This window comes from Castor canadensis, chromosome 2, assembly GCF_047511655.1.
Source record: "Castor canadensis chromosome 2, mCasCan1.hap1v2, whole genome shotgun sequence".
NCBI lineage: Eukaryota > Metazoa > Chordata > Mammalia > Rodentia > Castoridae > Castor > Castor canadensis.
Window position 1 is genome coordinate 176,886,201 of NC_133387.1, and position 72,089 is coordinate 176,958,289.

Genomic DNA, 72,089 nt, shown 5'->3' on the forward strand with positions numbered 1-72,089 from the left:
AACAAAGGAGATTAACCTAAGGGAATATGGTTTATGGAATTCACTTACTTATACAAAATAGAGCAATGAAACCCCTTGCAATTGCTTTAAGTGGGGTGGCAGGGGATCATGGGGGAGAGATGGTAGGGCTATGTAGCCAATGTACAATATAATCCTATTCAAAATTGTCACAATGAATCCCCTCTGTACCATAAATATATCCTAATTAAAAATTAACAAAAGTTATTCCCCAACTATAATGAAGATGATATTTTCCTAAGGTGATTAACAACCTCCTTTTTATCCATATATATGAAACTACATAAAACTTAGTGACTATAATGTCCATGCCTTTCTACTCCCTTAGAACTGGGATATCCTGACCTTAGGGATCCCTCTGTACATCTATGTGCCTTAGTTTCATGCTTCCACGCCTAGAACAGTTCCAAATACTGTTCAGTTCCTTAACTTTTTTTTTAATCTTTCCTCTTATGAAACATTTTGAGGAAAACCACAATCAACCCATAGGATCTGAATCAATTTGTGTCATATTATTCTTAACAAAGAGCTACACAAGATTAAAAGGTTATTTCAAATTTAATCTAGTTTTATTACTTGACCTTAAATCACTAATTCTTTTGGAAAATGTTTTAAGATCTGTTATATAATGAAGGATTCGGATCAAATCTACACAGATATTTCGAAATTAGAGCACTAAACTCCTTTTATGAAAAATGCTAGTACAAGTGTGATAACTGGTGATACCTGATATCTTAATTCATTGAATCTTCTCAATAACAAAGGAGTCCACAATACACTATTTATTTTTCTTGATTTTTCAAGCATGTGTGATAGAAGCATTAAGAAATACCAAGTATACTTGCTACCTCATGGGTCAACCCAGCAAATGTTATGGTAGAGTGATCATTGAGTCATAAATAGCCCAATCTGGACCAACACAATTATTCATAACATAGTGACCTTAATTTCATCTATGCTGCCATGAAGAAAATCATTTCCTACATAAATATTGAGAGAATTTTTATGATTCTCAAAAAGATGGGTAGAACTGGAGACAAACATGTTGAGTGTGATAATCTAAGCTCAAAGAATATATGTGATATTTCATATATTCACTCATATGTGTAATCTATATTTGAAACCAATAATAATTATAGTCATAATGGATCATGAGTATAAATGGGAAATGATCTGGTAGTAGGAAATCATGTGAGGTTAGAAAGAAGAATGTACTTTGGGGTGAACATGACCAAAATATATTATATATATACAATACATGGACTTATATGTGTATATTTATATATATGTATATATATGAATATTTCATAATGGAACCCACTAAATACTGTTTTAAGCAAGGGAGGGGGGATGAGGGATAGCTTAAGAGATTACAAAGGTGGGAGTGAATTTGATTAATGTACATTGCATGTATGTGTGGAAATATTACAATGAAACACATTGTACAATTAATATATGCTAAAAATAGTCATATAGATAGACCACGGTCTTTTGCTTCTCTGGCTTTAGCTGTGGCATCCATTAGCTAAATTTAAACTATTCCATTACTCTCCTGGGATCTTCACCTTAGAAATAACGGAAGATAACCTTTTGTTCTTTGTAAAGATGGTGATAATATGAATGAGATTTGCAAAGCATTATTTTAATTTGTTACTTTAAAATGAATAATCCTGCTATTAGTAAGCTATAACATAACAGGACATTCCTCGGTCCTGTTAAAGACTGCTGATCACAGTGTTAACTGTGAGTCAATTTTATTGTCTAGGATCTTACAAGAAATGCCCAGAATTTAAAATCCCACTCTGACCTGCTGGATTAAGATGTGCATTTTATCGAAGTCCTTGCTGAACCATATGCACCCATCTATATTTCTAAGTAACTAATTTAGAATCGCCACTAATTGACTTGTAGTAAAATTTAGCAGTTGGAGAAATTTCAGGCGTAATTGTTTTTTTTTTCTTCAGGAGCTTGTTCCCAAAGGAATGAAAGTCCATACAGAGTATTTGTCTTTGTGGTATTTGGTACCAAGCATCTAAAACCCAGGACAAGGTTTTTTAGAAGAGTAATCAGAACTGTTCAGGGGACTGTGAAAGTGTGACTATTTGCACCCTGCCACTGACAAAGCAAAACTTGAAAGCTAAAATTTGAGACACTCACCTGCAAACCACCTTCAAAAATAACTCCAAGACTAAGGACTATCCCTCACTTGTCAGCACTGAAGATTACAGAACACTGGGTACCTGTAACTCCCTCAACAAGCATTAGTGCAATTTGCAAGTGGCAAATAAAATTTGATATTGCATTCAGACAGAACAAAGGTGAGTGTGTTCATTCCACATTTGTGAATTGAGACTAATATATCTGGAATTAATTACTATGAAAGGGAAAGGTAATGTTCCCAAACACTTTCATTCATTCATTTTATTTATTCATAGCACATTTTAAGCTTTCTGAGATGTACTAAACATGTGCTACTCACTGGAACTAGAGAAGGGCATAAGTCTGAATTTTCACACAACTTATAAGTTAATGTGCTGTTCAAAAAAGCACCTTTCCCTATACCTGGCAGTCAGGTGCAAGATTTTGGAGTTTAGCATCACAATGACTATAATACTAAATAAGACACAAAAGGAAATAAATATTTAAAAGACAACAGAAAGGAAGTGGTTGTTAAGACTATTTCAAGAAGCTGAACAGCAATTAAAATATAGATTTGTGAATGACCACAATATATTCCAGAAAATAAAATAAAATGAATGTGCCTGTAAAACAGGAAGAGGAATAAAAGGGTGGAACAGGGAGAGTGCCTATTTATATTATCACAAGAGAAAATTAAGGAAATTTTCTTTTGTAGTGTTTTTGCTGGGCAGTCACTATTAAGTTTGTGGACATATTTCATGACCAGGATTAAGTGGGTTATTCCTTTTTTAACATTTCTGATAAATGTTAAAAATCCTATATTTATTAAAGAGTATATTCTTTAATCTCTGAAATACCATATGCAACATAAAATGTCTTCCTTTTTGTTTTCCTTTGACAGTGGAAATACATGTGAACTACCCCACTTCCTTCAAATATTTTCCAAGCTTTTCAAAACTTCTATGTTTCATCTTCTCAGCGTCCCCACTTAGAAAGGACAACCAGAACCAAATGCATTGCTCAAACAGTAACATAATAGTATTGCTTCCTAATGTAAAGGTACAAAGAAAAAAGTGCAATAGTTTTATAGCATGTGTAGTAACCGATTAGCTCAGTTTGTGGTGGACAGTGACCCCTAAGAGGCTCTGGAGATTATGGTCATCTCCGTGCTACATCAAGTGCTAAGGACAAACTGATCAGCACCACTATGATGCATCGGTGATACCCCAATTCTGTGGCACATGACTCATAAAATCCTGCTACAATTCCTAGTGGGATTTTTTTTTCCACTACTAGGTGACAAATCAGAGCTTTGCATTTGCCTACCAAGTACTCTACGTCTTGAGCCACACCTCCAGCTCTTTTTGCCTTTTAGATTATTTCCCAAGTTGGGCCTTCTTTTTCCCTGGACTGACCTTGAACAATGATCCCCCTGCCGAAGGCCTCCCATGTAGCTGGGTTGACAGGCATACACCACCATGCTTGGCTGGTTTTATTGAGGTAGGGATCACTGTGTTTCACCTCGGCTGGCCTTGAACTGAGATACTCCCCATTTCTGTCTTTGGAGTAGCTGGGGTTCAGGCATGATCTACCAGAACAATCTAGAATTATTCCTTATAGTCTAGAAATCATATTTTTATAAAATAACTCTGAATCTCCAGTTGTTTTATTCAACAATTATTATTAGATGGGCATCATTGAAATTATGCCAATATGTTTTCCTGAGAGTTGAACTCAAACCAGTTATGCTGTGTGTAAGAAAAACTTTGAACTAAGTTTAGAATTTAATAATTACTTCCCTGAAGTGTTTATTAGTGTGCTTCAACTATTTAGTAACACCTAATTAATCATTATGTCTATCAGAGTTGACAATTTATTTTTAACTGTACTTTACTTTTAGAGAGTTCAACTTTGTAAATATCCTCAGTGGTTCTGCTTCACTAAGTCTGGTTAACAGGAGAAAATCTATATTCAAAAATATGCAGATTGAATCGTTCCACATGTATTAAGAGAATTGTGAAAGTTAATAAACAAAGACTTTTGAGAAAATTTGAAAAAAATACACAAGAAAAAATATACCTGTTGAAACTGTTCCAGAAATTGAGGTGGGGGGATGAAGAAGAATGGTGGAGGGGGTGTATTCAAGTATGATATATTTGATATATTGTAAGAACTTTTGTAAATACCACAATGTACCCCCAAACAACACAACAACAAAAAAAGAAAAAATATTTTTTATTGTTTATTAGAATGACAGAGGAAGAGGTGATACCAGTTTAAATAACCCCAAATAAAATATGGGAAGTTGATGCATTGTTTAAAATTATCAATTCAAGAAGTACCACTATGGTGAAATTATTTAGAGCTATGGAGGTAGTCATTAGGAGAAATGAAAAGAAAAACAGGCCAGATGCAGTGGCTCAAGCCTATAATCCTACCTACTCAGTAGGCAGAGATAGGGAAGATATGGAGTTCAGCATAGCCAGGCCAAAAAGTTCACCAGACCCCATCTTAGCTAATAAGTTGGGTGTGGTGGTGCATGCTTGAATCCCAGCTAAATGGAAGAGTAAATAGGAGGGTTTTTGTCCAGGCAAGCCTGGGAATAAAGTGAGACCCTATCTCAAAAATAACCAAAAGAAAAAATGTTGGCATTCAAGTGGTAGAGTGCCTGCCTATCAGGTGCCAGGCCCTGAGTTCAAAGCCCAGTGCCACCAAAAGAGAAACAAGTTTACTTGAACTGTCTATAGAAATTAAATTGTGTTTGGAGAATGGATTAGGGCCACAGTGAGGTCACTCAGGAAGTTCTCTTTTTATTTATATTATATTTATATTATATTATATTTCATTTTTGTTTGATGCTATAATCTGCATAGATGATTCTCATGAACAACCATGATGAGAAATCATTGAATTAATAAGCACTCCTTGTGCTTAAATGTCTTCTACATCTAATTGCAAAGCAACAAATCCCCTTAACTCTTCCTTATCCATAATCAAATTATGATAGTTTGTGCCATCCACCTGTAAGAAATGAAGACAAGTTCTGTCATGTCCATACCGAGCAACTGAAATAGTGGTTTTGACATGAATTTCCTTAGACAGCTGGATGCTAGAAAGTCAGGTGTTTACTCATCTTTCAAATGGATGTTAGATGATGGCAGATGCATGCTGAAAGGCAGTATATAGCATGAAGGATCACACACTGTCGTAGACACACTGGGCTTCTAGAGTTGTAATACTTGTAAACTTTTGAGAGTCAACATCTTCATCTTTACCAATATTGGACTGAACTAATATATTCACTAAATGCTAAAAGATGAAAAGAATCACATAAATGATCTCTTCAGGGTTTTACTCTTTTTGAAAGATATTAATTCTCTGCTTAGATGTTATATCCAGGAATTATAATACATTGCACCTATACATAAATTTCAGTGATTTAATAGCTGAGTCTTCTAAACCATGAGCATGGTGATTCTTTCCCCTTAGAGAGGTTTCTCTACTCTATGTGAGAATTATTTAAGTTTCAATGCATAAGCATTGCACAAATTGTGTTTGATTTATTCTTAAGTATTTGATGTTAATTTGTTACTATTTTACATGACACTCTTCCAGTTTTTATTTTATTCACATTTTCTCTCCAAATGAACATTAATATAAGAAAATAGATCTAATGGAAGAGGATGAAGAGTAATATGATTTCCAAACACTAACCAAAAATTAACCTCGTGATATGCTAATATCAGTAAAAAGAGGCAGGTGTTAGACAAAGCACATTATTCAACATTAAAGGCATTATTCCACAACTATAAAGGGTTTGAGCCAAGATTTGAACAAATAAAGGGAGTTCAAAAACCAGAAACTTTACTAACATTGACATACTTCACTCAGTAAATGTTAGAACACACAGATAAATAAAATCAATACACACATAAAATATTTCAAAAGCATATTCAGTGAACTGAGCATAACTTAAAGGTATTTATAATGTGATGACCTCAAAATAAGATGACATATTATTTTAAGATTCATTGGGCATGTTTCTAAAAACTGACTGTATGCTGAATTTCAAAGAAAATCTCAGAAATGTTCAATAATTTATATAATTTACAGTGTGTCCATTGACCACAATAAAATTAAGAGAAACATTTTACAAAAGGAATACAGAATAAAAGCCAAAAAATTAAAAATCACTTCATGTATTTCTTGAAAAAATGAATGCATGAAACAGAGCATTTTAAATTGAATAAAATTGTAAGTTTTATAGGTTAAAACTTGTGAGATGCTAAAGTGACTATTGGAGGGCTATTTATAATTTATATGTAAATCAGCAAAGAATAAAAGTTGAAATATTGATGCAAGCTTGACCATCAAGAACACAGGAAATCAAAAAATTGAGAATAAAATAATTAAGCATATATAAATAATTTAAATATATATGAACATATAACTAAAAATTAACATTGCTGAAATGTTAGTTAATTTAAAATGATTAATAAACTTGACAAATGGATCAAACATACAGAGAATCTTCATTTAATTGTTTCAGGAAAGAAGAAAAAAAAATCATCACACATACTATAAATTATTTTTAGTCAAAAAACAAGTAAATCTTAATGAAATGCATTTGATCATTTGAAAAGTAAGCAATTATAGTCAAATTTTAAATTAGGAAAACTGAGTAGAAAGATAAAATCCAAATAAGTGATATCCATTAAAGAAACATAATCCATTACAAATAATTCTAAAAAAAGAAAACTACAGGTGTATAGCACAAAACTGGTTAATATTTCCATAAATTTGTATTCTCGAATGAAATCCGTCCTAAAAATAGCCAACGTTTCGAGATTCTTTATGTATTTGCAATTTATTCCTTCTTAAAAGCACTGTAATATAACCCATTATCCAGAGAGAGAGAAATAGATGATAGATTGATAGATAGATAGGTGATGATAGATATTGGTAGATAGATAGATAGATGCTACAACTCATTCATCAATTCATCCTTAATGAATATTTGCATTGTTTTTAATTTTTGGTTTATATAAATAAAGATGCCAAGAACATTTTTGTACCATCTTTGAATACACAATTGTTTACATGTTTCTTTAGTAAATGATAGGAAATGGAATTTTTATAATATACAGTAAATTTCTGTTAAATTTACAAGGCATTTCCATGTAATTTGCCAATTACAAATTGACTGATTTTAAACTTCACAGTGGCTTTATTTGACCAACACAATTGCTCCTCACAACCTTGCTTTCATTTTTCCTTTGCTCTCCAGGTGTTTTTGCTTTAATTTTTTTCATTTCCATTCTAATACTGATGTGGTATTTCATTATGGTGTTAATTTTCATTCCTTGGTGACAAAGGGCACTGGAAGTACTTCATACATACATGTATTAATCAGTCATCTATCTTTCTGTTTAAGGTATCTGATAGGAAATTTCCTTTATTTTTAAGTTGGTTGTCTTCTAGTAAACATAGTATATATTTTTTACATATTTTAGATAAAATTCCTGTGTTTGACTTTTTATTTTTTAACAGAATCTTAAATTTTACTTTGAATTTTGATCAAATATAATGCAGCCATTATTTAGAATGGTTTTGCTTATTGTTTTGTTGTTACTTTTTAAATGCATGCATGTCCTTTCTCAGAAATGTTCAACTATTCCAAGGTCTCAAGAAGTTTGTTCAATGGTTTTCCTAGATAGGTTATCATTTATCTTTTATGCTCATATTTAATTCATTTCAAATTTATTTTGGTATAAAACTGTTAATGATTTTTAGGCTCCCATATTTGATATTTTTATAATTTTAATAAAATTTGTTTGTACTTTTACATTAGTGTATACAATAGTTAAATCTTCTCAGAGTTCAACAGAACTGTGGACTAAATTTTTATTGTTGTGTTTCCTAATTGTGCCTTATATTTTGTGGGGAGCGGATTAAAACCTATGAAAACTGAACACAAGCAAGGCAGAGACACACTTAATTGCTTTTACCTGTAGGCAGAGATAGGCGCAGTCCTCAGCCACAAAACAAGAAAGGCAGAACAGCTGCCTCTCCTAAGTTGCCTTCAGAGATGCAGGAACACAGGTTTCTTCTGTTGCAATGTCACGCCCCTCCCCGTGGCTCCACCCTGTTTGCTGCTATAAAAGACCCCTGAAGGAGGAAGAGGGGCTTTTGATTTTTGCTTTTGCCTTTTGGGGCTTTACTTTGGGCTTTTTGGTGTGGGAAGCTTTTGAAAGGGAAAAGAATTATTGAAGGGAAAAGGGAAAAAATGCTAAAGGAAAAATGCTAAAGAGGGGTTGATAGAAAGTCTGCACTGAGAACTTTAACACAGGCTTCAGAAAGCAAAGCTGAGAAAGAACTTCATATAGGCCTTAGGAGAGCTAAAGCCAAAGAACAGCCAAAGAGAACCTGGGACAGTCACAGTGCAGGTGTAAGGACTGAGAATTTAAGAGTTATGCATATCCAAGTGTGAGCACTCTGGCTTTAAGAGAGCAAAAGAGAGTTGGGACAGTGCAGCTTGGGGACAAAGAACTTTAAGAACAATTAAGCTAAAGATAAGCTAAGAGCAGACAAGGGGCAGTGCGAGCCTAAGGAAAGAGGTTTTAAGCAAGGTTTTAAAGAAGGCTTTAGAAGCAAGGTTTTAAAGAACTGTAAGGAGCAAGGCCTTAAAGAATCAAGATAGAGAAAAAGAAGCAATGAGGGTTGTGGTCTCCAGCCGAGCGTACAACACACCTGACCCCAAATTTCTTTTTGTCTGTCTGTCTGTCTATCCTATATCTTCTCTAAAATCTCCAGTTGCTCCCAGTTGAGCCCAGTTAGGTCCAATAATAATCAAGAAGCTAGAGAGAAAACCTCCCTCCAGCAAGGGAGGGAGGGAGAGAAACAACGCCCCCTTCAGTATTCCTTTGTGATTTACAGAAGTTGAAGAAAAAGAAATGAAACAGTAAAATACTAAGTTTTTCCTGTAATTTGAAATCAGTAATTATCACTTATTTTCCAACTAGTAGAATGGTAACAGATATTAGCATATTAGCATGAATAATTCACAAAGTGGTCATCCTCACTTCCTGGTTGATAAGTTGATAAGTTTTTGCCCATTTTATTAGAAGGTACATAATACTGTCCTGTTTTACAGATTTGAAAGATATGATGCAAATAGGTTATTTTACTTGATAGCTAACAAGTGATGGAGTCAGCATAGGCATTTTGCCTTTGAGGACGGACATTTAACAGTATTCATTCTGCTTCCTGCATGAAGGCAAAGGTCCTTGTTTTTAGAACAACCACCATCTAACTGTGGGCCCCTTCAACTGGTGCTATGCAGAGTAGTCATTGTAAATGTTGCTTCGTTTTAATAATAATAAGCAATAAACTGAAGATTTTATGGAGATTCTTATTTCTTAATGTTAAATAAAAACTGAAAATGTTCACATAATAAGATCTCTGTTCTCCCCTAGCAGAAATTACACTTATCTTATTGAACTCACTTTCTTTAGAAGAGCCTTGCTCTCTTTGAAGTATCACTGAGCCAGTTTTAGTTATGTATGTTGATCTTTCTAAGAATTTAACTTTAAAAGTATCATCTTAGATGTAATGACTTGAAATTATTGAAATAATTCCATTAGAAAACAGACACATTAAGGGTTTTTAATTACTATAAAGATAGTTAATTTTATATAAAATATTAGTATATTTGTGAAGGTTTAATAGATATTAAAAAGAGAAAAATTTTACCTATGTAAATTTACCCAGAGTGAAATGATTGTATAGAAAGGGGGCAACTACTTTCAAAAGGAGAGCAACAATTACATCTATCCAACAATCATGTTCTCTCCCCCTGCACAATCTGAACAGAGGACATGGCTCTAGAAAATCACTCCACAGTGACAGACTTCATCCTGGCTGGGCTCTCAAAGCAGCCAGAGCTCCAGCTGCCCCTCTTCTTTCTTTTTCTAGGAATCTATGTGGTCACAGTGGTGGGGAACTTGAGTATGATCACCCTTATCCTCCTCAGTTCTCACCTGCAACCCCCATGTACTATTTCCTCACCAGTCTCTCCTTCACTGATCTCTGCCATTCACTGTCATTACCCCCAAAATGCTGGCGAACTTTGTGACAGAGAAGAACACCATCTCCTACCCTGAATGTTTGACTCAGCTCTACTTTTTCCTCAATTTTGCTATTTCAGAATGTCACATGTTGGCTGCAATGGCCTATGATCGCTATGTTGCCATCTGTAGCCCCTTGCTTTATAATATAGCAATGTCTCATGAAACCTGCTTTTCTCTGATTTTAGGGGTGTATATAGTAGGTGTGGTTTGTGTGTCAGTTCATATTGGCTGCTTAATTAAGATTCACTTCTGCAATGATGATGTGATCAACCACTATTTTTGTGACCTCCCTCCCCTTCTGAAGTTATCCTGTTCTAGCACTAACATCAATGAATTGTTGGTTCTATGCTTTGGTACATTTAACATCTTTATCCCAAGTCTGACCATCCTTGGATCTTACATCTTCATCATTGACAGCATCCTCCGCATTCACTCCACTGAGGGCAGGTCCAAAATCTTCAGCACCTGCAGCTCCCACATTTCTGCTGTTTCTGTCTTCTTTGGCTCTGCCACATTCACGTATTTGCAGCCATCCTCAGTCAGCTCCATGAACCAAGGGAAAGTGTCCTCTGTGTTTTACACCATTATTGTGCCCATGCTGAACCCCTTGATCTACAGTCTTAGGAATAAGGACGTCAATCACACTGTAAAGAAATTGCTAAAAAGAAAAACATTTCTGTAAACAGCATAATGAAAGGATGATTTAGTAGACTGAAGTCTTTGACCAATATGGTGGGAATTGATGTTATTCATTTTAATGTATTTGTAAATATTTTTAGTCATTTGCTAGGATTTTTTAATATTTTTATTGCTATAGTCTTTTGATGCCAATTTATTTGCATATTTGTCTCATATATATCATAGAGATAATAATAAAAAGAAATGCTAAAGAATGAGGTGGTCATTAATGCCAACACCATCAGCTTACATCTCTTCCTTAAAATGAAAGAAAACTCATTTGTCAGTTACAATGAAACAAAAATCTTCCAAGAGTAATTAATTACCAACTTCCTTTCTTCAATCTATTTGAAACTGTATAAAACATAGCAAAATAGTGACTGTAATTTCCAGTTATTTTGCTACTTTGCTCTTGAACAAACTCCCTCCGTGCCCTTTTTTCAACATACCATGCTATTCTGTCTTACTTCTTTTGTTTCTTTAGAATACTATCATTAATTTGAAATCTGCATTACCAGCACATGTATTTTTTGAGGTTTTGCCCATTTCTATATACCAACTTTTCTCTTATTTTTCTAGCTTATTCTTGTCTATATTTTATGTAAATTGCACAGGACTGAGATCTCCATTTACACAGCTCACTGCCACATCTCCAGAGTCTACAACAGTTCATAACTCCTAATAAATTCTTGCTGACTTTGTTATTTTTCCTTTTGTGAAATAGTTTGAGGAAAACTGTAAGTATTCTATATAGTCTGCATCTACTAATCTCCAAGGAGCTGTATATATGTTTTAATTTAATCAAATTTGTACATCAAGACTATTAAATTTAATTTTAGGGAATTTCTCAGAGACATGTAAGATAGTAATAGCATTCTATACTCTTGTACACAAAACTTAAAAGTTGTTGTCCTGGTTCCTTCTTGATAAATTCCAGCACAGGTGTGATAATTTATGAATACTTACTTTATTACTTCATTGAATCCTGTCAAAACACAAGAAGTGCCTAAAACAATTCTTATTTTTTCTACTGCTTTTTTAAGCATGTGTGTGAATGGGTTCAAAATAATAAGTATATTTGACACTTGTTGGATCAACACAACAAATCTGTTGGTAATGTGATAATAGAATGAAAACAACAAAATGTGAGCCACCACAACTGTCCAAATGCAGAGGAAAACAGGATTTTATGCATGACAGCATGGAAAAACTATTTCCCATGTAGAAATCTAGTAAATTGTATGATATGAAAAACAAGCTGTAATAAAGTTTGTACACAGAAAATAGAGAGAATATCAGACTGTTGGGTCCCATTGCATATGTTACTATAGCCAGGAGAATTTCATTTGTCCTTTCATCATGGCTCTAGTTAAATTGCTTTGATTATATGTCAGGTAATGCAGCCCATGCTATGTCTATTTATTCACAAATTCCTGGTCATCCAAGCTATAGGTTGTCCAGGACTTCAATTGCGAGCAAGTTAGGTGAAGGGTTCATAGCTCTAAAATTATGACATTTATCAAATTGAGTATACAATATAGGTTGGGCCTTCTTGCCTGAGTAAATTCTCAATCATTCATGGGCCCTATGAATCTGAGCCTACGTGGACTTGTCTGACAATCTTATTTTTCCATTGAAAGCTGAGATAAATGATTTCTCTAAGTCACTTGCTTATTTACTATGACTAGTGTACTCCGGGACAATAAATTAAAAATGTGGCAGAATCTACTTAGAAAAATGCACCTCTCAAAGCCATAGGTACTTAAAATTATTTCCTCAGGAAACTCATCTTGGAAACTCCATCTCAATTTATTTTCTGTATCAACCCCTCTCTTCTCTGTTGAAGAGAGTGACTCTCTTCTCGGATTGTATCTCTTCTGGTAATTTATGATAATTTAAATGGTATTTTTTAAAATTTCCCTAACTTCAATGGACTCTAAGCTCCAAGTGGGCAGAGAATAATCTCATAAATACAAATTCAAGATTATACCAAACTCCCCTGTTTTCCCATGTCATATTCTTTCAATCAACTCTCATTTAACAAGCATGAGGCACATCTAGTTAAATGTAAAGTCAGGTTGCTGAGGGTATGTCAATTAAAGCCTGAAGCATGACCTTTTCACTTTCTTTCCACAAATTCCCAAACATTTTTAACAGACATCTGCACTCCCATGTTTATTGCAGCACTATTCACAAAAACCAAGACATTGTAACAACCAGACATCCATCAAATGATGAATGAAGATAGAAAATGTGTACATATACACAATGGAATGCTATTCAGCCTTAAAAGAGAAATTCTGTCATTTATGACAAATATGGGTGACCTGGATGATTAATGAAATAAGCTAGTCACAAAAAGACAAAAGTTCTTTGAGCTCAATTTTATGTATGGGACTACAACATGCCTCTATTTTAAACATTTTTTAAAACTTCCATATTGTTTTCCATGGTTGCTGTACTGACTTTCCCAAAGCAGTGTACAAGTGTATCTTTTTCCTACATTCACACCAATATTTAGGTTTTGTATTTTACTTATGTATTTAGTTAGTTGTATTGGGGTTACATTGTGACATTTACAATAGTTCTTACAATGTATAATAGTTGAATTCACCCACTCTATCATTTTCCTACATCTCCTCTTCTCCCAATTGCTGGAATAGTTTCTACAGGTCTACTTTTCTCCATTTACACACATAAGTACATAATATTTTCATCATATTTACCATCACACATTCTTTTCTTATATTCTCCCCCTTGCACTCTACCATCTTCCCAGACGGGACCTGTTTTGCCTTCTTGTTCTCTCTCTCTTTTTTTTTAAATAAATGACTTTTTTATTTGTTTAAAATATCTATACAGGGTGTTTCATTGTGATATTTCCATTTTTACAGTCTTTCTGTGACTCATATGCAGTGATATTTATTACTATTGGCAAGTTTGTAATTGATAGGAGCCCACTTGACAGATATTTAACCAATTGGGAAAATGTCAGGGGTAATTGCTTCTTTTTCTCAGGTGCTTGTTCTCAGAGAAATAAAAATCCTTGGAGAGGGTTGTTGTCACAACATTTAGTACCTGGCTAATCTAAACCCAGGTCAAACCCTCTGAGCATAGCAATAAAAACTGCCCAAGTGACTGTGAAGTGAGGGTGTTTGCTGTCATGAAGCTAGAGAAGCACAAACTGAAAAGTAATACTTTATGATACTGACCCATGGTGCAGACCAGCTTCAAAACTATTGGTTTGTCTGAGGAGAGAACACCAGACTCTCAACACAGAAGAGTGCAGAATACTGGGTACCAACAATTCCCAAAACAAGCACTATTCCCACTGGCAAATGGCAAGCAAACTTTCTTAAGATTTCAAGCAAAAGACAGGTGAGTGTGTACATCAAACACTGGTGATTTGAGACTGTCAGTTCTTTAAGTAATCACTATGAAATCAAGGTAATGTTCCCATACATATTCTCATTCATTCATTTCATTATTCATTTATTAATAAAATATATCCCAAGCTTCCTATGATGTGCTAGATGGGTTACAGAGGGTCATAACTCTGGATTTTCACCTGACTTATATACTGTAGTGTTCAGAAATGCAACTTTCTGAACATGTAGTAGGATGGCCCAATCAGTTATATGAGATCCAAATGGAACTGAGTATCTAACACTCAACACACAGAAAGTGATTGTTAAGACTATTTTAAGTAACTTAGCACCAACTAAAAATGTAGATATGGAGTGACAAAAATATATTCCAGGAAATGAAAGAAGCCAAACATGTCTGTTATGAAGGAAGAGAAATACATGAATTAGGATGCAACAGGAAAAGAAAAAGTGCATATTTCTATTATCATAGAAGAAATCACAATAATCTTTATCTCTATTGTTTTGAAGAGCAATCACATCAAATTGATGGAATGAGGTGTGTGTGTGTGTGTGTGTGTGTGTGTGTGTGTTGGTGGTGCTGGGGTTTGAACTCAGGGCCTTGTGCTGTCCAGGTAGCCAGGCAGTTGCTTTGCCATTTGGGCCATGCCCTCAGCCATTTTGCCTTTAGTAATTTTGGGGGTCAGATCACATGTTATCACCCAACCAGTCTGGGCCATGATCCTCCTATTGCTGCTTTCTGCTTAGCTGTGATGACAGACACATATAAACACCCCTACCTTATTGATTGAGGTGGGGTCTTAACAACTTTTTGGCATGGCTGACCTGGAATTATAATCTTTCCTACCTTTGCTTCCCAAGTAACTAAGATTACAGGCATGAGTTCCCAAATCCTGCTGCCTTTTCCCTTTTTTAGGATCTCAAAATGTTAGAGTGTTTTCATTTTTATTATTAATTACTGTATCCTTAAATCTTTCAAAAAAACCCTTTTGTATTCCTTTAGGACATAAGAAAATACATGGTAACTATCCAAGTACTTCAAACATAATGTACTTTTCATTTCTTAGAATGAGAGAGGAAGAAATAATAAAGTAATTTCACAAGTAATATAGATAGTTGTTACAATGGTCATAGTTGTTGATCAGAGAAATGACAATAATACAAAATTATTTAGAGTTACAGAGTTTACCTTCAGGAGAACTGGAAGCAAAATCTTTACTGGAGCTATTCTACAGAGATTAAGTTTTCTCTGGGCAACAGGACCAAGAGTACAAGGAGGTGATTCAGAAAATTCTTTTTTTGTCTATAATCATGTTTACCTTTTCACATTCATCATTTATTGCTAATGCTGTAATCTCCCACATGACTCTGGTGATCAATCACAGTGAGAAATCTCTGAACTAATAAATGTGCTTTGTGTTCAAATATATTAGACATCTGACTGTAAAACAACCAATCCCTTAACTCCATTTTATCTGCAATAGTATTGTGATGGACTGTGTCACCTGCCTGTATGAAAAGAGGGCAAATTCTTATCACCTCATTTCTATACTGAGTAACTAAAATATTGACTTTTACATAAAATAAAATTCCCTGAATTAAGACAAGCTGCATGTTGGAAAGACAGGTATATCATCATATAGATAGATGCTATGTAGAGACAGATTCAAGTAGGAGGAGTTGTAGAACACAATGACTGCACTTTGTCATATCCACATTGAGTGTTTAGAGTCTGATATTTGTAATCTTTTGAAAATCAACATCTTGCTACTACAACAATACTATACTAAAATGATGATCTCCATAAATCTTAAAAAGATGAAAAGAATTAGTTAAATGATGCCTCAAGACTTCAGTGATTTTGTTAGGTATTATCTGTTCAGGTACAGTATCCAGGAATTGGATTATATTTAATCCGCACATAAATTTGAGAGACTTAATATCTTTACATAATAAGTTTCTAATCCATGAACATAAATCCCTCACATTACCCAGGGTTTCTCTATTCTTTATGAGAATTTTTAAAAGTTTCAATCCATAATTGTATGTGTTTTATTAAATTTATTCCTAGTTATTCGGTCTATTTACTATTTTATGTGACACCCTTTTCAAATTTTAATTTCATTTGTGGCTTCTTATGAAAGAATATTTTAAGGGGCAAATATGATCAAAGTATTTTATGCATACATGGAAATAGCAGGATGGAAACTCTTAATATGTATAACTTAATGTACATCAATAAAAAGTTTCAATGCATTTTAATACAAGAACATGCAATATCTGATGAAACAGGATGAAGAATTATGTGTTTTGCAAATGCTTTTCAAAATCAATCTTTTGATATGTTAGTAACAGTAAAGTACGTAGTACATAGGACATTTTTAAATATAAAGGACATTATTCCATAAGGATAAATAATTTCATTAGTGATTTAAACAAATAAGAGAAATATAGAAAATAAGAAATTTTCTGGAAAAAATTAACATTGTTAAGTCAAACATTAGAACAGGAGACAAAGACATCACTCTGCATATAAAATATCAGTAACATAATCAGTCAATTAGACATAATTGGCATACCTTATTATCTCATAACAAGACAACATATTATTATTTTTATTTACTATTGCTTACTGCATATTCCTTTAAGATTCATTGATAATGTTTCTAAAAATGATTATATGCCAAAGAAAACCTCAGGAATTTGTAAAAACTTATAATTTAAAGTTTGTTCATTACTACAATGAAATTAAGATGGACTTTTATAAATGAAATGGCAAAAGATACAGCATCTCTAAATAATATACTACTGTGGAATTCATGGGACAAGGATAAAATAAAGACAAATTAGAAATTACCTTAAAATGAATGAATGAAATTTAAAGTTTGTTATATTAAAACTTGTCTGATGTAATTAAAGAGTCTTAGATAGAAATTCATCATTTATATAAACATATCAGAAAAGAATAAGAATTGATATATTTATTCAAATTCCCACCTTCAATTTTTTTTTTTTGGTGGTTCTGGGGTTTGAAATCATGCTTGCTAGACAGGCACTTTACGATTTAAGCCACTCCACCAGCTCCAAACTTCTAGAAGTTAGCAAAAGAGTAGAAAATAATGTCAAAACTATAGATAAAATAAAAATTAGCCAATTATTAACAAATTTTTTAAAAATACACTATATGCCTTAAATTCAAAGTAGCTAAAATTTGAAATTGATTAATAAAATTGACAAACTTGGATGAAGACATAAAAAGTAGAACTTTACTGACTTAGGCATGAAGAAATAGATCATTTCACAGCTCACAAACTGTAAATGTTAAAGAAATCTTATGAAAGGCCCAATGAAATACATTCAGTAATTTGAAAAGTATGCCATTATAATGAAATTTTAAGTTAAGAATGTTGAGCAAAATGATAAAACTTGAATAAGTAATATCTATAAATTAAATTTAATCTGTTATGAAAAAATTTACATAAAAAATCAGCAGACCAGATTCACTATACTGGTGGATATTTCCATAAATCTGGAACCTAGATCATGGAATCCATACCTCCCCAAATCAATGTTTTTGAGATTCATTTTTCTGCTCATTGCTCTTTACTCACTATTCAACAGAATAGGGGACTATGTGTATAATTCTATATTTCTTAAATGTGCCTGATAGTCCCTTCTGATTCACAAAAGTTGAAGGACAAGAAAGGAATATCAATATTCTAAAATTACTATTTGTGCAATTTAAAATAAGTAATTATTAATTTTCTGACTGGGAGAATATTAATAGATTTCATATAATAACAATCAAAGTTACTTTAGGATAGATTAGCTTCTGCCAATTTCATTAGAAGGCAGGTAATACTGTTCTCTCTTAGAGATTTGAAAGTCATGTTTCAGGAGTATTGGTGGGAATGATGGAGTCACAGTATAGACTCAGGCACTTTGGCATTAAGTTCTGGACATTTAACATTATTCACTCTGCTTCCTTCAGAAGTCAAAGGTCTTTAGTATCAGAACTATAAACATCTAACTTTGGATCACCCTATCTGGTGACATGCAGGTGGTTATTGGAGGTGTTGGTTCGTTTTTGTAATAATTTTTGAAAAGCTAAAGACTTAATGTAGAAGTACATATTTCCTGATACTACATAAAAATTGTGAAGGTTGAAAATAATGAGTTCTTTCTTTCTCCCCTGCCACAAATAACTCTCAGGTTATTTATGTAAGTATCTCTAGAAAGGGCTTCTCTCTTCTGGTATAACAAAGCCATTTTTACTCATTTATATTGGTTCTCTATTTATTTAAATTTGTAATATCAACTAAAAATATTGGCTAAAAATCATTGAAATGACCAAAATAGAAAATAGACACCTTGAAGGTTTTCAATTTTTATAAATATAATTAAAATATTTTACATAAAATACTGGCATATCTTTTTAAAAAACTTAAGTATTAAAAAGAGAAAATTTTCACCTGGGTAAATTTATCTGGGGTGAAATGATCATATATAAAGTGGTGACCTCATTACAAAAGTCAAGCACTAATCACATCTATCCAACAACAATTTTTTCTCTCCCCAATCGAATCTGATCAGAAGACATGCACCCAGAGAATCACTCCACAGTGACTGAGTTCATCCTGGCTGGGCTCTCAAAGCAGCCAGAGCTCCAGCTGCCCCTCTTCTTTCTTTTTCTAGGAATCTATGTGTTCACAGTGGTGGGGAACTTGGGTATGATCACCCTTATCCTTCTCAGTTCTCACCTGCACACCCCCATGTACTATTTCCTCACCAGTCTCTCCTTCATTGACCTCTGCCATTCCACTGTCATTACTCCCAAAATGCTGGTAAACTTTGTGACAGAGAAGAACATCATTTCCTACCCTGAATGCTTGACTCAGCTCTACTTCCTCATTTTTGCTACCTCAGAATGTCACATGTTGGCTACAATGGCCTATGACTGCTCTGTTGCCATCAGTAACCCCTTGCTTTACAATGTCATCATGTTCCATGAAGTCTGCTTTTCCCTGGCTTTAAGGGTATATAGCTCAGTTGTAATTTGTGCATCAATTCATATAGGCTTTCTGTTTAGAGTTAATTTCTGCAAATTTAATATAATCAATCATTATTTCTGTGATCTTATTTCCATTCTAAAGCTCTCCTGTTCTAGTACTTTTGTCAATGAATTACTGATTCTAATTTTCAGTGGAATTAATATCTTTGCCCCCAGTCTGACAATCCTTAGCTCTTACATCTTCATCATTACCAGCATCCTCTGCATTCGTTCTACAGAGGGCAGGTCCAAAGCCTTCAGCACCTGTAGCTCCCACATCACAGCAGTTGCTGTCTTCTGTGGTTCTGTAGCCTTCATGTATCTTAACCCATCTGTCAGCTCCATGAACCAAGGCAAAGTGTCCTCTGTGTTTTATACCATTGTTGTGCCCAAGTTGAACCCTTTGATCTACAGCCTGAGGAAAAGGATGTCAATGTTGCTCTGAAGAAAATGCTGGAGAGAAGAGCATTCCTGTGTCAAAAGTAATGAGAAAAATATTTTATTAAGTCTGTAGCCATTACATAGCATGAATTCATGAATTTTTATTGTAGTCCAGCTATTATCATTTTTCTGCCTTTAAGTGGATTTTCTGGAAATTATGTCTTTTTAGGTACCCTTTAAATGCTAATTCTCTGTGGTTTTGTTCACAAATACAATTGGGACACAGATTATGGGAACTTCAATGACATGGTTTCATGAACTAATGCCCTCTCCATCTCTTTCTCTATTTTCTTCCTTGTTTGATAATAGCATAATAAAAATCCCATATTCCAGCAGTGGGATAAATCAACTCAGGTTTATGTTTATATGTTTATATATATATATATATATATATATATAAACATGTCACAAAGAAATACCTTGTACAGCTATCTTAAACAAACCAAATGGTCATTTACTTATTATAGAAATGGAGAACCGGAAGGCAAATAGATCCTGACTGAGAGGTTGGCACGAATAATAAGAGGAGAGAATATAAGGAAAGTGTGTAAGAGGGTGAAAACTGTAGAAATATCATGTACACATGTATGTAAATGGAAAAGTAAGATCTGTTGAAAGTGTTCCATAAGTGGGGAGACAGAGAGTAAAAGAGAATGATGGAGAGGGTGAATTCAACTGTGATATATTGTAAGATTTTTTATAAATGTCACAAAGTACATACAGTTCAACAACAATAAAGATAAATTTTTAAAAAGTGCCTTTTTTTCTATTCACTCAAAAAACCCCCCCAAAACCCCCAATATTTATCACATAAATAGTTTGTCTACATTCTCCAGATTTCACGTCTTCAGTACCTAGAATGTGCCTGCTACCTAGTAAATCTTTGATAATTTTCTTGCCATTTTCCCCCTATAAAATATTTATGTGAAAACCAGTGTATATCAAACATAGATTTCACTCAGCCATTTAAGTGCTGGATACAGCTTTTTATGTTTAATTAAAAATTATGCCTAAATTTGGAGAATTCTTCAAGAATCCATAAGATCAGTGTGGTAGCATTCTTTCTCAACAAGGGCTTATATTATCCTTGAGTTCTTCTGCAGGAAATCATAACACCAATGTGATAATTTGTGAAGACTAGATTTGTTAAATCATTAAATCCCATTTTCAAGCAAGCGGTCTCTGAAACAAGTTTAATGTATTGTTGAATTCAATATGCACCTAAGAGCCAAACATTTTCAGTAGTTTACAAATGCAATGAGTGGACACAACAAATCACATGGCAGAGTGATGTCTGGAGCGCAGACAACACAATATAGACCTCTATACTCACTACTGAGGGTGAAATGACCCAACCATGTTAGCATGGAGGAAATTTCCTTGTTTTTTAGAGTTAAGAAGGAACAACATTAAATACTTAAATGCAGATGCTTATTTACTGCTTTCAGTTGATACATTTTACTCATCCTTTTTGTTTGCTTTTGTCTCCTTTTATTTGTTGGTTGTTGGTAAAGGAAGGGCAGTTTCTCTGTTTGATTGCCAGCTTATGCAGCCTGCTTGATTCATAACACTTGGTAATTAATCCAAGCCTTCATCTGCAGAGGAGGTAGAGAATGAGTCAAGATATAAAAGATTGCTTCCTGAGAACTCTAAAACTGCTTCAAACATTACATTAATCATAACAAGTAGATCAGATTAGGATATTCACCAACAAATAACCCAATAAATCTGAGCAACCAAAAATCCTGGTATAAATCCATTTACTTCACATAGGGTTGAGTGAAATGATTTTTCTAAATTTGACCATTCTATTTTTTTTAATTCATTTATTCACATGTGCATACATTGTTTGGGTCACTTCTCCCTCCTACCCCTACTCCCACCTTCTCCCTCCTCCCCTCTCCCTTCCAGGCAGAACCTGTTCTGTGCTTTTCTCCACTTCCATTGAAGAGTAGAAATAAGCAATAATAAGAAAGACATAGAATTTTTGCTAGTTGAGATAAGGACAATTATACAGAGAGATTCTTAGCATTGCTTCCATGTACAAATGTGTTACAACCCAGGTTGATTCATCTCTAACTGATCTTTATACTGGTTCCTGATCCCCTTCTCGTGTTCACCTCTGTTGCTTTAAGGTTTCTGTCTTAATTCCTCTGGAGTGGGGACATCAAATGCTTTCATGTTTTGGGTTTTCTATCTAGCCCCATACCTCCCATATATTTGTTATTAGAAGTAATCACCAGATAACCAACACCAAATGTTCCAGAAACTGATCTGGAAAAATACTCAGAACTCACACATTACTTTAAATGCTTCAAGAACTTAAATACCATTCTTCAGAGAACTCATCTTTGAAACTCCAGCTAAATTTTTCTGTGCACCATCCTTTTCTCATGTTCTCAGGCACTGCCTCTCTTTTAGCACTTACTGCAAATGTTACAGGGCTGCTTTTTATCTGCAGCAGTGTTGTTCCACACCTCTTCAAGTTTTCTGGGCTGTTCTGTGAAATAGGGGGATTATTATAACAGAATAAGAAAGTCAAAGAGGCCCCTTGAAGCACTGGAACCCTTGATTTATTTTTGTTTCCCTTCAATTCTGTGCCATAACTGGCTTGTCTGTCATTGCTGTGTTTTCACATTTTCCTTTTTCTTTAGCAGGCTTGGCTTTCTACTTCTTTGAGTACTTCTTAGAAAACTCCGGATGTTGGCTCAAACATCTGAATGCTTTCTCTTGTACTCTTCCTGGATCATTTGCACGAAGAATGCATATGAGGACATTTTGACTTTCAGGTTCCTCAGATTTCTTTTGGTCATGTTTAGTTGTTTTTCTTCAATGTGGCACAGAGTGTTCCAGTGACCTCTCAGCTCTCATTTGCTCTGGTACTGTCTATCCACGATGCTTTTACACAGATATACTTTGTGGAATGGCTAAACCAAGAGAGTTAACATATATATTGACTCATATTCCTGTCATTTTTATGATGAAAATATTTAAAATCTACCACTTTTGCAAATCTCAAGTATAGATGCTTCTACTACATATAGTCATAACATTATACATTAGATCTGTTAGTCATACTAATCCTAATTGTGTTCTCCAATCAATGTCAAATTGCCTCCTAAGAGGCCCTAATAACCAGAATTGCTTTCTCCTTTTATGAACTTGGCTTTCTTTTACATTCCACATGTAAGTGAAATAATGCATTGTATTTTGTGCTTGGCTTGTTTTACTTAGCAGATTATTCTCCATGCTTATCCATGTTGTTGTAAATAACAAGATTTACTTCTTTTTAAAGGCTAATTGGTATTCCTGTGTTTGTGTTGTTATGTAGCTATGTCGCATTGTCTTTATACATTCATCTGTTAATGGACACTTCAGTTGAATCTATATATTTGCTTTTGTGAATAATGCTTCAATAAACACAGAAGTGCTGATAGATTTTCAATTTACTGATTTCAATTTCTTTAGAAATATATTCATTAGTTCTACATTTCCCAGTATTATGTTGAATAGGAATGATAAGAGAAGACAGCTTGCTTTGTCCTGATTCTACTGAGCAGCTGCATAATTTCTTTCAACACTTATCTTGAGATCAACAAAGAATTTTGGGACAGTTCGTTCCTTTTGAGGGCAATCTTTGCCCAACAGGGACAGGAGCCTGTATTAAACACTCCATCTGATAATTCCTCAAACTCATCTGGGAGACTCTCACCTTACTCAGGAAATGTCCATAAATTTGAACCCCCATTGCTTACAAACAGCATCTCAATAGCACACTATGATATTGCTTTCTTTTCCTTCATAACTTTGCTTCTTATCTGAATGAAAGTATAATACCTTTACTTATCAATTCTTAGCATAGGAAAAAAGCAAACTTCAAATATACTTTAGGAATCTTTTTAGTTACAAAGAAAGAAGACTTTTTTCTTTACAAAAGTCTTACATTTACCATTAAATATGTTCATTTTCAAGTATAAATATAATCTTGAGTAAAGTGAAACTGAGAGGAATTCATTTTAATTAAATGGAAAAACAGAAAAGCAAGCCCAAGAACTATGAGACAAAAATTATAACATATACATAAGTGGAATATTGGAAGAAGGAGAGAGAGCTAAGGCAGTGGCTCAAGTGGTAGAGCACCTACCTAGCAAGGATAAGGCCCTGAGTTCAAACCTCAGTACTGCCAAAAAAGGAGAAAAGACAAAGAAATAAACAAATATTTAAGTCAATAATGACTAATTATTTCCAAAAATTAATTTTGGGTACCAACCACAGTTTTTTAAATCTCATAAGCACAAGATGTATAAGTGCAAAAAAGTGTATATCTAGGCATAAAGTACCACATAATAGGGCAAAGACAGTCTCTTTAAGAAAGAGCATTTGGAAAACTGGACCTCCACATGTATAAGAATTTAATTGGGCCTTCATCAAACATAATATAGAAATCAACCCATAATAGATTGAAGACTTAAACATAAGACATAAAAATAAAACAATTTTTGAGAAATGTTCCATGATATTACTCTGGAAAATTATTTGTTTGATATGATCACAAAAGAAAAAGCCACAATAGAAAATATAGCAAAATGGAAACGCATCCATCTAAAAATCTAAAACACTAATGAAACAGCAAATGAAAACCACTCATGGATTTTGAGTCACATCGACACCAATTTATCTAATGTTAGTTCAAAAATTCCCAAAGGACAGCATTTTTTTACTTTAGAAATATTTAAAGATTTTGTTCTGGGAAGCAAAAACAGTAATAAAGTTCACCTACTGCATTTAGTAGTTTATTTTATTTTGTTTATTTAATTACACTATCTGTACCTTAATTGATGCTAACTGGGAGAAGCACATAGTCAATTTTTTACAGCTAACAATGCTAACATGTATTGTGAACTAAAACTTCTACTTAGGATGACTTTATCATTGATGATTCTCCTGTTGTTCCTGATATAACAGACCAAAGGAGAGGTCTTGGTTTGCCTGTTCCAACACTGGTATCTATGGTGATTTCTGCTCTTAAGTTTCTGCTTACTTTTTGTGAAATTTTATGTCTTCTAAATTGTGCAATGTATACATTTAATGCCCTCCATGATGTTGTTTGGAATAAAAATGAAATCATATCCCTTAAGATGATAATCCAGATTTGATGACAGATCAGTCTCAGTCATCTTTTCGCTCTACAGCAATCCTTTACATCTACAAAACTAAGAGAGTATAAGTTCATTGTACTCCCCTTAGGGGATTCAGCTTTTACCTTTTGCTGGATAACTTAGAAATCTATGCCACCAGATAAAATATATAGATTGAACCCATAAATTTACATTTCCAAACCTTCATTAAAACTTTCATACTCATGTGACCTCCCCTTAGCATGACATATTTTTCATAATACTGCTTGGTTTGTATTAGGTCTGTATTCCACATATGAGAGAAAATTTAAGGCCTTTGGCCTTGTGAACCTAGCTAACTTCACATACAAGAGAGAGGATAAAAGAAGAAAGTTAAGAAGGGGAATATGGTTTATGTACTTCCTATATAAGAAAAAATACATAATTTTTAAACCCATTGAATTCACCATAAGAAGGGGGCTAAGGCAGAAAGGAGAAAAATAGAGGGATTGATCCAATTCAGGTTATAATACAAATAAACATGGGGATGTCACAATGAAACATCCTGTATAATTATTGTAAACAAATAAAAAATGACATTTTTATATAAAAATGGAGAACAGAAAGGCAAAACAGGTCCTGTATAGGAAGGTCAGTACCAGTGGAATGGTTAGGATATATGGACAGTGTATGGTGGTGAATATGATGGAAATATGTACACATGTAAATGGAAAAATGAGACCTGTTGAAACCATTCCAGTTTTGGAGGGAGGGAGAATAAAAGAGAATAATGAAGGTGGTAAATTCAACTATGATATATTATAAGAACTACTGTAAATGTCACATTTTATCCTTGCTACAATAATAACAAAAAGAAAAAGAAAAAATTATATATGCAGCCTGATTCATATGAAAAATTATCTTTCCTTCTGTACTTGCATTCAGTTCACCAATCTTTGAGGTTTTGGAACTCAAGAAGCCAGATTTGATTACTTCCCTTCTGTTTCCTGGAGAGAATGCCTATCTTCTGCCGAAATATACACACACACACACACACACACACACACATGCACACACACACGAAGAGTGTGTGTGTGAATAGTTATTTTTGCATGTATATTTTTGTTGTAATATAAATTCATATATTAAAAACAGTAAAACTTCATCTCTCCTTTAAAGAGCTGGGGTCTGACCTAAAAAACTAGCTAGCATTTGTTGCCCTTAACGCAGAGAAACTAAAGCAGATACCTTAAAGCAACTGAGGCCAAGAGGAAAAGGGGAACAGGTACTAGAGAAAAGGTTAGATCAAAAAGAATTAACCTAGAAGGTAACACCCACACACAGGAAATCAATGTGAGTCAATGCCCTGTATAGCTATCCTTATCTCAACCAGCAAAAACCCTTGTTCCTTCCTATTATTGCTTATACTCTCTCTACAACAAAATTAGAAATAAGGGCAAAATAGTTTCTGCTGGGTATTGGGGGGGAGAGGGAGGGGGCGGAGTGGGTGGTAAGGGAGGGGGTGTGGGCAGGGGGGAGAAATGAACCAAGCCTTGTATGCACATATGAATAATAAAAGAAAAATGAAAAAAAAAAAAAAGAACTGGGGTTGCCTTTTTGGGTGAAATCATTTCAGACCAGTTATATGGTTATATGAACATCTGCAAGCTTCTTGCTATTGGAACTCAGAAATAGGAGTTTAAAAAGACAAGGGCTGTTATGTCTCAATGAAGCAAATATTATGCAAATTTTCCTTTTGTTACACCATCATCTAAGATAGCCCCTTGGGGATCATCTTCTGATCAAAGTGTTCCTCTGTACCACTGGGGACCTGTTATCCCCAATAGAATATGATCTTTACAGATTTGCACCTCTGTCATAGCTATAACCTGGTGCCACAAATCATTCAAAGAATAGTAAATAAAGATAGTTATTGAGGGCAAGGGTGCCAGGAAGACTTTTCCAAATCTACAAAATAAGTCTGTCAGTGATTTTTTTTCACTCATACAAGGGTAATTGCTCCGTGGCAAGTCTTTTTTGGATGAAGTGGAGGTATACTGGAAAACACATTAATGTTGTAGTCAGAAGATTTACGTATGATTTGCTCTTCCTTTTACTTTTGAAAAGTTTGAATTTCAGTGTCCTTATCTGGAAACTGGAGTCCTTAAAGGGACTTTGTGAGAATTTATTAGGAGATCAGAAATTAAATTATACCATAATGCAATAGGAAAATAGCAGTATTTGTAAAAAATCATAATCAAGTCAGAATTAGTAACTACTGAGACATTTGTACTCTTCTGTGTTTGGGATGTATCCTACCCACTATCAGCTGTAGAAATGTGGTCCACTTACTTAAATTTTTTGTGTCTTAGTTCCTTAAGTTAAAATGGAAATAAATACTACCTGTCTCATAGACTGTGGTAAGGATTAAAAGAGCTGATATATACAAAGTATTTAGTACAATGCCTAGACATATTTGTTTGCAACATAATTCAGATTATTTGTTTTTTAACTACATTCCATACAGAAATGCATCCCCACTAGCATCTACCTTCCTAAGGGACACTTCTTCTGTGACATGTGGCCATTCTTCCCTTGGAACCCATCAAAAATGTTATTTTAACTACTGTAAAGATAATCATACTTATTAATATTTTAAAGGTAGATAGATCTACTATATTTAAATCAAAGCATTGGTACTACTCAGATACATTTGAAAATATGGACTATAAAAATAAAACCAAATATTCTCATAGCTAAAAGGCACAAAGCATTCATGTAACCTCATATTCTACTTGGTAATCTCCCTCCTCACAACCATAAAGGATCATTTTCCCTCACACTTATGGTGAAATTATTCCTGAACAAGGTAACTTATTTCAATGAAGTATTTCTTTTTTTTCTATACTGAAGTGAAGTCTAAGCTTTTATTAATTCCATAATCTTTTAACTATTATTCACTATGAAGAAACACACAAACTTTTCAAGTATTTGAAGTCAACTTTCATCAGTTCTTTGTTTCTCTCAACAAAATATCCCATGGGATCTCTCACAACAGAAAGATTAGTAGCATTGGCTCTAGAATCAGATAAGGCTTTAATCTTAGATCACTCACTTTCACCTGTATGATCAAGTTATTAAAATTCTTTGTGCTTTAGTTTCCTCTCCTAATTAACAAGGTTTTTTTAAGGATTAATAAAATAAAAGTAGAAACTATGGAACTTTAAAAAATCATCACAATATTGTGCAAATGATCAGTCAATATTGATTTTCATATTTAATCATTTATATTGTCTAGTTTATGGCCACTTTGCTAATGTATAACTTTCCTTTTAATGACCTTAAGTTATTAAAAGTGCAGTAAGAGGCTTTTCTAGAATGATAATAAATAATAGTTTATTATGCATTAACTCCTGTTTTAAATAGTGGTACTCACTGTAGATATCTACATAGCCCCTAAAATATTTGTATAATTTAAGTACAAGTTTTGCAATGTTACTACATGCAAAGTTAAACATGTCAGAGGTGGGCAAAAAAAGGAATAGCTGGCATGAAGCCTTGAGGTTGGCTCTGAAGTCCATTCTAGCAGACTGGAAAGGGATGAAGGTATATTTGTTTCAAAGAATCCCACTACTATTATTTTATTTTGCTGTCAAGTGTGGTTAACTTTAATCTAACTGCTCCCTCAGAACTACCAATGAATGAATCATGAAAACAATTCTCAATGGTATCTTAAAAAAGTGATCCGAGAGGAATGCATAGTTTTATATATTACTAGTATATGCTAACTGCAAACCTCAGTTCCAGAGTCTGAAATATTGTGGTGTTCTAAGAACCAGAAAATGTGGCTTGGGTTACATGTACCATACTGAAGAAAATTCCACCATTTGTCCCTGTGGAAATTGTATTCCTGGCATGAACTGATTTCTTAACCACACTGAATCTTCCAATCCACCAACACACTTTCTTTCTCCATTTATATACGTCTTCTTTGATTGCTTTCAGTAATATGTTATTTTCAGTGTATTGATTCTGTTCAAATTTGACTAGATTTCAAATTATGTATTTGGTGCTATTATCAATAATACTGTTTATTTTAATTTTAATTTCTATTTTTGTATTTCAAATACACAGAAATGAAGCATTTTGGGGGTATTGACTGCATCTGGTAACATTACTAAATTTACTTTTACTTCCAGAAGCTTTTATTGTAAATTCTTTGAAATGTATATTGCAAATAAGCATATTGTTTATGAATAGAAACAGTTTGTTACTTTCTGTTTACAGTCTTGCCTTTTGTTTTTCTCTCTTTGTTGTACTGTCTAGGACTCATAGTATAATAGTAAATGTTTCTAATTTATTCATCATTGATTTTTTTCAGTACTAAAATTTGTATTTGCTTCAATTTTTATGCTTTATATGTCTCCACTGAGAACATCTTTCTGTCCATTCATTTGAAATATGCTTATCTAAACCTCATGGTTTCAATAGTAGAAGTTCTAGTATTTTTGATAATTCCAACTTCTGGTTCATAGCAAAGTTGGAACATATTCATTTTCTTTTCTTTTGATAATTACTTGGAGTTTCTTTTTTGCTTCTGTGTTTTGTATGTCAAATAATTACAGATTGCATTATGAGCACTTCATATTCTTTAAGCTAGACCCTGGAATCTGTTAAAATTCTCTGGAGAGTATTGGCTTTTGTTTGGATGTTTGTCTAATGAATGACCAATTTAGTTAGCAGCAAAAAGTTCCTAATGACTTCTATTCAGTTTAAAGCCTTTAATATACTGCAGTATGTTTGTCCTTTATATGTTCCACTGAGAGATGATTACAATATTTTGCCACTCAGAGGTTAATATGAGACCTGGGTAGTATGTCACATTATGGTTCAGTTCTCTTAGCCTCTATGACACTTCTTTGTATTCATTCCATATACATGCACCTTAGAAATGAACTCTGTCCCTTTCCACCATTCCCTTATCTATAGAAATACACACCCCACTAACACACATACACATACATCTCAATGCTGTGATCCTCTATCCAGACATTAAAGTTTCTTCACAAGCTACTGTTTCTTATGCTGCTGCCACAGAATTCTCAAGCTGCTACTACTTCTTAGGGCTCAGTTGTGGAGGAAAGGAGAAAGGCAGGGAAAGATGAGAAAAAGAGGAGAGAAGAAGAGAAAGTGGGAGAAGAAGAGGGAGAAAACATCAGGCATGTCCTTACATTTTTGGATGACAGAGACCACTTTTATCAGGTTCAGGGTTTAATTCCTGAAGCTCCATCATCCTGAGCAGAAAAACATGACTCTGTAATTTCACCTCACCTTCAAATTACATCCGTGAAAATAACAGAGGAAAAAAGAAACTCCCACCTGTATGGGGTATTTCTTTCAAATTTCATCTCCTTTTCTCAGTCTGCCTCCTTCTGTTTACTTTTCAGTCTTTAGGAAGGTTATTTTTATTACTTCACTGGCATTTCAATTATAAGCAACAAGAAATATAGACACTGATGACATTAATCCAACTTGGCCAAAATCAACATTTCCAAATTATAGTAAAGAGGTTTATTACCCATATGTTTTATGTGTAGATCTGCCCCTATGTCAGAGAAATGATTATTGATTGTTAAAATATGAAACCAACACATCCTAAAGAGATCTTTTGATCAGTGTTTACACCTTAAACCCTGTGTTCTGCCTTGAAGTCCAACATTCTGACAACTATGAGGAATCTCTCAGTGGTGACAGAGTTTATCCTTCTTGGCATCCCACACACGAAGGGATTGGGGACCACACTCTTTGTCCTGTTTTTTTCCTTCTACATCTTCACCCTCATGGGGAACCTGCTCATACTCCTGGCAATTGTCTCTTCCTCCCGACTTCACACTCCCATGTACTTCTTCCTGTGCAAGCTGTCTGTGTGTGACATATTTTTCCCTTCAGTGAGTTCCCCCAAGATGCTCTTCCACCTCCTGGGAAACAGCCGGGCCATCTCCTACTCAGGCTGTGTGTCTCAGCTCTTCTTCTACCATTTCCTGGGAGGTACAGAAGGTTTCCTGTACACAGTGATGGCCTATGACTGCTTCATTGCCATATGTTACCCTCTACGCTACTCAATAATCATGTGCCACAGAGTGTGTTCCATCCTGGCTATGGGGACCTCATTTTTTGGTTGCATTCATGCCACTTTTCTAACCACTCTTACCTTCCAGTTGCCCTACTGTGGTCCTAATGAGGTAGATTATTACTTCTGTGATATCCCAGTAATGTTGAAGTTGGCTTGTGCAGACACATCAGTTCTGGAGATGGTGGGGCTCATCAGTGTTGGCCTCATGCCCCTCAGCTGCTTCTTTCTCATCCTAACCTCCTACAGCTGCATTGTCTGCTCCATCCTGCAGATCCATTCTGCTGAGGGACGACACCGAGCCTTTTCCACCTGCAGTGCTCACCTCATTGCCATCCTCCTTTCCCTTATGCCAGTGGTCCTCATCTACCTGCAGCCTACCCTCAATCCCTGGCTTAATGCAACTGTTCAGGTCCTAAATAACCTGGTCACTCCCATGGTGAATCCTTTGATCTACAGCCTAAGAAATAAAGTAAAATATTCTCTGAAGAATATAGTACAACAAGTATTATCATACCTGAGAAATGACAGAGGGAGGATTGGTAATTAACAATAGTAAGATTACATTTCCTACAAAAGGTTTTTTCTTTTGTGTGATAGCACAGACTTAAAGACTCAGAACAAATTATTCAAGGTCATGTAACTTGAATAATAAAATATTCTACCCAGGAAGATTATCTTTTTCCAGTTGGCAAAATATCTTGAATTCTCTTTTTCATTTTCCGTCTTATGACTTTGTTCCTATATCCTTTCCTTCTCCTCTCTATTACGTTACTTTAGTACTTCTTCATTTTTTTTTTTGGCATGGTTATCACCTTACCCTCCTCAAATGTCTACTGAATAAACTTTCATTCGATAGGTAAGAAGTTCCTAAAATAAAATGTAGCTGTTGAAAAACATGGCTTCTATTGGAATCCTGTTACTTTTAAAACATGAAGTATAAAGGAACAGGATTCTATAACAGGTTTCTTTTTTTCTTTCTTTTTTGTTTTTTTGCTAGGACTAAGGTTAGAACTCAGGATTTCATGCTTGCTAGGCATGAGGCACTTTAACATTTCAACCATTCTACCAGCTCAGTGAGATTTCTTATGTAGGAATAAGAACTCAGTTAGGCTGTTTCACCTCTAAATACTTTCTATTGGTCTGTAATCATGTGTGGATAAAAGAGAATGTGGATGGAGTATATATATTCTGTGAAACATGCTGATTCTGTTTTTTTAAGTATTACAAAAGTTTGATTTACTTTTGCAATCTCCAGAATAACCAAAGAGAAGCCCACGCCACTATTGGCTTATAGTTTTGGATACTCTGCTTTCACAAAGACTTTGGCTTTGGTGTACTCCTTTCTTTTTTTTGTTATTGGGCTTATCTTGAGAAATGTTATAGTACAGACAGCAATGTGATGGGAAGAAAAGACAGTGGGAATGGAGAAAAATGGTAATGTGTGGGGGGAAGGAGTTATTAAAAGGAAAGGAAAGAAGGTGATTGGAAGAAGCAGATTTAGAATGAAGGATTCACTCCTTTGGTCTCTTTTCTGTATCAAAAATCTGTCAAGGAATCTGCCAGACCCAGTCATCCCCTTCGTGAGCATCACAGACTTTGAGGGAAGAACACTTTTTCCTGTTCAAGTCTCTTAAGCACTAATTTATTCCTTTTACTTCCTTTTTCATGATCATATTATTAAAATAATCCACACACTTCATCAGACTTTTTCCACTTATCTGGATATATAGTTTGATTCAAACATGAATTATTAGTGTAGTTTTTTTTCATACTTTTTATTATTTATTATTTATCTCTCTAACTAATACATAAACTCTGCAGGAGCAATTCCTACCCTATTTATTACTGTACTTGTAGAACCTAACATTACATGATATAAAAAATATGAATTTTGTAATCAAACTCTTCTTATCCCTTATAACAATAGTGAATCCTTAACACTCAGATTATTTTAAATATGCTCCACCTTTGTTTCTTTGTTTTTGTTAGACTTAAGTGTTTTGCCTTCATTTACAACTGGGGCTTTGCCCAGAATTGTAATTTCTTTACATCAGAATTTTAACACACTAGCTCCTAACATTTACTGCCATGATGATAAATGATAAATTCTACTGTTCATCATTATTTCATTTCATCCTGACACTGACTCTTACTTTGTTATACATCTGGAGCCAAACTCTTTGGACTCTATTGCCACCTCTCTTCTCAGACATCCATTTGGAACCACCAATTATCACTGTCATTAACCACCTGCCTGATTGAAATCTCTGTAGTTGATTGCACCTAAAATTATCTAAAATAATCTAAAATACATGCTTCAAACCAATAGATCATTTAATCTCTCACTATTTTCTACCCAATTGTAGAAAATCTCATTTTCTCATTTTCTCATTTAATATGTTAGTCTCATTTAATATGTAATATTAAAAGTAATATATTAAGTAGAATGATAGCATCATGATTAGTCTTATTAACAGTTCTCTAAGGGAGAAAAAAAAGTCATATTATTTAGCCATGATTATGTGCCATGATCTTTCTAAGAACTTCACATACAATTGTTTTATTAAACTCTCATATTAACCACTGAAAACATGTATTAGAATCCACATTTTGTTCAAATATGGAAATTGAGTGCCATTATGGGTAAGTAACATCTCCACAATCATATTAATTGGGAGAAACCGCAAGGTACAATTTACCTCTTAACAAATTCACACTTTTCTTTTGTGTTTTTCTGATTCCACCTGAAACACTAGTGCATAAATAAAATAAAGCTGAAGTCAAAAAGAATTACATGGATTTCAAAAATTTAATATGTTTTAATGATTTCATGTAGTCAAGGTTCTTAAGAGTTAACAAGAAGAATAGAAAACACTGATATAACATAAAATTAAAGAAGTCAAGGTCTTCGTCAATAAACACAGCCACTTGTTAAGTACTCTATTTCAGCTAATGTATCAAGCACCCTAATTCTCATAAATAGTTTACTAATCACTGTACTTCTCATAAATAGGGTATGAAATAATACTGTTCAAAGTTTGGTAGATTAAAATAAGGGAATTTAGATAATTACAATATTTAAAAGGCCATTTTCAAAGTTAAGGGGTATAAATCCAGTTTTCACATAGGTATATTTGTGTTGACTACACTTTCAGATGTATCTAAAACCAAAATGCCTTTAAAATAAACTAGACTACAAACATCATTATCATCCTTTTTTAAATCAATGCGATCAGATATTTATTGTTAAAGAGAAAGGTTTTTAAAATATCTGAAAAGGGTAAACTTAGACTGTAACAATGTAATTATTAAAATAATGCATCAAAGTTTTCCTATCCTACTTGGATTTCAGTGATGTCACACATGAAGAAGATGAGGCATCCACCAATGAAGGACTAACTGTGATAGAACTTGCTCACTCTCTATCAATCACTAGAAAATTGAACATATATATATATATATATATATATATATATATATAATTGCTTTGGATGCTAAAAGGAAGCAAAGGACTATGATCCCTGAGACTCTGGCTTTCTGTTTTGTGACAATGTATGAAATTTGTCACAGGAAAGGTGAATCCAAACATAACATAGAAGTCTCATAGACTTGGAAACACAGAGGCCATAGTTTAGAAATGTCAAAGTGGCTAGAGTTTGTGTAACAAAGTATTAGAGAGTTCCCACAAATGAAAATCTAAATTTCTATTTGTGAAGGTGTAGGGAGAAAATCAACAAGACTAAGCAAAAGAAACTGCTAAAACAACTATAGTAATTAATGATTAACAGTATTTCAAGAACTTACTTATAAATGGCAATAACTTAATTTCTGGCCTAAGAAGACATGATATAGGATACTCAACAGAGATAAAAAAGAAGTGATACTTTAGTAGTGAGACTAAACCAGCCTCAAAATAAGATACTTTAAAGACACAATAAAAATCTGAAACAAGGACTTTTTTAATCAAGCTGGTCTAGTGGTGATGTAATGCCTGCTGAACAGGATCCAACTACCTGAATTACTCCACAAGTGCTAGAATAAAATGAACGAAAGTCTGATCTATCCTGAAAGCACAAAAGAGTCAGATTTTTCCAAACAATTGTATGTGGTTAAAAATTGCCAAACATATAATGAACTAGAAATGTAAGCACCATAATTAGGATAACAATCAATCAATATATGAAAACCTAGGAATGTCAGAAACAATGGAATTAGTAGAAAAGAACATTAAAGCAAATTACTTTTGATTTCTATGTGGTCCAAAAGGAAAAGAAAATCATAGGATTATGAAATCTGTGGAAGGCAAAATCACCTAAGTCAAAATTCTCATTATTAAAAATAAATGTCTGGTATGACAATTTGCTAAACTGGGATGATAGCTCACTTAACAGTGACTATTTATGCAAGTTGATAGCAATATAAACATCCTAAATGAAATTCAGAAAGAAGAAAGATTAAAAAGTATTAGAAGAGCATCACTGCATTAAAACAGCATAACAATAGAATAATCAGAGCCCCAAAGGCGAGGAGAAAGAGATAGATAAAAACATAGTCAAAATAATGTTTAGCTGGATGTGCATGTCTGTATACCCCACTACGTGGGATGCTGAGGTAGGAGGATCATTTGAGCCCAGGAGTTTGAGTCTAGAGTGATCAGCATAGTGAGACCTCACTCTCACAAAAAAACAACAAATAGCCAACAACAAAAACAAACCGCAAACAAAAAAGAGAACAATGAAACCCTAAAAGTGTTGATAAATCTAAACCTAAAAACAATAGCAAAGTTTTTGGTCCAACATGAATATTTTGGACCAAAACTACAAAGAAGGGTTAAGGAAGAAATTACAAGAGAAACTAGAAAGTATTTTGAACTAAATTAAAAAGGAAAAATGTGAAATATGTGGGGTTAACCTCAAACAGTGCTTGTAAGAAATCTTATGCCAGGCACCAGTGGCTTATGCCTGTAACCCTAGCTATGCAGGAGGCAGAGATCAGGAGGATCACAGTTCGAAGCCAGCTGGGATAAAGAGTTCACGAGACCCTATCTTGAAAAAACCCTTCACAAAAAAGGGCTGGTGGAGTGGCTCAAGGTGAATTCAAACCCCACAATGCAAAAAAAAAAAAAGAAAAAGAAAAATGAATTCTCACAGCACTAAAATTGATGTTAACAGAAAAGAAAAATCTTAAATCAATTAACTCGATTGCCAACCTTATTAAAACAAACATAAGCAGAAGCAATGAAATAAAGAGAAAAGTAGACAGAACTGAAATATAAATTAGGGAAAAATTAGAGAATCAATTAAATCAAATGCTGGCCCTTTGATATGCATCTACTATAATCTATTTAATACTGAACCTGAATGCCTCTTCTGTCAATTCTTTGGATGCCCATCTCCCAGTTCCAAATTCACTCTTTTCCCAGACACTGTAATTAATGAAAGTGAGCATTGTAAAATATGTTTTTGTCTTTTGTTAGTGCTAATTATTATCAATAGAAGAAACTAAAATATACTAAAGATGTGTTTCTTCTCTTCCTGATTATGTTTTGGATCTCTTTCCAGGATTCTACCCAACATACTTTTTCCTCCATTATTTGGCCTCTCATGGGTTTTCTACACTGAGAGGTTACTGTAGGTTGGAAATTTCCCTGACTTTTGGTCCCCACTCACTTTCTTCCTCAGTTAATGGAGGCAGTGGTGATGTTGTCATGAAACTCAGAAAAAAAACTGCAACCTAACAGAGATCACTGCTTCCCATGCCCTTTTCTAGCTGCACTCTGAAGGATCTTTCATGGCAGACAATCTAGAAAGCTGAGTTCCTTGTTGTTATCCCATGCAGCCAGTCTGGAGCTACCCAGTCCAAGATGGAAATGCAATTTTCACTAGACAGCGTAAGTTATCTCACTAACACTTGATTCTAGCAGTGGGCAGAAGCCATCAGCTTTCTGAGGACCTAGTAAGGTCTTTGTTTCAACACAAGCACAGCGTCACTAGCATCCTACAAAGCAGGTTTCCAGCCAGTGGAGACCCCTCAATCATTTCTCTACTATCTGATGACAATGGTATCTCCATGGAGGTTTGGACCTCAGTTCAGGCTGGGAAATGATTTCCCTGAAATTCTCCAAATTACGCTGGATTTTGTGCTGATCCTTCTAGCTTCAGATCCTGCATTCTTAGGAATTCCCTTTCACTTTCAAGTAGTAAATTGTTACCACTCTGACCACCTACAAAAACATGTATTTAAAATTTTTCCCTGCTCAAATTATAGTGTGATTTTTATCTCTTGAGAAGAATGTGACTAATATATATATTTTTTTACTTAAGATCAAAAACAAAATACAATGTTTACTCTCACCACAACTATCTAATATTGTACTGAATGCTTTAGTCATAGAAGAAAGTCAAGAAAAGTAAATGAAAATCAATCATATTGCAAAGACAATTAGAGATTTTTATTTATGCAAAATGTGATCATTTGTTTAGATTTAGATAAATCAAGTGGAATCTACCAAGAACCACTAAGAATAAAACAGTGTTTTAAACTACATATCAAAATTAAACTACAAAATTCAAGTGGGAGGAGTGATCAGCTTAAATGGTTTTACAGTTTCTTAACTTTATGTGAAATAGTGTATCAGTTTTAAGAAGACTAAGAAATTTTATATAAGTAAGTTTTGCTGCCTACTAGTATCAAGAAGTAGAATACTCAATAGTAATAAAGTGGAGGGGATAAAAGAATGTGACAATGGTTGATGTAATTTATATGCATACATAAAATAGAATAGTGAAACATTTTGCAAATGTTTTAAGTAGGGAGGGATGGGGGAGAGAGAAAGTGGAGGTGAACCTAACCAACATACCATGTAAGGATACTCAGAAATGTCACAAAGAACCCCCCCATACAACTAATGTATGCTTATAAAATTGCTTTGAGGGAGAAAAAGAGTAAAAATTTTCTCATGTCCCTCTCTAGTCAATCTCCAAATATCCTGAATCCAGGCAACAATGAATCTACTTGTCACTATATATTTGAGATGCCATTTCTATGATCTTATAGGACTGGGATCTGCCATGGAAACCCTTTAATGTCTAGACTCTTTCATTTAGAATAAAATTCTTTGAGATTCGTCATATTTTTGTGTATTTGAAATGTATCCCTTTTTATTATTGAGATATATGCCATTTGCTAAGAATGATAAAATTTATTTTGCTATTCTAAATAAAACTCCTATGAACATTAATATGCAAGACTGTGTGCTGACATGTTTTCATTTTTTTGAGTAAATGTTTAGCTATGACAATATGTCATGTTTAACTTTATAACAAATAGTCTTTTTCCTAAAATGATATCATTTTGCACTCCTACCAGCAATGTATGAAATTCCAAGTTGAGTGCTCATAGGTAGAATTATTCATCTAAAGAGGTTAATATAATTCTTAATATAATTCTTTGCATAATGCAGATTCTCCCTGATTTTACTATAATTTAAGGCAGTAACATAGTTTAGCAAATATGTATAAGGCACTACCTTATGCTTCTGTAAAATGTAAAGACAAAAAAAATTAAAGTTCTGTTACTTGCTAAAATCCTGTTTTACTTTATGTGACAATCTTCATCCATACTCACTAAAATGGTGAAAAGTTGAACACAATACCTGCCTTTGAAAATTTTTTGGAATTACTCCTCCTATGTTAATATCACATATATTTGAATTTTAGTGAAAATTTGCCTGTCATAATGAGACAGAGACAAAGCTTTGGCAATGGAAGTAGAAGTAAAAGAAGAATGACAGATAAGATCTAATACCTGACATCAGCAATAAAATAAAAACATAAAAGCCGTATGAATTAACAGATGATGATGATATTGAGGGCCATTACTGCTGGGAATCAGGCTTTGTTAAATAAATAGCATAAAGAAAAAAAAAACCCATGCAGCTAAACTCTAAATTTGATTAAATACTAATCAAGTGACAGGAGTCAGTTGATAGACATGTTCAAATTTAACTATATTTAGAAATGAATAAGCTAAAGATCCAATGAAAGGAGTGTGATATATGTTTAAGAAAGTAGAAGTAAAATAATTGAGAGAGATAATTAAAGTCACACCTCTGGTTAATGATTAACCAGAAATTTGTCTTATTCCACACATCATAGTCTCTATACTGCTACTTTAATGACAATCATGTTAGAGTCTGGAACCATCTCCTCTATAAATTGTCTGCAGCAGGAGATGGATAACACCATCAAGTGTCCTGATTTTGTTGCCATTTTTAAAAGTAGCTCTCTGTTTGTGTGCATCATCAACTCATTAGGCTTGGCTAGTGTCATTTTTGTTCCCCAAAGAATGATTTCCTCTTTGTGGGCAGACAAAATTGTGTTTCTCAGCTTGCAGGAATGAGAACAGAGTCTGCACTATGATTAATACACCTTTGTCATGATTATTATTCTATTGAGCCTTTTTGACCAGCCTCCCAGGCTTCTTTTCTAGGTCCATGGGTAGTAATGTAGATTGCTGAGTGATGGAAGAAAACACCCAGAGACAGCAGCTTTTAAGATATAATGTTTATTGAACCTTACTAACATGGGAGTGGAGTTATGGCCCAAGTGGTAGAACACCTGTCTTTTTTTTTTTTTTCATTTTTCTTTTATTATTCATATGTGCATACAAGGCTTGGTTCATTTCTCCCCCCTGCCCACACCCCCTCCCTTACCACCCACTCCGCCCCCTCCCTCTCCCCCCCTCAATACCCAGCAGAAACTATTTTGCCCTTATCTCTAATTTTGTTGTAGAGAGAGTATAAGCAATAATAGGAAGGAACAAGGGTTTTTGCTGGTTGAGATAAGGATAGCTATACAGGGCATTGACTCACATTGATTTCCTGTGTGTGGGTGTTACCTTCTAGGTTAATTCTTTTTGTTCTAACCTTTTCTCTAGTTCCTGGTCCCCTTTTCCTATTGGCCTCAGTTGCTTTTAAGGTATCTGCTTTAGTTTCTCTGCGTTAAGGGCAACAAATGCTAGCTAATTTTTTAGGTGTCTTACCTATCCTCACCCCTCCCTTGTGTGCTCTCGCTTTTATCATGAGAACACCTGTCTTGTAAGCACAAAGCTCTGAGTTAAAATCCCAGTTCCACCAAAAAAATAAAGAAACTTAATAACATGGGAGCTTAACTAACAGGGAAATTAAAGAGGCGGATAATCTTACTAGTAAGTCTGAATGTCTAGTGGCACTTAGACTGACAGGGAGGGTCCAGGTGAGCACATAAGGTCCAACTGCAACATTTAGAAGGAGGAGAAGATCCCCCCGAAGCACCGACAAACCAAAAGTTCTGCTTGGAAGGTCCAATGGCAGTGAGCTGGACCAAGAGCACTTGTTCTCTCCCCAGTGCTCCTTTACCACACACAATTACTGCAGGGATAGGGGATCCCATTCTCAGAATTCAAGGGAGGTTAATTTGAACATTTATATTTTTGTCTAGGTGGCTCACATTCATTGCTCTATTGGCCTGACCTGGGTCTTGGGAACAGAAAGGGATGTACAAATTGATGCCCTGTTGTTTTCAGGGATCATACATATGTTACAGTATTTCAATGGATATCCATAGAATTGTGAGAGACAGAAGTTGAAGTATTTTGTGTTGGAGTGAGAATTCCAAAGAAACACTTCCAAGTCATGGTTCCATGCAATTTGTTAGTTATTCTCACTAACGCAACCCCAAGGCAAATAGGAAAGAATACTAAGAGGAGGGGAAGAGAGATGAGGGTTACTGCAAGCTTTCATAGTCTCTTATTTTACATATGTACTTTCTAGTACATATGCAATTTTCAAGATAAATATTGTTTTTTCTTACCATCACATTTTAAGTCTCAGCTCTTTCAAGCAAGTGTCTTTATTAATTCTTTACATGAAGTTTTCCAAGTCTTTGTCCACAATTTTAAAAGTACTGCATTGTTTACTTTCCAACCATATTGAAAGGTGCTGTCTGTGTTTCTATGCAATGAATACTTATAGCTGATATTACTTTCCTAAAATAAACTGTAAATCTGTGTCTAGAAATCCAAGTCTATTTTACATGTATTTGGTCTTGTATTTCATTACAAATAACTTTCTGAAAATGATAATACCTTGAGATTTTTCTATAAGGCATTATAGCTGTAAAATCAATAGCTTCATAAGAAGTGAATACACTTCTTTTTGGATCTGTTTTAAAGAATAAATCCTGATACCTTGAATAGTAAAGTGTTTCATAGATTTCAAGTCAAAGGAATCATAGGAAATGATGATGTGCCAAATGTACAGAGATTTTGTTTGATTTTCTTACATCTTTAGCTCCTCTTAAAAAGCTTCTACACCACCAACATAGTGGGAGAAAATATTTGACAGCTATACATCAAAAGACTGATAACCAGAATATACAGGGAACTTAAGAAAGTAAAGTCTCCTAAAATCAATGAACCAATTAAGAAATGGGCAAGTGAACTAAACAGAACATTCTTAAAAGAAATTCAAATGACCAAAAAAAACCACATGAAAAAATGCTCACCATCTGTAGCCATAAAGGAAATGCAAATCAAAACCACACTAAAATTCCACCTCACCCCTGTTAGAATAGCCATCATCAAAAACACCACCAACAACAGGTGTTGGTGAGGATGTGGGGAAAAAGGAATCCTCATACACTGCTGGTGGGAATGCAAGCTGGTGCAACCATGCTGGAAAAAAATTTGGAGGCTTCTTAAAAATCTAAACATAGACCTGCCATATGATCCAACAGTCCCACTCCTGGGGATATACCCAGGAATGCAACACAGATTACTCCAGAGGCACTTGCACACCCATGTTTATTGCAGTGCTATTCACAATAGCTAAGTTATGGAAACAACCATGATGTCCCACTATTGATGAATGGATCAAGAAAATGTGGTATTTATACACAATAGAATTTTACTCAGCCATGAAGAAGAATGAAATCTTATCATTTGCAGGTAATTGGATGGAACTGGAGAACATCATTCTGAGCGAGATTAGCCAGGCTCAGAAGACCAAAAATCGTATGTTTTCCCTCATATGCAGAGTTTAGATCTAGGGCAAATGCAGAAATGTGGTCAGACTTGGATCACATGACAAGGGGTGAGCACATATGGGAGATATGAAAGCGTTTGATGTCCCCACTCCAAAGTAACTAATACAAAAACCTTAAAGCAACAGAGGTTAACATGAGAAGGGGATCAGGAAACAGTGTAAAGATCAGTCATCGATGAATCAACTTGGGTTGCATCACATTTGTACATGAAAGCAATGCTAGGAATCTCTCTGTATAGCTATCCTTAACTCAACTAGCAGAAATGCTTTGTGTGCCTTATTATGCTTATGTCTTCTCTTCAACAAAATTAGAGATAAGGGCAGAACAGTTTCTGCCTGGAAGTGGGGGGGGGGAAGGAGGGAGAGAGTGTGAGAGGATGGCAGGAGGGAGCAATGACTGAAACAATGTATGCATATGTGAATAAATGAATAATAAAAAATTTAAAAAATAAAAAATAAAATAAAATTATCAAGTTAAAAAAAATTTCCTACTATCAATCCATTCCAAGCTTTCTCATCCCAACAACATGGAATCTTCCTTTTTTTTTCATAGAACAATACAAAATCAGTGGTTGACTCTACTGGTATATCTAAGTAAATAAATAACCTCTCATTGCTCTAAGAAAAATGGTACAATTCTATATTATCTTCTTAATTTTTGCCATACAGATTATCAAGTGCAGTAGACCTCATGAAATTAAAACAACTACAAGGTATATTGAAGGAGAGAATAATTACTGTTAAGATGTTTATTAATGACCTGGATGAACAGGAAGAAATATTTAGACATAATAAAAAAGGGGAAAATTGATCATTTTGAGTAAATTTTATCTTTCAGAACTGTTTCAAGCTCACACAATAGTTGAGCAGAAAGTACAGATTTCCCATGTATCTCTTCTGTCCTCACCCCCTGGAGTAGTTTTTCCACTATTACTAATATGTTTCAAAATGGTACACTTGTTAAAACTAAAGTTCATAACAACTCATAACATTATTGTTATTACATTATTATTGAATAAGTTTCATCCTTTACATTAGTGGTCACTTTTTGTGTTGTACATTGTATGTGTTTTAACAAACAAATGATGATATGTATCCACCATTATAGTATCCAACAAATCTGCTTCATTGCCCTAACAATGCCTTGTTTTCCACCCATCTTTTCATTTGTTCTTTCAAACCAAGTATGGCAATGTCATTTTTATACTGTCTTCATAATTTCATTCTTTCCAAAGTGTCACATAGCTGGAATCAGGACATTATCATTTTCTCAAATTGGCTTTTTTCACTTAGCACTATGTTGTGAAATTTCTCCCATGACTTTTTGTGGTTTGACAGCTTATTTCTTAAAATTTCCCTTCAGATTTTCTTATAAGCATGTATTTATTAATAGTTCAGTGGGGTTCATTGTGATAGTTACATAGATGCACACAGTGTACTTTGAACAAGTTTACCCTTTCTATTAAGTTAAAAAATCAATGAATAATATTCCATTTAATGAATGTACCATAGTTGTATTCATCCGCCTAATAAGGACATCTTGGTTGCCTCCAGCTATTGATAATAATGACAAAAACTGCTATCATTATGCATTGTTTTCCTTGTGGACTTCAGTTTTAACTCATTTGGAGAATATCAATTACCTTAATTTATCAATCACATGGTCAGAGTGAGTTTGATTTGTATATCCAGCCAAAACAGTCTTTGATAGTGGCTACACCATTTTGCATTCCCACCAGCAAAGAATGAGAGTTTGTGGTGTTTTACACCTTCAATGGCATTTAATGTTGTCAGGGTTTCAAATTTTATCCATGCTAAAGAGATGTGTGGTGATATCTCTGTATTTTAATTTGTAATTTCATGATGGCATATGCTGAATATCTTTTCATAGTTATTTGCCAGATATATATCTTTGCTTTGTTGGGAGGTCTGTTATATCTTCACTCCATTTTTAATTGGAAGTTTATTTCTTTATTGTTGAGTTGAACAGTTTTTCTACATTTAATAAACCAATATCTTATTAGATATGTGTATAGCAAAGGACTTTTCCCAGTCTAAAGCTTGTTTTTTCATACCTATAATTTAGAGAACAGTTTAAAATTTTAATGAAGTTCAACTTAATTTTTATTCTCTAATGTATTGTGTGTTTCCTGCTGCATTTTAAAATGTACCAGCAAATTCAAAAGCATCTAGATTTTATCATGCATCATTTTCTAAGCATTTTATGATTTTACATTTTGATTTTAGATATGTAATTCATCTCAGTTAATTTTTGTGAAAGATGTGAGATCTGTGTCTTGATTAATTATATCGTATCAGGTATTCAATTGTTCCAACACCATTTGTTGGAAACATTATCTATTCTCCACTGAGTTGTTTTTGTTCCTTTGTCAAAAATCAGTTGACTCTATTTGTGTTTGGTGAGACTAGGGTTTAAAATTAGGGCTTCATGCTTGAAAAGCAGGATCTCTACCACTTGAGCTACACCTCCAGTCCATTTTGCTCTATTTTAGAGATGTTGTCTTATGAACGCTTTGCCCTGCTTGGCTTCAAACCAGGATGCTCCTGATCTCAAGCCTCCTAAGGTGCTAGGGTTAGGGTTACCTGCAGAAGCTACCACTGCCCTGACATTTTTCAGCTCATTCTGTTCCATTTATTTGATTTTCATTACTTTAGCCAATGCCACACTTTCATAATTTCTGTAACTTCATAGTAATCTTGAACTCAGATAGTGACAGTCCTTTATTGTTCATGTTCTTCAATATTGACTTGGTGACATACAATATACGTGTAATACAGACTAAAGCTGTTTAAATAAAGCAGACTACTCTCTTATTGGAACCATGAGAGCAGTTTGTAGCAATACAACTTTGGTCATCATCGTTAGAACTAGTATATTAATTAATATTCTAGTAAAATGAACTTCAATAGACCTTAATTATAAAAAAAGAGTTAAAACAGAAAATCCACAGTTACTATGCTCATGTAGAGAAGATGGAAGAGACCTTAGCTCATTGAGTCCAGTGAGAACCTCCTCATACATCTGTCTTGTGGTAATCTTATAATGTTCCAAGATGAGATCCAATCCCATATAGATTCCATAAGTTTTTCTCTTTCCTAAAGCACAGCCAAAAATATAAATCTATTTTTGAAATGTTGATAATCTGTGTGTGCCATTATCATAAGTTCAAATATAACCTATTGTGTTTTTCCTAAGAGACTTTCACCTTTGAGAGTCTTCCCTGAATCTTGGAGTCTTCAGAGTACACTCATTCATCTCTTAGAGGTCAAATACCTTGCTTGGAAGACAGTGCTCAGGACACATTCACCCACTGTCATTAAGTCTTTGAGTGACAATAGATCTAGGAGATGCTCAGTCCCGATTCGTCCTTTTGTACAGGAATAAAGGTGAAGTGACTTTGCCAGATTCACAGTGAATTAGTGAAACAGCTGCAGCATGAAGCAACCTTTAGAGATAGTGAGAAGGGGATTTATTTCTTCTTCATTTCCAATAGTTTGCATTTGATTTTTTAATATTGATAAATCATAATCTAAACAAGATTAGCAAGATAGTATTTGCCAGGAAACCAAGTATGTGAACTTATCTCACATAATAGTAGAAAACACATCAATCAAATAGGAGCAACAAGTCTTCTGTTACTTATGGAGGTCAGATTAAGTACACACCACTTTACCAAAGCAACATTTGCCTTAAGTGCTCACTACAGAATAGAATTTTTATTTCAGTTTGGGGGGGTGGAGGCGGTATGTAACAAGGAGATGTCTCAGGAACCTGGGTAAGTGGTTATGTCAGATAAAGGAACTGAGTTTGCACCTGGTCCTATTGTAAAGACACTAAGGATGAAGAAATAATTCTGAGACCTGATTTAGTGTAAACCCACAAAATACTGACTGTGTTCAATCAAACTGTACCTTGCAGAAAGCCTGAAGTTATTCACGTCAACCCTATCCTCAGTGCCTTTAACACTCTTAGCCTTTGGGAAAAAAGTCACAAAGAGACATGGAAAAAGAAAAGAATAGAATTTCTGAAAGCTAATTACAAACTTACATTCCAATATAATTAGTTGACTCAAACACGTGCCTATTTGTTGACTTAATTCAACTCAAGTTGGAGGAAACAAGTATTTCATTGCCTGTGGTATGCAGTGGGTGAAATGATGGGAAAAGGTTTCTTTTTTCCTTCTTCCTTATTTCATTTGTGTGCTGAAAAGCACCCACAATATATGAGAACTTGTGTGTAAATACACATTTAGAAATAAAGCTATGTAATGAAGTACTCACTCTTTTGAATCCCAGAACTTGAAAATGAAGTTGAAACCTCCTTGATGTGGAGCATCAAGGGCCTTATGCTGCCATCTATGACTTTGAACCTGACCCTAAAATATACATTCTCTCCCCAGTTATTGTTTTTGTTCTTTTTTCATGGTAAACAACACACTGCACATGCAAGGCCTACCCTAGCCCTAAAATCATTTTCCTGCTCTTAATAAAACCTTGATGTTACCAGTCTTGATATTAGCACTACAAAATAAAGTTCCTTCTCTGGCAGTAATTGTTGAATGACTTCTAGACCCCAACGTGATCTCTGAGGACATAAATGTAAAAATATCCTTTACTTTTCCAAGCATTTTTAAGATAATATTGTATTTCTCTTTCTTCATTTCTGCATGCCTTTGACTGAAAGAATCTCAATTCTAACATGAAATATAAATTCTCAAGCTTAGTATCAAACTGTTTTTGTTTTCATTTGATGACCAAGTTTTATTATTTTCTGTCACACCAGTTATAAAACAATTACTAATCATGGAAAGTATCATTCTTACTTTCTGTGATTTTTTTTCCTTTTCTTAGTTTTATATTCTGTTTCCTTAGGAAATGACCCAACACAATTATTCCACCATGGCTGAATTTGTCCTCAAAGGATTAACCCCCCAACCAGAACTCCAACTGCCCCTCTTCCTCCTGTTTTTGGAGATCTTCTGGGTCACTGTGATAGGAAACCTGGGTATGATGCTCCTAATCACTTTCAATTCCAAGCTGCAGTCTCCCATATAGGTTTTTCTCAGTAATCTGTCATTCTTAGATCTGTTCCCCAGTTGTAACCCGCAAACTCCTGGGAAACTTTATAGGGGAATCAGATGTTTTCTCCTACTCTGGATGGATGTATGGCACAGCTCTTTTCTCTTTTGTGCTTTTGCTGAGTGCTATATGCTGGCAGCCATGGCATATGATAGATATGCAGCTGTCTGTCATTGCTGTACAATGACACCATGTCTCCAAAGATAGGCTGTGTACTGGTGATGGTGTCTATATCATGGCAATTTTTGGAGCTATGACTCACTCTACATGAGTGATCAGGCTTTTCTTCTATGGGAATAATGTCATCCAGCATTACTTGTGTGACATACTTCCTCTCCTAAAGCTGTACTGTTCTAGTATCCACCTCAGTGAGCTTCTGGTGATACTTGTAGGTGGATTCAATGTGTTGGCAAAACCTGTGCCCATCGCCATCTCTTATGCCTTCATACTCACCAACATTCTTTGAATACCCACTGCTAAGGGCAGATCCAAAGCCTTTGGTACCTGTGGCTCTCACTTCACAGCAGTTGGAGTTTTCTATGGATCCATAATATTCACGTATATCAAGCCAGCTTCTAGCATCAATATGGTTCGGGAGAAGGTGGCCTCTGTGCTTTACACCTCAGTTATCCCCATGTTGAATCCCTTGATCTACAGCCTGAGGAGCAAGAATGTTGAAAGGTGCTGAGCAAAGTCATGAGGAAGAAGCATGGACCACTCCAGGGTTAGCGGCCAAAACCACGAAAAGTCATGGTGATCATTTGTCCCTTTCTCTTTCTACCTAACTTCCCTTTATGTTTCCTAAAATTAACATCCCATTCTCATTTCCTCTACCACAGCTATTAGATTTTATCTTCCACCCCTGATTTGTGCAGTTTTTCAAGCATTTACATGCCCATGCTCAAGGACCTCACACTTGAGAAAGCTATCCCAAGATATGATTCACTGGGTCCATGATTACCTTAGACATTTTCATTTCAAAAAACTCATTGGAGTCAAATGCATGTTCCTTCTTCTTTCCCTACCTAGATAACATAGATTAATTTTTTTCTAATAATTAGGACAAATTGGCATTTACCTCCTTCTGTCTCACCTAACTAGCTATATAACAAAAAGGTAAGTCATTATCAGACTGTGATGTTACAAAAAATAGTAAGTAGTTTTAACACTTGATGATGGGCAAGTTTAAAAAAAAAACTGTATTCTTAGCTTATTTGAAGCCTTCTTCATAGGCCTCCTCCTTTTCTATACTACTGTATATAGTTCTATTGAAAAGGATAATTCTCAAAAGAATGAATCATTACAAAATTTGAAGAGAAATTATTAATAGAAAAATAACTAGTACATGGTAGGTGAAGGAAGCTATTTTCTGAAAGATTTATTTTACCAAAATTCATAGACAATGGATAATTCCATCTTTCAAAAATTCAACTTCATAAGTGGCTCATTTCACCTAGAAATCTCAGGACACTGAGATCAAGGACAAGTTTCTAGGTGGCAGTCCCAAGTAATTCTCTTCTGTGCTCCATTTCCTTCTATTCCATTTCCTGACTGTAGTTCTCAGTCAAGTGGTGGATTTCTTACAGAGATGAATTTACAGAGTAGTGATTGTTCATGCTGAACAATTTTATATATTCAAGGTGTAAGTTTTCTGATGTTCCTCTTCCAGATTTCAATGTGAGAAAGGGAATATATTTTCTCTTGGAGGGAGTTACAGAGCAACAGTTCTGTCCATTCATCCCATGCAATTCTCAATATTCCCTGTTAAAACAAGAGTGACTATTTTAAAACAGTTCACTAGGAAGCACTGACTGAGCTCAGCTCCTGTGCTTTTTACTTATTTCCTAGTAACATTATTGAGGTACAAACAACAAAACATGCACATTTAACCTATGCAATTAAATATGTACTGACATATGCATACACTCATAAAACCAGCACACGGTCAATACTGATATATTCATCACCATAGAATGTTCCCTTGTGTCTTTTTCAATGCTTTCCACCTAAACTTTCATGCTTTCTGTAACTATACATTAGTTTTCATTTGAAGACTTTCATACAAATTAAATCATACAGTAATTCTTCTTTTGTATACAGCTTATTTTACTCAGAATATTAGTCTTGAGCTTCAACCATATTGATTTATGTTTTAAGAGTAAAGTTTGCTGAGTTTGAACAAATAGACAAATCTATAGGAGTACAACAAGGTGCACAGCACTTCCACCATGCCAAAAAATTGCTTCATGGCTTTTGCATCCTGATCTCTACCCTCTTCCAATCCCAGAACAACATTGCAATTCCATTTCCAGTAAGACTAAACAACTGGCCTATTTATTCTCATTGGACCCAACTACAAAATCCAGACAGAATACATGGCACATTTGAAGATTCTCTTTCTTTCTTTGTCTTTCCTTTCTCTCTCTCTCTCTCTCCCTCCAACCCTCTCCAACCCCCCTTTTTTGGGCAGTACTGATGTTTGAGTGCAGTGCCTTCTGCTTTCTAGCCAATTGCCCAGCCGCTTGATCCTTTTCCTTTTTCCTTTTAGCTCATGTTTCAGATATACTCTCACTTTTTGTCCTATCCAGTCTGAGACCATGATCTTCCTACTATTCCTTTGAGACAGCTAAGTTTGCAGATGACCCACTGCTCCCAAACTTGAAGACTCTTAAAAGAGAATATTAGCCAGGGATATTGGGAAAGATTAGCAGAAAGTATCACTGAAAAAAGCAGAGTCATTTGTACTGTTTTGTTGCTATAATTGTCCTCAATTTAAAAATGGACATAATAAGGTTTATAATATTTTCTTTTAAATTCTTGGGATTTTGTGCAACACTTAGAAAACACTACCTAACATCCAGACTATAGGGGTATTCTTCCATGATTTTGGTACTTTAATCACTTAATTTTGTAGACCTTGTGCTGGAGTTTTTTCTAACAAATGCTATGGATATGTATCTCATTCATTCTTTTTCTAAATGGGCATTTCAGATTTCTAGTATTATTTACTAAAACAATACATCTTTTCCCAGCTATTTTAGATGCCAGTTATGTGACACACTTAATTCTTAATTTTCTATGTACTGAATCCTATTGTGGATGTTGTATTCGTAAGACTTCCTGTCCTTTGATGTACTTGAAATGCCTTTTTAAGTTTTGTAGCTTGTTTTAATATATGGTATATCTAACTTCCCCTGAAGATTTTCATTTTCAATGGGTTTCTATCTATTTTTCAATAGCAATCTTAGCATTAAATTAGCCTAGAGCTACTGAAGTTCTGATATAACAATATGAGCTTACTTTGGCCTACTCGTCTCAATAATTACAATCTTAAATCTGAAAAACCTACAAAATTCCATGGGGATTCTTGAAGTAAATGAACCTAGTACAAAAATATACTCAAAATAGATCATAAGCCTAATTTTAAAACCCAAAGCGATAAAAATAATAGAAGAAAACCTATTTTTGAAACTTTGAAGTATGTAAAGATTTATAGGAATAGACACATAGTTTAAAATGATAAATAGAACATTAAAATCAAATTCATTTATCTTTGATGACACCACAAAGAAGATCCAAAGTCACAGATTTGGATAAAATATTTTTAGAACACATGTCTGATAAATGTCTTCATCCGGAAACAGAATACATCCACAATAAACACAAGTACAATTCAATAATAACAGATCAAAACTCAGTAAGAATATGAGCAAAGGCCTTAATTCACATATAAGATAAGTAGATTAACAATAAGCACATTAAAAACATACTTAGTACCATCAGTCACATAGGTAAACAAATGAAAAACCTATAACACATATTCAAAATGTTAAATTTAAGTCAAAGCATATGAAACTCAGTGTTTTCTATGATACTGACTATCTTTATCTCTCATGTCATACTAGAAAACAGACAGGAAGTTTGTTGAATTGTTAAACACACACCTATAAAGCACTATTTCACTTGTAGATAATGGCTCAAAAGAAATGGCAAAATATGTACACACATAGATATGGCATGAAAGTTCATAGGAATTTTTTTAAGTAGCAGCCCCAAACAACCCAATTGATTACAGATAAATGAATATATTGTAGTATATCCATACAACAGAAGTTTACTAACCAATAACAATGAATTTATGGATGAATATTCAAATTACTATTTTGAGTGAAGAAAGCTAAGCACAAATTAATATGTATTGTATGATCCCATTTACATGAAATTATAGAAAATGCCAGTAATGTAGTATGACAAAATATAAATCAGTTATTGCCTGTGGACAGCAGTCAAAAGAATATTTAAAAGAACTTGTTTGTTATCCTTATGGTGGTGATGTTTTCAAAAGTATATCCACATGTCAAAACTTTTGTGTTCAAATTGTGTTCTGTTTTATGTACTTCAACTATATCTCAATTGACGTACATATATTCTGATACCTCAGTAAAAGTCAAGAACTATGTGGTATTTTTACTGGAGTTGTCTTAAATTTATAAATCAGCTAAAGAAGTGATATCTTTAAGTGTTGAGTGTTTCTATTCAGTAAAAATAAAGATTTTTTCATTTGTTCAAGTTTCATTTATTCCCTCATATAGGTTTCTCACATTTTTGTTAAGTACATTCACTTGTATTTTATCTTTTCACTGCTGGTATAAATGGGGTTCATATCCTGAAAATAGTTGCATTCTTTATTGATTTCAGTCTTAATATGCCTCTTGTTACCTCACTGAAAAATTACTTTCATTTTATCAGTAATTCCCTAGGGATTTCAAGACAGACTATTTTATCATCTGCAATTTAAGATAGCTTTTTTCTTTTTATTGTAGTTTAAATAAACATAATTAGGATTATTTATTTTTTCTGGTTTCTTTTTTTAAATTGCTTATACATTTATTCATATGTATATACATTGTTTGGGCCACCTTTCTGCCTGCCCCACCTACCTTTCCCTTCCCCCAACCCCCCTCCCTTCCACACAGAACATTTTTTGCCCACTTCTCCAATTTTGAAGAGAAAACTAAAGAGATAATAAGAAAGACATGGCATTTTAGCTAGCTTGAGATAAAGGTAGGTATACAAAGAGATTCCTAGCATTGCTTCTGTGAACATCTGTATTACAACCCCAACTGATTCTTCACTACCAGACCTCTTCACTTCTTCCCAGTCACCTTCCCATAGTGGCCCCTATCAGTTTAAGATTACTTTATTAGCTCCTCTACAGTGAGTACATCTACCACATTCACATTTTAGGTTACCTTCCCTTTCCCTATTTCTCCCATGTGCATTGATACTGATGCAGGGTGACAAACATGGATCTAGTTTCAGTTTCTTGCAGACTGATAACCACTTTTCCCAGCAACATTTGTTGAAGAGGCTGTCTTTTTTCCATTGTGTATTTTTGGCACCATTGTCAAAAATGAGGTGAGTATAGTTGTGTGGTCTCATATCTGGGTCCTCTATTCTGTTCCACTGGTCTTCATGTCTGTTTTTGTGCCAGTACCATGCTGTTTTTATTGCTATTGCTTTGTAATATACTTTGAAGTCGGGTATTATGATGATACCTCCAGCATTGCTCTTCTTGCTGAGTATTGCCTTGGCTATTCACGGTCTCTTGTGTTTCCAAATGAACTTTAAGATAGATTTTTCAATCTCTGTGATGAAAGTCATTGGGATTTTGATGGGAATTGCATTAAACATGTAGATTGCTTCTGGTACTATAGTCATTTTTACTATGTCGATTCTACCAATCCATGAGCACAGGAGATCTTTCCATCTTCTATAGTCTTCCTCGATCTCTTTCTTCAGGGGTTTGTTCTGAAGAACAAACCTTATAGAGGTCATTCACATCCTTTGTTAAGTTTATTCCTAGGTATTTGATTTTTTTTGAGACTATTGTAAATGGAATTGTTTTCATATATTCTTTCTCAATTTGTTCATTGTTGGTATATAGAAAAGCTACCGATTTTTGTAAATTAATTTTGTATACTACTACATTGCTGAAACTGTTTACAGTGTCTAGGAGTTTGGGGTAGAATTTTTTTGGGTCTTTGATGTATAGGATCATGTCATTTGAAATAGGGATACTTTGACAATTTCTTTACCTATTTGTATTCCTTTTATTACTTCTCCTTGCCTTATTTCTGTGCCTAGGAAGTCCAGGAATATATTGAATTATATCTTGTTCCTGATTTTAGGGGAAATGGTTTCAGTTTTTCTCCATTAAGTATGATGTTGACTGTAAGTTTGTCATATACAGCCTTTACAATGTTGAAGTATATTCCTTCTATTCCTAGTTTTCTTAAAGCTTTTATCATGAAGTGATGTTAAATCTTATCAAAAGCTTTTTCTGCATTTATTGAGATGACTAAGTGGTTTTGTCTTTGCTTCTATTAATGAGCCATATTACATTTATTGATTTGAGTATGTTGAACCACCCCTGGGATGAAGCTGACTTGGTCGTGGTGAATGATCTTTCTGATATGTTGTTGGATTTGGTTTGCCATTGTTTTATTGAGGATTTTGCAATGATGTTCATTAAGGAGATTGGCCTATATTTCTCCTTTTTGGACTTGTCTTTGTCTGGTTTTTGGATGAGTGCAATACTGGCTTCATAGAATGAGTCAGGCAGTATTGCTTTCTATTTCGTGAAAAAATTTCAGGAGAGTCAGTATTAGTTCTTTAATGGTCTGATCGAAGTCAGCAGAGAATCTGTCAGGTCTTGGACTTTTCTCTTTTGCGAGACTATTATTGCTTCAATTACATTTCCTGTAATAAATCTCATTAGGTTGTTAATATCCTCTTGGTTCAGTTGTGGATGGTCATAAGTACCTAGAAATTTGTTCATTTCTTCAAGATTTTCCAATTTGTTGTAATATAGTTTCTCAAGGTAGTCTCTGAAGAGTCTCTAGATTTCCTTGGTGTTTGTTTTTATCTCCACTTTGGCATTTCTGATTTTAATGATTTTGGTCTTTTCCCTCCTCATCTTAGTCAGATTTGCCAAGGTCTTTTCAATCTTGTTTATTTTTTTCAAAGAACCAGCTTTTTGTTTTGTTGATTCTTTGTATGGATTTTTGGTCTCTATTTCATTAATTTCAGTCCTTATTTTTATTATTTCTCTCCTGCTTTTTTTGGGTTTTTCTTGTTGTTTTTCTAGGAGTTTGAGATGTAGCATTAGGTCATTGATTTGAGATCTTTCTGTCCTTTTAATACACGCACTCATGGCTATCAACTTTCCTCTTAGGACTGCCTTTGCTGTGTCCCATTTTTTCATTTTCATTAACTTCCAAGAACCTTTTAATTTCTTCTTTTATTTCGTATATGACCCACTGATCATTAAGTAATGTATGATTCAGCTTCCAATGATTTGATATTTTCTGCTGTTGTTTTGTTGTGGAATTCTAGTTTTAATGCATTGTGATCAACTAGAATATAGTGGATTATACCTATTTTCTTATATTTGCTGACACTTGCTTTGTGCCCTAAGATATGATCAATTTTGGAGAAAGTTCTATGGCTTGCTTTGAAGAAGATTTATTGTTCAGAAGTTGGATGAAGTATTCTATAAACATCAGTTAAGTCCATTTGATCTATGGTGTGATTTAGGTCTAAAATGTCTTTATTTTTTTTGTTTGTTTGGATGACCTAGCTATTATTGATAGGGAGGTATTAAACTGTCCCACTATCACTGTGTTGGAGTCTATACATGCTTTTAAGTCCTTTAGAGTATGTTTAATGAAATTAGGTGCACTGACATTGGGTGCATATAGGTTGATAATTGTTATTTCCACTTGGTTTATTTCTCCTTTTATTAGCATGAAGTGTCCTTTTTTATGTCATTTGATCAATGTAAGTTTTAAATCTACTTTGTCTGGTATAAGTGTTGCTACTCCTGCCTGTTTTCAGGGGCCATTGGCTTGGTAAATCTTCTTCCAACCTTTAACCTTAAGCCAGTATGAGGTTGGTCTCCTGTAAACAGCAGATTGTTGAATCTTCCTTTTTAATCCAGTTTGCCAAATAGTGTCTTTTTATGGGAGAGTTAAATCTGTTCACATTCAATGTTAATATTGATAGGTATGTGGTGATTTCTGCCATTTAGTTGTTTTCATTGTTTAAGGGGTTGATTGTGTGCAGCTGAATCAATGTTACTCTCTAATTCCTTATCTTTTCTTCTCCTATGGTTTGATACTTTCTATCCTCTTGTGATTTTGTTTGCTTTCATTTTCTGTGTGCAGAATTCCTTGGAGAAACTTTTGTAGTGGTGGGTTCATGGTCATATATTGTTTTAGTTTCTGCTTATCATGGAAGATTTTTATTGCTCCATCTATTTCAAATGATAGCATTTGTGGGTAGAGTATACTAGGGTTGAAGTTATTTTCAAATTCACTCCATGTCCTTCTTGCCTTTAAGATTTCCGTTGAGAAATTTGTTGTTATTTTGATGAGTTTACCTTTATATATTATTTGTTTTTCCTTTCTTATAGTCTTCAATATTCTCTATTTTCTGTGCTTGTTGTTTTAATGGTAATATGCTGTGGGGGAGGTTCTATTTTGGTCAGGTCTGTTTGGTGTCCTGGAGGCTTCCTGTATCTGAATGGGCAAACTTTCTTGAGATTTGGGAAATTTTCTTTTATTATTTTATTGAATATATTATGAAACCTTTTGCTTAGACTTCTTGTCTTTTTACAATACCCATGATTCTCAGGTTTCATCTTTTGATGGAGTTGGTTAGTCCTTGCATATTCCTTTTACAACTCTTGAGTTGTTTGACTAACATTGCTTCAGTTTTTTTCTTTAATTTCTATTTTATCCTTGAGTTCTGAGATTCTGTCTTCACCTTGTTCTAGTCTGCTTGACCTTCCACTGTGTTTTGTGTTTAATTCTTTTTTCTGAGGTTTTCCATATCTTTGGTCATGTCCTCTTTAATATTTTTTATTTTCACTTTTTGTTAATTTATCTCTCTTTTTATAGTGTTCTCTGCTTCACTTTCATTTTTGTTTAGGTCACCTCTGCATTCATTTATTTATTTCTGTGTCTTCTTCTCATGTTCTTTATTTTTGGTGTCTTGAAATTTCTTGAGTGCATCTTGCACATTTTAGTTAACTATGTCTATTGTCTTCTCCATGAAAGTCTTAGTGATTTCTTGCAAAATTTCTTCGTTGAGGGTGTTTTTATGTGCATTGCTAGATTCCTTAGTGTCACTTATCATTGTTATGTTGGGATGAGGGACTAGGTATCCATTTTCTTCTTTCCTTCTGAATCCTGTATTGAATTATTTTTTGAGGAAAGTGGTTTCCCATCACTCCACTTGATGGTGTGTTACTATGTTCTTGATAGGTTAGTTGTGGTTGTAATTGCCAGTTGTTTGTATATTATATAGAAGACCCCTGGGTGGTATTATCTATAAACACTGGGAGTTGTGGGGTTAATTTTGTTAGGGTAGCTATAGAAATTTGTGAAATTTGTTAGGGTGGCACTAAAAGGCAAGTCTGGGTATGGGGTTGGTGAATAGGGGAAGCCATGTGGGGGCTGATGGGTTTGTGGCCCTTGTGTTTGGGCTTATTTCTGTTGTTGTAGTGTAGGGTGCTTTTGTAAGGGACTGCAGAAGGTTGGTGTTGTGTAAAGTTAGTACAGTAGGTTTTTCAGCAGGTGCTGCATGTGTAGGAGGGAGGGGTAGTATAGTGACAGGTTGGGGAAGGATGGGAGGAGAAGGTTGAGGCAGGAGGAAAGAGTGGATGAGAAGGGGCAGAAAGTGTAGTTGGGAAGGTGAGTAATGGGTTTCAGCACAAGAGAAGGAGGGAGAGTGAAGGGGGTGAGACTAGGGATGAGAAGGTAGTGATGGTGAAGTTGATAATACAGTAGAAAAAAAGAAAATAGAACTACAAATAAAAATAAAAAACCCAATAATATAACAAACAAATAACAGAAAAAAAAAACACAGTGAAAAACACCAGGATCAGGAACACTATAATTTCAGTCTTAGTTTAAGTTTTGCAGCTATTCTTCTGGCTTCCAGTCCTGGTATTAGTATATAAGCAGCAGCTCTGACATTGTCTCACCAGATGACTGGCTTGTGAGTAGTGTTTTGTTCCTCTGTCCACCAGTTTAATTGAAATTGTGAGCTGAGGTATGTTTGCCAGATCATGCAAGTTTGTCAGAGCTGCTGTTTTCCCTAGCTGACAGCTGTGTTATCCTTCAGCTGCAGTTGTTTGGCCAGCTCTTCCCCCACTTAGGTGGGACAGTTTGGTTTTGAATGCTGCTGTCTGGTTCAGGAAATCTGCTTTGTGATCCACTACCTTCACTGCTTTGGCATGTAGCTTGTTGCTGTGTTTGTTCACTGAGAGTTCAGCACTGAGAGTTTAGTTCTTTGCTCTGCCCCTTTCTCTGCAGCAGGTTCAACATCCCACCCACCCCTTCCCCTGTTCATGTTTGATTACAGTTCACTGTTTTTCTGTTTTGTGGGGAACTTCAGTTTTGGATGCTACTCTCTGGATCAGGAGATCAACTCTGATCCACTACCTGCCCTGCTTTGGAAGGTGACTTGTCACCCTGCCTCTGCTCTCAGCTATTGGTACCTTTCCTGTGTTTATTCACTGATAGTTTTGCTCTGAGAGTTTAGTTCCTTGTCTCACCCCCTTTCTTTGGGGAAGGTTCAGCATTCCACATACACCCTCCATTATCTGTGTTTGATTACAGTTCACTGTTTATTTTTCAGGGTTTTTTGGGGAAGGGTGTCAGTCTGCCCAGGGGTTGTGATGTTTTATGCTCCTGGAGATTGGGTAGGCAGGTTTGGAGCCAGTGGTGGCAGGGAGAAATGGTGTCAACTTTTCTCAGTGCAGCATGGCATGGAAAGGCTTTCCACAGGCAAGAGGTTCAGGATGTCACAGAGTCTGATTTTGGTTGATGCTCTGTTTCTGCTTGATATGGGAAAGAGAAGAGGAGAAAAAAAAGAAAGAAAGGAGAGAGAAATCATTGTGATGGAGGAGGGTTTCCCTGGGGCTGGACCCTCCTTACTGGCTGTGCTGTGGTTGCCACTTTTAGGTGCAATTAAAGGCTGATTTGAGAGTCAACCTTTGAATTTTTTCTGCACCTAATGTGATGGCAGTTATTATTTTGACTAGAAGCAGTCAGAATTACCCAAATGTGTCTCTAACATCTCTGGGAGGTTTTTGAAATAACAGCGTTTAGGTTTTCTGCTTCCATACCATAATCACCATCTTGGATCAAGGTTTTTTGTCCTTTTTTTTCTTCTTTCTCTCTCTAATTCTTATGCTTCGAGGGATTTCTCATGTTTACTGACATTGGCAAGCAATTTGAGTGTTATAATAAATTATGATGGGCTGTGCACATACTTTCTTTGTTCTGTATCTTTGTAGAAAGACCTTAGTAGCTCATCATAGCCAACAAGAAAACAGAAATACAGAGATTACAAATACACTGAAGAGAAAATATTATAAATATGTATTTAGTATTACTTGTTGACAACATTGCCATCTGTGTTCTGTAACTCTTTTTCTCATTTTTTGTGCATTTGTCTTGTTCATTCAACAACTAATGATATTGAGATCAGGCTGCATGTCTATTTACATTCATATCAGTGGTGAACTCAGTGCCTCTCACAGCAGTAGGTACTCAATAAGCAAGCATAAGGTTTTAGGAAGAGAAATATAATAGGGGAATTTAAAATTTTCTGCCTTTCCTATCAAAGAAATAAAAAGTTTTCCTGTCAAAAGATAAGAGCATTAGTACCCACTTCAGAGAATCCTGTTTTTGATAATTGGAAGGCTATGGAATAAAGGTAGAGAGAAGATCTATCTACGTAGCCCAGGCTGACATTGAACTCATGATCCTCCTGACTAAGACCCCTGAGTGTTGGAATTAACACAGGAAACCCAGCCTGGCTCTATCTTTTCATTTTACTGTGAAAACTGTTTCAACCACAGACAAAAAAGCATTTGAAAAATTTATGCATCAGGTCTGTGGATGTAGCTTTGTGTGTTTACCCAGCATGCAAAAGGTCCGGGGTATAATACCAGAACCTCACAAATGGAATATCAAAGACAGTGAATGAAAATCCCCATATATTCATTGAAACAATTCATTTCTTCAATCTATAAATCTTCAAAATCATGACTTATCTCTCCACTAAGACTTTTGTCAGTGCTTCCTTTACATCCTTGTTTCTCAGACTATATATTAAATAGGTTCAGCATGGGGACCACTATGGTATAGAAAACAGAGAACACTTTCTAATGGTTCATAGTTACTAGAAAGAGGTCTGAATTACATGAAGGTGATAGAACCAAAGAATATCCCCACAGCCATGAGATGACAGCTGAGAATTCTAAAAGCTTTGAACCATCCTTCTGAGGATTGAATTCTAAAGATGCTGCAATGGATGAACAAATAGGAAACAACAACAACTACAGTGGGCACCAAGGTGTTGGGTCCCCCAATGTTAAAAACTAGAAGCACATTGAGATATGTGCTGGAGCAGGAGAGATTGAGGAGAGGAAGAAAATCACAGAAATAATGATCAATTTTGTTGGATTTGCAGGTCAGTTTCATCATGGCATTTGTATGGGCCACAGTAGACACAATAACTGGGATGAATGAGACCACACTAGCAGTAAGCAGAACCAAGCGGACATGATTGAGTTATAAAGCAGTGGGCTACAGATAGTAATAGTGATCATAGGCCATGACAGTCAGGAGTTAACCCTTACACACCATGAAAACCAGTTCTTCACTGGGCTGTGCACTCAGAATAAAAGATCATATCCTTCTTCACTAGGAAGTTCACCAGCATTTTGGGGGTGATGACAATGGAATAACTGAAATCAATGAAGGATAATCTGCTGAAGAAATAGTACATGGAAGTGTGGAGCAGTGGGCTGACTGCAATCAGAGGATGATGCCCAGGTTCCTCACCACTGTCACCATTGTCTACAATCTATGAAGATTCTTAGGAATAGGAAGAAGTGGATAGCCAGAGCTCTGGCTGTTGTGCTAAACACACCAAATCAAAAATGTCTTCTGTGGAGTGATTTCCAATGGTCATTCTTCTTTGGAGATTTCTGTGGAAATGAAACATAGATTTATATTAAAGAGGCCTTCACTCCTAAATGAAATCAAGCCTATAAAAGGGAAAACAAACTGAGTCATCATTTTCATCATCTCTTATCCTAAAACTTCTGTCATCTCTCTGTAAGTCACCCTAAACTTTGTCCAAGTTGGTCCCAAATTTAAGTCACAAATGTGCTCTCTGATTGATAGAAAAATCTTCTCCTGAATCTGACAGCAAAATAAACAAAATTCTATATGAGGAGAATGTGTAATACCCAATTACTAGCAGTAAAACAATTAGAAAATAGTAATTCTGGATTCTAGTAAATGTTTCAGTTTTCCAACACTCTGAGGCCTGCAGGCATGTCTTACAACATGTGCAAACAAGGAAAGAATGAAGCCAAAGCCCCAGAGTATTGAAAATATTCTTTTACCTTCTGTTGGAGTGTGGGTGGGCACAGAGTTAGGTGTAAAGCAACTAATCATTCTATGAAGAAAAACGTCTCACCAAAGATCAGAAATACTCATTCAACAGCTCCTTGCTCCTCACCAAGCTTTCAGAGTGGGGAAGCAGGAGCTCCACCACTGCTCACCCTAATGAAAGTAGACCTCATCACACTCAGGTGCTCAGCTCAAAAGTTTATAATGAGAGACTCCTCACACCTCAATCATTCCCAGGAAGGTTGGCTGGTTGGAACCCTGGAAAGGAGCTATAATCCCCTTACTTATGAGGCCAACATATCCCAGCCAGAAGCCCTTACATAGGAGTAAAAGATGCTTCTAGGTGCCTAAAAGCATATTGTTTATGGCATAAATATTGAACTTTCCAATGCCTGGTATCTATGCTAGTTTGAGCCCTGGAATTGTAGACATAAAAGAGTGTATTATATTTTTACACAAGGAGTACTTGACAACTTGAGATAAAGATAGCTATACAGAGAGATTCCTACCATTGCTTCCATGCACATGTGTATTACAACCCAAATTGATTCATCTCTACCAGACCTCTTCAATACTTCCTGGTCACCTTTTTATAGTGGCCTGTGTCATTTTAAGATTACTTTATTTGCTCCTCTACAGTGAGCACATCAAACACTTTCAAGTTTTGGGTTGTCTACCTTTCATTATTCCTCCTGTACACATTCACCCCTTGTTGTGTAACCCATGTCCAATAATATTACTGCATTTGTTTTAGATCTAAAGTCTGCATATGAGGGAGAACATACTATTTTTGGCCTTCTGAGCCTGGTTAACTTTGCTTAAGATGATGTTCTCCAATTTGATCCATTTACCTGGGAATGACAAAATTTTGGGGCTTTAATACAAATGTGCATGCAAGCAATACCAAGAATCTCTCTATATAGTTATCTTTATCTCAAGTTAACAAAAATACTATGTCTTTCTTATTATCTTTTTATGTTTGCTCTTCAACAAAATCAGAGAAGAGGGCAGAACTTCTGACTGGAAGTGAGGCAGGGGAGAGAGGGAGGGGGTGGGGGCAGAGGGGAGAGATGGCCCAAATAATGTATGCACATAGGAATAAGTGAAAAAGAAAAAAGAAGAAAAAGAAGCACTTGAATTTCATCAGTCCACACTTTTTCAACATGACCTCGATGCTTGATGAAGCCGTTTATTAGAGTACCATTCTTTTCTTCATTTTGGAAGTGACAACAAAAGACAATTATGATTACCTTCATCCTCCTCCTTTCCTTCCTCCTCTCTGTCCTCCTGTTTTTCCCCAATAAATCTTCTTTCTTCTTCTTCTCCCTCCTTTTCCCTTACTGATTAAATATTACTTCATGTACTTTACCTGTATTATAGTAAAAGTTTTTCAAAATCCTAAAATAGTTTATATTATTTAAATCCCTACTTTACTTTTGAAGCAATTGTTGCACACAGAATTTAAAAGTCAAGATTCAAGTCCAGTATCTGCACATAAGCTTTAGGTAAAATTATGGCATAAAGAAGTTTGTGCTGGATCTCTGGTATTTCTGTTTTGACCTCTTTAGGATGATCATGGATCTCATGTTGCTCATGATATATGAATTCCATGTCCCTCCTATTGCACAACACCTAGATTTGCCCTTTCTTAGACATGTTCTGAAATCTGGACCATTCCATAACATCTGAAAATGTTCACAATTCCTTGTAGGTGAAATCTCCTCAGTTTTATGATGAATTAGTTAGGATTTAAACTATTAAACTATTAAAAATTGGTTAAAAGGAGATTTTGGCACTTCTATATCTCATAATTTTACCTAAAGCTTATGGGGGCTTAAAGAAGATATAGAAAAGGGGCAAAAAGGTGTTATTGATTTCAAAAGATCTTATTCAATAAAATATTAAGTGTTCAAAAAATGGCTAGAGGAATATTTTCCCACAGAATCCTTAATGTGGCACACTGAAACACTATTCATAGCCTTTAGTTACATTTGCCTGGTGATATCCAACACATTCTGTGCAGAAAAACAGAACAAAACAAATAGAAACCTGTATTTTCAAGGAGTGTTTCCATATGCCTACTGTAGAAGTTCAGAGGGAACACTTATGCATTAAAATTGTAAATGGCCCAACTGGAAAGAAATCTGGAAGCTCAATAATTCTCATTTGATAACAAAAATGCTACATGAGCTTAACAAGATAAACTTACAGTTTACTCAGCAAGTCAATGAACAGATCTTGGTGTTAGTGGCAGCTTAAATTCAAGGACTGAACCTTCCTGCTGACCAGATTTCAATATTAGGCAAGTCGTATAGTGAAAATGTCAGTGTTATGATCTACTATCATCTGTGAAATAGGGATGAAAACACCAGATTCAAATCATTGTTATCACTAAATTTAATTTGGTAGATATTTTAAAAATATTATTGATTACAGAGAGGTACATAATGTGGGGAGATAGAAATGCATCAGCTTTGTGTGAACAAGGTAGGCTTGTGTGTCATCTTCACCCTCGACCCTTCACCTTGGTTTGGATAATGAAAATATATTAGACATTTCAGACTATTTAATCTTTTAAAATTTTGTGACACCAGGTTTGGAAATTTTGAGAGAAGTTGGAAGTATTGAGCCTTTTTTTGGAGGTCCAGATGAGAGTTAAGGCATTGGAGTTTCTTTAACCCAAAAGAATACCTCTGGCAAGTACTTTGGAGACCAGAAGGAAGCAAAGAAAGGCTATTTGAGTGAACACATTCTTGATCTATCTCCCACAGGCCTGAGAACATTTCTTAACAAAGATGAGAGTGTAAGAATTTATATTTAATATTCTGTTCACAAATGAATGTTGTACTAGGGACAGTATCTGCCCTTGCTATCTTTACCTCTTAGAGACACATATAAGCTGGTATACCTGAAGACAAGCAACACTAATAAATATATAAACAGGGAGGATTTCAGGGAAGTAAATGCCTCAAAGTCATGGACATGCCTGTCTGTACCAGAGCTGATTGAATTCAGACTAGGAGTCATTCCTGCAGATTATGTAACGTAAATCATAAAAACAAACAAACAAAAAAAACTATGTCAGTAAAGAAGAAAATAGGAAATAGTGAAGCAAATACTTTTTTGGAAAAGTTGAAATGGTATATTTAAGTTAGTACTGCTGTTAATTCAATTCCCCTTATATTAGATAGGATACAATTGTCATATTTGGAAATGGACACTGACCTGGATTCTGCAGAGATTGAATTTCTTAGGAATTGCTTGCCTTGCTCACATCAGAGCGCCCTATATGGCTAACAAAGAGAAATTTCATTTTACTGGCTGTTGCATAAATTTGTATATCAAGGACTGAATTATTTTGTTGGCTAATAGTAAATTATCAAATTTTCTCTGATAGTATAAACTCTCAGCACCTTGAAGCAGAACACTGCATTTGTCTTACCCAATCTTAAAGCCAAGAGGGAGGTGTGATATGCAGCTTTTAACAGAGGTTTAGTGACCTAGGGAACTCATAGTCAAAACACACTCATGTATATACAACTCTTCCAAGACCTATAGCGCCCTGAGATTATCAGCATGCTCAGCTGTATGCAAGCAGGTGACTGGCAAGCCAAAACTTGTGGCAATATAAGATGCCATCTCAAATATAAGAGATGATGTTATGGAAATGTGAGATGTGGGAAAAGGTCATAATCATCAAAATGTATTTCCCATTTATACACCATGTGGCCATCAGCTAAAAATATATGGAAGCAGGCAGGAATCTACCCTAACTTGAAGAACACTTCCTGGAAATGAAACACTTCAAACTACTTACATGCCAGTCATAAGCACTTAGTCTCCTAGACAAACCACCATAACAAGGTTGAAAAATACTGTGATAACCTATATGGTAATGTGTAAATCTAAGACTCAAGACATGTTTTTTGAGGAAGAAATGGAGACCAAATATCAGGAATAATTGACAGTGTCTTCCACATTTTCCAATATTTGTGTTAAGTCCCTCTATGTTGTTCTAGTAGGGTTTAACATTTGGAATTAGCATTGCATCTCACAAGAAAAATAGTGTCAAATGTCAACACAAAAACATATAATGTATGAATAAAATACATAGTATTTTAATAACTATTAAGATCTGTAGAAAGGATCATGTCATGGTGGATGAAGCAGGATTTATAATATTTCAACAGTTCTTGTTCATTCCTATGGCCTTGTTGTCTTTCCAATTTTTCCCCAGCCAGAAACGACTTCTTGATTCCACCTTGCCTTTCCAAATTTTATACAATTTTCTATGACAAGCAGAAGCTTTTACTTCTCACCCATTTTTCACCACTCTTGGTTATAATCAGGTGTACCCCTGTTTCTTCATCTAAACTATAGTAGCAATGACATATCTAGTATTGCTGTTTGGTGCTTACATGTATTACACTAACAAAGAAAAAAAAGTGTCTTGCATTGTATCAAATTTCTGTTCTAAGATTTGATAATTATTGATAAGCAACATTTTAATGGGATTTGTGAATTATTCTGTTTCTAAGATTTTATCATTTAAAACATAAAGTGTAGACCAATAATTTACAAAAATCCCTTTAAAACAGATTAAAGCTCAACATATAACAGAAATTTTAAAATTCAAAAATTATTTTAATTAAACACACTTTAAATATATTGCAATTTTTGTTTAAAAATATGACATTTAATGAATATTTAGTAGAAAAACTAAACTGAATGTTACTCAACAAAAAACCATTTGAAAATAATTTCTGTGGTTATATACGTTTCCATTGTTGATCAATATTCCCCCTTTATTGTTTGAAGGCAAGAAGGCCTCATCACTCATGGTTATTTTAGGTAGGCAGTCCTCATGGGTTTTTATATAAAATAAATTAATTTAGGAGGTGAATGAAAGCTGCTTTTATTTAGACCCCAGGAAAAAATTTTCAAGAATTACTATTTTTATCAATATACCATATTACCTAAACACAGCTAGCAGGGATCAATGGAAATAAAAACATTCAAATATTATTAATGTTGATTATTGTCTGCTTTTCAATTTTCCCCCTTGTGAGAAATCACTTTAGATAATTCCTTTAGTATAGGTCTTAAAATTTCCTGAAATTTTGAGTTTTTAAGTTTGTTGGCATGAAACTCATTAGAGTTCCAGTAATATTTTTCAAATCATTGAATTTAATCCATAGCCTAACAGTAACTGTAAATTATACCAATGTGACTCTATTAACCACTTTGGAAAACAATTTGGAGGCTTCTTAAAAAACTAAACATAGATCTTCCATATGATCCAGTAATCCCACTCCTAGCAATATACCTGAAGGAATGCGACACAGGTTACTCCAGAGGCACCTGCACATCCATGTTTATTGCAGCACTATTCACAATAGCCAAGTTATGGAAACAGTCAAGATGCCCCACTACTGACGAATGGATTAAGAAAATGTGGTATCTATACACAATGGAATTTTACTCAGCCACAAAGAAGAATGAAATTTTGTCATTCGCAAGTAAATGAATGGAACTGGAGAACATCATCTGAAGTGAAGTTAGTCAGGCTTAGAAGGCCAAAAATCACATGTTCTCCCTCATGTGTAAAAACAATAAAATTTTAAAAAACCTTGAGGACCTCTGGGAAAAGAGAATTTCTAACCTTTCCTTCCCCAGAGTTAATTGAGTTTTTTAAACAATTAATAACCATCGACATATTTTCAGTTACTTATGGATCATTTGTTTATTTTTAATAGAAGAATGTTTATTCAGATTCATTTCTTAACTAGGCTTCTGGATCTTATATTTGTTAAGTTTTAAGAATTCTTTATAATCCTATTATTTCTTCCAAAGATAATATTTTGGTAATATTTTCCCCATGACATGTTTTCTTTTCAGATTTTGGCTGGGCTCTTCAAGGCATGTGATTTTTAAGATTTTCATGATGTCCAATTTATTATTTTTGTGTATGGTAGCTTCTGCTTTTGGCATCACATCTAAGAAAACATTATCAAATACAACCACACAAAAGTTTAGTCTTTTTAAAAATACTGTTACAGTGTAAGCTCTTTTGTTGAGTTCTATGATCCATTAATTGTTAATTTTTGTGGACGGTGTGAGAACAGTATCCAAATTGATTCTTTTAGGTGTAGTTCTTTAAGTGTCATAACATTATTCATTGAAAAATATTTTTCAAATTCAATTGTCACAAAATATATACAAAAATTAATTCTTCATTCATATGAGTTTATTCAGGTTTGTCAATTATGTCTCCCTGTCTGAATGTCTATTTCATGACAATACCACCTCATCTTGATATGGTAAGGTTGCAGTAAATGACAAATGAGGAAATGTGCATCTTCTAATTTTATTCTTGTTTATCCAATTACTTTTAGTTTTATCCTGGATTCCTTGAATTATCACAAGGATTTTATGATCAGCATGTCAATGTTAATTATAAAAATCTTAGTACTAGGATTTGAACTCAGGGCCTTGCCGTTGATAGGCAAGCACTGTATCACTTCATCCTCCTGCCTATACCTCCCACACAGCTGGGATGCAGGTAAGTAATACCACACCTGGCTTGCTTTTTGATATTGAGTCTCACTTTTTTCCCAGCTGGCCTCAAACCATGAACCTCCTCATCTCCAGCTACCAAGTACATGGAGTTTACATACAAGCCACTTCACCCAGCCCAAATCTGTGATTTTGATAGGGAGCACACTGAGTTTGTAAATCCACTTCAAAATATTGATATTTAAAAATACTGCATCTTTTGATTCATGAGTATACAGCATTTTTCCATTTATAATTACATTCAACAATGTTTTGTAATTTTATGTGTATTGTCTCATATTTATTGTGTTTAATTCCTAAGTAATTTATTCTTTTTCATGGGATACCAAATAGATTTCTTATTATTGATCACAACTATAGGAAATACAATTCAGTTTTTATGTATACCTTGCTTTCTACCACATTGGCTAATTATTAGTTAGGTTTAATAGTATTTATACCTATAGGATTTTCTATACTCAATAGTATGTTATTTATAAACAGAGATAATTTTACTTCTTGCTTTCCAATCTAGATTCCCTTTAATTCCATTTTTCTGCCTTATTGTCTTTCCTTAGAATTAGTGTTGAATTAAAGGAGTAAACATCTTTTATTGCTCATAAGCTTAGCTGGAAATTATTTCAGTCCTTCACCATTAAATTCAGAATTGAGTGTGAGCTTTTGTGGATGCTGTTTTTGTGTTATTTTAGCACAAATAAATCCACATTGTCACTACACAGGAGACAGTATCAAAAATAAGGCATTGGGAGTTCTTCTAACACTCACTCATCTTGGATAGTTTTTTGATATAAAGGATTGAGTAACAACAAATAACCACTGTTGTAGCATAGGACACAAACAAGAGTAGCACTATGAGACATTTGTTTATATGTTCCATATTTCTGTAATCCCAAGGTCTTTGTCTGCTAAAATACATAAAAGGAATATAGAGAACTAGATTCATTGCTGAAGAGTCTTAAACTTTGGCTTACAATTCATTGAATGAAATCATAATACACACATATATGAAGTATTTTCTTCTCTTCCTACATAAGATTTTCAGTGGAAATGGCCGAAGGAAATCATTCCACTGTGACTGAGTTTACTCTTGATGGATTAGAAAAGAAATCAGAGTTCCAACTGCCCCTCTTCTTCCTCTTCCTAAGAATCTATGTGGTCACAGTAATGGGGAACTTGGGCATGATAACCCTAATTTGATTCAATTCTCACATGCATACATACTTCCATGTAATATTTCCTTTCCAGTCTATCCTTTACTGACCTGTGTCAGTCCACAGCAATTACCCCCAAAATGCTTGTAAACTTTGTGACAGAGAAGAGAATCATTTCCTACCCTGATTTCATTATTCATTTATGCTTCTTAACTATATTTGCTGTAGCAGAATGTCACATGTTGGCTATAATGGCCTGTGACCACTATGTAGACATCTGTAACCTTTACTTTTCACAGTTACTATGTCTTATCAAGTCTGTTCCCGAATCGTGGTTGGGGTGTATGGCATGGACTTGGTTGGTGCCACAGCCCACACAGTCTGCATGGTAAGACTGCAAGGTTGATATAATGAACCATCACCACTCTGATCTTTTTTCCATTACTAGAGCTCATATCCTCTAGTACTTTTATCAATGAGGTAGTAGGTTTGTGCCTCAGTGATCTTAATATACTTGTCCCAACCCTGACAATCCTTGGCTCTTAAATCTTTATCATTGCCAGCATCCTTTACATCTGCTCCACTGAGGGCAGGTCCAAAGCCTTCAGCATTTGCAGCTCCCATATTTCTGCTGTTGCTGTCTTCTTTGGGTCTCTTGCATTCACGTACCTGCAGCCATCCTCAGTCAGCAACACGGACCAAGGAAAAGTATCCTCTGTGTTTTACACCATTATTGTGCCCATATTGAACCCCTTGATCTGTTGCCTTTGACAATTTACATGAAAGAAGAAGCTTCCTGTGAAAGAATATTTTTCTTCAGTATAAATTTATAATTTCTGGAGGTTTTGTAAGGAAATAGGCCAGAGATACTAATGAATATACACAAGTGGGGGTAACACTTTTCTGGATGTCCCAGAGTCCCTCACCCCATAGTATGCTGTATAATCTCTACCAATTTTGGAAAAAGTTTAAGCACCCCTATACATCTGGAAATATCTGTCTACCTATATCTATATCTATCTACACACACACACACACACACACACACACACACATACATACATATTTATGTAAGATTCATTTATCTTAAATCAAGGAACAAATACATTTATTCAATAACATCAATATTATTTTGAGTACCTGCATTATAACTGATTGTATTGATAATCAATTCTAACATTATATCTAAAATAAATAATCGAACCAATTGGATATCCAAAACACAACCCTGATTCTATTAAACATGTAGAGCTGCATTACTGAACATGGAAATATGTAATAGATGGTAAGAGTGCCCTACACAGAAGGAAAAGAAAATATTTTGAAAGAAAATTACAATGCCATATAGGATTAGATTTATTACACTTTTTTGACATATATCAATTTGATATTCCTTTTTCCACACCTCTGAGACTATGTTAACATATCTATTTCCTCATAATTATACCCATTTTCTGTTTTTCCAAGAGTTCATGCATTTTACTCAACATACTATAGAATTTCAGATTAAGAAGTGACTTTTTTTAACATTTGCATTCGTATGAGTCATTTATCCACATGAAAAAGTTAGAATTGCAAAATCATTTTCTCCCTAATGACAGGTAAATCACCTACCCAACTCACAATCCATTGTGGAGAATAATTTGATTTTTTTAGAGTAGTAGGGAAGGAAACTACCATATAATAAATTTGCTTTTAGGCTGGCAGGGTGGCTCATGTGGTAATGTGCCTGAGTAGCAAGCATGCAGCCCTGAGTTCACACACCAATATCACCAAAAAATCCCTTTCTTCCCCTTGTCAAATTCAACTCCTAAGAGTGTACTTGTCCACAACTAGAAAACTCAACATTATTCTCCTGGTTGATAGCTGTGTCTTTTATCACAATCAGTAGCTCTTGGTGACATCCATCATGACCTCAGCTCCCACATCTTCTCCTCACACTTATAGCAGCGCTTGGATGACTTTTCTCATCTGCCCTTGATACTATTGCACACAAGATAGTTGTGTTTTATTTTTGAGCCACTTCTGATTTTATTCATGGTTGTGATTTTTCTGATCCTTCTACACTTCAAAGCTCTCCAAAAAGTTGCATTAAGGAGACAAGCACGGAAATCTCCATGCCCCCTTTAGCATGCTGCACCCAGAGGCACAGCACAGGGTTCCTTATTGTTCTTTTACCCAGCATCACCATTTAAACCTTTCCGAGATACATTTTCAAAATCATCTGTCCCATATAACAGGCATAAAGCTATCTTGTATGTTTGCCTTTAAATGTGTGAAACAAAAATAAGGTACATGTCATGTGCTTGGAACAGTTTTTATAATATCTCAACAATATTGTATTCTGGGGTCATTTCTATGCCATATTCATTTTCCTTGTTTCCCCATGTTGACATTGTTTCTGACTCTATTATGCTCTTCCAAAGTCTACACATCTTTCAGTGATAACCACATGTGTTTTCTTCCTCTGTAGATCTCATCACTCCAAGGTATAATCATACCCACTTCTGTTGCATCTCTATAATAATGATGTCTTCTCTGGTATTGTTTACTAGTAATGAGTGCTTGCAGATGAATGATACTAAAATTGTCAAATTCTTGAGGACAGTTTTGTTCATTGCATAATTCAATTCAAAAGTTTGATAAATATTAATGCCCGGCATTTTATGGAGTTTGTAAGTCATCCTATTAAGTTCTTACTTTTTATTATATAAAAGGGTCTATTGATCTTTCCCTTCTGGCATGAGGAAGCACTGTTCACCTCCTGTGGAGTCTGCAGTACCAAGGCACTGTCTTGGAAGCAGAAAGCTGCCCTCCCTGACAACTTAATCTGTTGGCACTTTGATCTTGGACACCACAGTGTCAAAATCTGAGATGGGGAAAGGCGATAAAGTAAAAGCTTTGTCTATTTGATTCTGTGACTGGGTAGAGTCACAGTAACAAAAGAGGGTCTGTATTCTAAAAGGAGGAAGAAGTGAAGAGCATCAGGAACCACAAAAGAGGGACAGGTCAGTTGAAAACTACAGAGAAGCAGAAAGGCAAGATAATAACTTAAGAAACAGTCTGCATTTCCTACCCTGCCTTCATCACAAGGTAAGGTAGGCAGCCTTGGCAACAGCTGGCAGACCTATGTGGGTAACAAACCCACTTTTCCCCCAAGTCTCGAGCCCAGTATGAGGGTTTGATGCAGCAATGATGTCTGCATGATAGTCTAGCATTAGAGAAGGAATATCTATTTTTTGTTTTACCATATCTTAGCAAAAAGCAGTGAAGGACCATATCATCAATATCACTAAAAAGACAGAGTCACTTGCAGTGCTTTTTGTTGAAATCATTGTAATTAATTTTAAAACTGGCATGCTAAGGTTCATAACATTTTCTTTTAAATCCTTGGGATTTTGTGCAATACTTAGAAAACTCTGCCCAAAGTCCAGACTATAAGGATATTCTCCTAGGATTTTTTGATACTTTTATCATTTAATTTTGTAGATCTTGTGTTGGAGTTAATTCTTATATAGGATGTGGACATATATATCATTCATTCTTTTGCTAAATGGATATTTCAGATTGCTAGCATTATCTACTAAAA

The 72,089-nt window shown here is 34.7% G+C and overlaps 1 protein-coding gene and 3 pseudogenes across 1 annotated transcript; all 4 read left to right on the top strand.

The window, feature by feature from the left end:
• The first annotated feature begins 10,034 nt into the window (after nt 1-10,034).
• Nucleotides 10,035-10,968, top strand: LOC109677208 (olfactory receptor 8G1-like; annotated as a pseudogene).
• Nucleotides 10,969-18,948: 7,980 nt separating this feature from the next.
• LOC109677210 (olfactory receptor 8G5-like) lies at nt 18,949-19,886 on the top strand (annotated as a pseudogene).
• Nucleotides 19,887-30,687: 10,801 nt separating this feature from the next.
• On the top strand, nt 30,688-31,967 carry LOC109677218 (olfactory receptor 10D1B-like). The gene is made up of 2 exons (XM_020153328.2): nt 30,688-31,584; nt 31,956-31,967. Exons 1-2 carry the CDS (start codon nt 30,688-30,690, stop codon nt 31,965-31,967), a joined length of 909 nt encoding a protein of 302 aa, XP_020008917.2.
• Nucleotides 31,968-68,396: 36,429 nt separating this feature from the next.
• Nucleotides 68,397-69,271, top strand: LOC109677216 (olfactory receptor 8G50-like; annotated as a pseudogene).
• Nucleotides 69,272-72,089: the final 2,818 nt, after the last annotated feature.

Excerpts from the sequence above, each read along its gene's own strand:
- LOC109677218 (XM_020153328.2), top strand. The coding sequence starts at position 30,688 with ATGAGGAATCTCTCAGTGGTGACAGAGTTTATCCTTCTTGGCATCCCA.